The sequence below is a fragment of the Tachyglossus aculeatus genome, unplaced genomic scaffold (assembly GCF_015852505.1).
Source record: "Tachyglossus aculeatus isolate mTacAcu1 unplaced genomic scaffold, mTacAcu1.pri scaffold_158_arrow_ctg1, whole genome shotgun sequence".
Classification (NCBI taxonomy): domain Eukaryota; kingdom Metazoa; phylum Chordata; class Mammalia; order Monotremata; family Tachyglossidae; genus Tachyglossus; species Tachyglossus aculeatus.
Window position 1 is genome coordinate 41,786 of NW_024044881.1, and position 72,089 is coordinate 113,874.

Sequence of the window (72,089 nt, forward strand, 5' to 3'; positions counted from 1 at the left end):
GACTAAGGATGAGAGAAGCCAAAGCAAGGAGACCATTAAGGAGACTGATGAAGTACACCAGCCAGGAGGCGACGAGGGTTTGTATTAGAGGATGACCGTAAAGTCAGAGATGAAGAAATGGATCCTGGACATACTGTGGATTAAAAACCACTAGGATTTTGAGGCAGGCTGAAGTTGAAAGGTGAAAGAGATGAGTCAAAAATTGATAGTGATATTTATTAAGTACTTCATGTCAGGCACCATACTAAATGTTGAGTTGTGAATAAAATTAACAGTTCCAGGTACAAGTGCCATCCCACATTGATTTTCAATCTAAGTGGGGAATGACAGACATATAGAAGGCAATAATAAGTTATAAACAGTGGGATCATTAAAAAAATGAAAACTGACACAATATAAGCATTACATAACTTAGTGTTTGGAGTGGGCAGTGTTTGGTTATCTTACTGCTTCTGGTGAAAATCCTGGATTATGAATGGTTTGGCTTCTCCAATATTCTGGACATTCTAAAGGCAGTTTCTGGACAGGCCGTGCTCCAGCTATCAATCATACTTATTGAGTACCTACCAAATGCAGATCATTGTAGGGCTTAGGAGTGTACAATACAACAGAGTTGGTAGATGCATTCCCAGCCCACAGTGAGCACACAATCCGGGGGAGTGGGGGAGGCAAATTTATACTTATTAATGTGAATAAATAAATTACAGATATTTAAATAACCATCTCGCTGTCCCTCAATCTCATCTATCTCACTGCCAACCTCTCACCCACAACTTACCTCTGGCCTGGAACGTCCTTCCTCCTCATATCAGACAGATTCATTCATTCATTCATTTAATCGTATTTATTGAGCACTTACTGTGTGCAGAGCACTGTACCAAGTGTTTGGGAAAGTACAAAACTGCAATAAAGAGTGACAATCCCTGCCCACAACGAACTCATAGTTTGGGGGGGCGGGGGGGAGACACTCATCAATACAAATAGACATCAATATAAATAAATAAAATTAGAGATATATACATAAGTACTGTGGGGCTGGGAGAGGGAGAGAGCAAAGGGAGCAAATCAGGGCGATGCAGAAGGGAGTCAGAGATGAGGAATAGTGGGGCTTAGTCTGGGAAGGCCTCTGTGAAGAAAGATAATTGCTCTCCCCCACTTCAAAGCCTTATTTAAAGCACATCTCTTCCAAGAAGCCTTCCCTGATTAAGTCCTCCTCTCCTCTCCTCCCACTCCCTTCTGCATCACCCTGACTTGCTCCCTTGATTCATCCTCCCTCTCCTCCCCACAGCATATATGTATAAATCTGCAATTTGTATATTTATGTATTTATATTACTGTCCATCTCCCCCTCTAATAATGATGGCATTTATTACATGCTTACTTTGTGCCAGCCACTGTACTAAGTGGTGGGGTGGATGCAAGCAAATTGAGTTGGACACAGTCCCTATCCCACTTGGGGATTACAGTCTCAATCCCAATTTTACAGATGAGGTTAACTAAGGCCCAGATAATTGAGGTGATTTGCCCAAGGTCACACAGCAGACAGGTGATGGAACTGGGATTAGAACCACTAAACCACTACACCATTCTGGTTCTCCAATTGCCAATCTATTTACTCTACCTAGACTGTGGGCTCATTGTGGGCAGGAAATGTGTATGATTGTTGTTTCTGTAATGCACTTTCCCAAGCGCTTAGTACAGTGCTTTGCACACAGTAAGCGTTCAATAAATATAATTGAATGAATGAATGAATACATAAATGCTATGGGGCTACGGAAGGGCTGAATAAAGGGAGCAAACCAGGTAACACAGAAGGGAGTGAGAAAAGAAGAAATGAGAGTTTAGTATGGGAATGTCTCTTGAAGGCGATGTGCCTTCAATAGAGCTTTGAATGTAGAAAGACTAATTGTCTGTCATTGAAGAGAGAGGATGTTCCAGGCCAGAGGCAGAATGAGGGTGAGAGGTCAGCAGTGAGATAGACAAAATAAAGGTACAGCGAGTATTAGAGGAGTGACATTAGAGGAACCAAATATATGGCCTAGTTGCAGTAGGAGAGCAGCAATGTGAGATAGGAGGGGGCAAGGTGATTGAATGCTTTTAAAGAGTTTCTTATTGATGAGGAGATGATTGAGCTGAAATATTTTGTAGAAAATGATCCGGGCAGCATAGAGAAGTTTGGAGGGAGGTCAGCAAGCAGGCTGATACAGTAAACAAGGTGGGATAAGATAAGTGCTTGTATTAACATGGTAACATTGAATGGAGAGGTGGATTTTAGCGATGTTGTGAATCTTGAACAAACAGGATTTAGTGATATAGATTGATTATGTGGGTTGCATGAGCAAGATGATTGTCGTCTTGTCATCTCAAGGATATCCTGCAGGGATAAGAAGGGTGGGCTTCTACTGGGGTGCCAGAGAGGATGAGGAGTCTGATTGACATTGGGTGGGCTGCCCCATGGACCTGGAGTAATAGGGTCAACAAGATCACCAGCTTTTGGGATAGAAAGGGTGGTGGTGGTGTTTTATAGTACAATCAGAAAGTCATGAAGGGGAGAAATAGATCCAAGGATGGTTGCCTAGAAGCTCACTTTCAGCATGACTGAGTTTGAACTGCTGGTAGATTGTCCTTGAGAAGAGGTGGAAGCAGCTGGAAATGAGGGATTGTATAGCCGATGGAATATAGGGCTGGTGAATAGGATGAGCGGATTGGATCATCATCAACATCAATGGCATTTATCGAGTGCTTACTGTTTGCAGAGTACTGTATTAGGTCATTTGGAGATTAATGTTAATGATAATAATAGTGATGATGATATTTGTTAAGCACTTACTATGTGCTAAACACTGTTCTAAGCGCTGGGGTAGATACAAGGTAATGAGAATGTCCCACGTGTATCTCACAGTCTATTTTACAGATGAGAAAACCGAGGCCCAGATAAGTTAAGTGACTTGCCCAATGTCACATAGCTGACAAGCAGTGGAGCCAGGATTAGAACCCACGACCTCTGACTCCCAAGTCCGTGTTCTTTCCACTAAGCCATGCATTATAATAGAGTTGGCGGACTCATTACCTATCCACAGCGAACCTACAGTCTAGCAGGGAAGACAGATGACCTTTTTGTAATGATATTTGTTAAGCGCTTATGTGCCAGGACTGTACTAAATGCTGGGATAGATGCACACTAATCAGACTAGACAGAGTCCATGACACATAGTCTTAATCCCCATTTTACAGATGAGATAACAGAAGCACAGAGAAGTGAAGTGACTTCTCCAACATAGCACAGCAGAGAAGTTGCAGAGCCAGAATTAAAACCCAGGAACTCTGATTCCCAAGAACTTGCATTTTCCATTAGGCACTGCTTTTCTCACTGCTTCTGTTGCACTCTAAATTTCTCAGGTTGCATAATCAGATTTGGGAGTGTGAGACCAGTGTGATTCCACCAAAGGAGGAGTCCACTGTGGAACTCTCTTACCTGCCAATGACAGTTCAGTAAATGAATTTCACATGCCAAAATTCAGAGTATGAAGACAGGATCTTGGCAGTGGTTGGGGTTAAATGACTTTTCATTAATGTGGGAGAGGTTGCAGCAGACGAATCTTTCTCCATTCAGCCGGCTAATCAATCAATTAATGTGTATTGAGTGCCTACTGCATGCCAAGCACATTGTTAACCACATGATAACCTATTCTAGTGCCTACAACAATGCTTGTCACATAATAATAATTACGGTATTTCATAAGCCCTTACTATGTGCCAAACACTGTTCTAAGCCCTGGGGTAAAGACAAGGTAATCAGGTTAGACACAGTCCCTTTCCCTCATGGGGCTCACAATCTTTATTCCCATTTTACAGATGAGGTGACTGAGGCACAGAGAAGTGAAGTGACTTACCCAAGGTCACACAGTGGGCAAACCTTATAGCCGGGATTAACAACCCATGATCTTCTGACTCCCATGCCCATGTTCTATCTACGATGCCATACTGCTTCTCACCGTAGTAAGCACTTAACAAATGCCATCATTACTTTAAACCTTTAGGGTAGTTTTTGCAATAAGTCCTATGGGACATACAAACATGTGAAACTGTGTTATTTCTTTACAGGGAACGTAGTTTAACGAGCTATGGTGCCTAGCACACTGTTGGAAAACATCTTGGAAACCTGGTACCAGAAGTCAATCATCCTAAATATAATTCTGCCTCGTCACCTCGTGGACCCCAGAACGAGATGAATGAGCAGAGGGAGGTGCACTGCTCTGCCTTCTTTGTCTTATAGTAAGTCAGATGATGGAATAAATAGAGTTAGAAAAACAGGATATTTAACTTCCTTGTTTTAAATGCAGCAGAAATCAGAGAAAGGACCCAAACATTTCCCTTTACCAAATGATGCCAGAAAGGCAGAGGTGTTGACTGCTCACTGTTTTTGGCTTTGAGTCTTGATGGTGACTGCAAACGGAAGGGAGGATGGAGCATAACGTGGGAGAAGGGAAGTTCAGGGCAAGTCATCTACCTGCTTTGGTGTCTGGAAACCCAACTTCCTAACATCATTGCCAAAATGATTTCGAGTAACTGATTATCAACTTGGAGAGTGGGGAGGCCAGGGCAGTTGGTTAAGATAGAAAAAAGGATCTAAGGTAACAGTGCTCAGCACATAGTAAGCGCTTAACAAATGCCACAAATACATATGAAACTGGAAAAAATGATGAACTGAAAATAAAGGAAAACACCTCCATTTTTCAAATAGGCTTACCTGCTGTAGGAGGGATTTAGGTAAGATTGAAAGGAGTTTCCTGAGAGCAGGAGCAAGGAAAAGATTGTTGAGGGAGGGGGTGGAGCGACCTTCAGTAGGTCAACAAACAGGACAAATCACCATTTTCTCAAATGGTTTTAGTCTGATCCCGTCTGAAGGTAATGAAAGCAAAGCAATGATTACTCAATATCAATCAATCAATCAATCGTATTTATTGAGCGCTCCCTCGGAGTAGCAGGAGTTCACGCTGAAATGAGTTTTTCCCACTGCTTATGCCCCACTTTGGGAAGCCGTTAGGGTTTAACACTGAATCTCTCTTGTATTTCAACAATTTCTATTGCAAGACATTATGAATTCCAAATGGCTCTCTCATTTATACTTGGATTTGAATGCTTTGTTCACCCTTCCCTCTGCCCCATAGTACTTTTGTATATAACTGAAATTTATTTATTTATATTATTTTCTAACTACCCCCCACACACTATAAATTCACTGTGGGCAGGGAATGTGTCTACCAACTCTGTTGTATGTACTCTGCTAAGTGTTTAGTACAGTGCTGTGCAAACAGGAAGTGTTCAAAATGTAGATATGATTGATTGATTGTTGATTGTGCTAGTGTTTAACTGTCTGGGATCCTGAAATATGTTTTCAGTTTAAAAGAATTGCATCCTTCATCCTTCTAAAGAGAATGTCCATATAAAATTGAAATTAGATTTTATTACTATTACTTTGCTTATCCAAATGAAATCAGTGTATTTCAGTCATAGAATATCAGTGCTGATTATGCCTTTTGAACCCGAGTTCTAGGAAAGCCCTATTTTTCTAGAAATTTATCTGTATGAATACATTCCCTACTAGAACAGGACTGTTTGTATGCGACACCAATTGAGATCAATGGGTGCCTGATCCCCCAGGCAGTAAGATAATGATATGCTTGCTTGGTATTATTTTAAATTTTAGGAAAATATTAATCCCTCAAAGTGCTTGAAATTGGAAATAACCATCCATAATTATTTCATTTCTTCATTGATATAGCAGATATGGTTTTGTTCTTGAAGATGACAGAATTATAGTGGATTTCTGATAAAAATAAATTCCATTGTGTTGTTCAGAATTCAGGTAATCATATATTTTTATATTATAAGTACATTGTTGAGCCCTGTGCGGGACAGGGACTAGGCCTGATGTGATTACTTGTATCTACTCTAGCACTTAGAACAGTGCTTGACAATAATAAGTGCAAAATAAATACCATACTCACCAAATACCACTAACGTCATTGTTCAGGAATATGACCATAGATTTTGTATGATCTCTTTTCAGGATGATACTACGATATTCACTCGAGTTTCTCTATTATTCCAGTGTGCATTCACTTGAGCTACAGAAAGAAAAGCCCCACTGTTTACCCATTCTATCTATTTCTATCTATTCTGGATTTCCTGTCAGGATAAACCAGGTGCTATATATTTACCCCACCCCGTAGTACAAACATTCTGAGAGTAGCCAGATCTTTAAAAAAAAGGAAAAAGAAATGGATATTCCCAAAATGCTTTGCTCAGAGAATGGTCAACACCACAAGATAAATTGGCTCGTGAATTTTTTTGTCATAAAATGTAACAGGAGTCCAGAGTAAGTTGGGAATCTGATATAGAGCATCAGGACAGTTTTAACAAATAGGTTAACTGAGAATTTCCCAAGGTCATATCACCAGGAGCTCTTTATGCCACTGAGGGAATACCCTTAAATCCAATTTGCAATAGTCCTCAGATATATTCCCCACCTCTGCCAACACCACATTCTACCTCCTTCCGCAGCTGCTGCTGTGCTGGTGTTCATAGAGCTACAGGAGCAAATAATCCTGGCAAAATGGAAAGAGGACAGGAACCACTCTATGGGATTCTCAGAATCCAATGGAGATTTAAACTGGATCTAATATAGATATAGTTGTTCTTTTCAAGCCTGTATTGTTATAGTTTTTCTTCATTCACTAAATATTTATATTTTATGCATTCACATATCCTAGGTCTGATATACAGCACGTCCACTAGTCAAATGATAAAGACAAAGGAGAAAATTAGACCAAAAATGGATGCCATCAAGGGAATTTAAAGAACCTAAATTATGTTTAAAAGTGGTGATTTCTTGATCTTACACTGAAAGAAAAAAAAATTATCAGCGCGTATGCCACAGAAATAACAAGTAGAAATCAGAACTCAGTGACTGAGTTCTTTCTGTTGGGATTTTCCATTACCTAGCTATCTGTAATCCTCTGTGCTATCCAGTACTAATGAACCTAAGAGTGTTAATCTGACTGATAGGAAGTTCATGCCTTCTGGGGCTGCTTCTGGCAATTGTTCAAACCTTGTGGATATTTAGTTTACTCTTCTGTGGACCCAAGGGCATCGATAATTTCTTCTGTGACACACCTCCAGTGTTAGAGCTCATGTGTGCAGACACCTCTGTGCTTGAACTCTATACACTGATGGGCACCATTTTGCTGAATATTGTCCCATTCCTTCTCATTCTGCTCTCCTACATATACATCATCTCTACCATCATGAAGATGTCATCCACTGAGGGGAGAAAAAAGGCCTTTTCTACCTGTCCCTGCCACCTTATTGTTCCCACTCCCTTCTGTGATGCAGCCCCATTCTGACCTACCTACGGCCCAAAGCTAGCTCCTTGGCAGAAAGCAGGAAACTACTGACCCTCTCGTACAATCTCTTGACTCCCTTATTGAACCCCCGATCTACAGCCTATACAACAGTGAGGTGAAAAGGACCTTGAGAAGAATACTGCAAGAAAATGTGTTCGTAAAGACTAAATATTGCTTTTGGTTATTCTCTGTCAATGCTAATTCTGAGTTTGAGAGGACGTAGTGCTTTAGATCCAATTGAATTGTTTGTACCTGTGGGACAAGGATTGTATCTGCCTGATTATCTTGTATCTTCCCCAGGCTTAGTGTAATGCTTTGTACAAAGTAAGAAATTTACAAATGTTTATCATCATTATTATTATTGTTATTGGTACTATTTTAGAGTCAATGGAGTAATTAATTTCATTCCCCTTCTTTAGGCCAGATCTACACAAAGTTTTGAGGGAAAATAAATTGCTGCCCAGGGGGCTGAGTTTTCATTTCTTCATGTTCTGTTATAAACATAACATTCACCAAAAAGAAAGTTACAGGCTTGTGCGTTGACTCTTAAGAGGGACAATGACCTTGTGAATGTCTGTCAGTGGGACACACTTAGTACTGCCCCTGCCATACATTTGTCTGTCTGTGTCTGTCTGCCTGTGTGTCCATCTGTCTCTTTTTCCAACTATCCCTCTGTCTGTCTCTGTGTCCAACTATATCTCTATGACTCCGTGTCCATCTATCTCTGTTTCTGGGTCTGCTTCTGTCTCTGCATCAGTCTGTCTTTGTCCCTCTCTGTGTGAGGACAGTGGGGAGGAAGGGGAGAGGAGCTCCCCAGTGATGTGAGAGTAGGAATTGAGCTATAAGCTTTCCTAAAATGGTTCTCTGACAGGAACAATATTGGAGATGGGGAGAGAAGTTTCAGACATTAAGTCCCAGTTCCTGCTCTGAGAATCTTCTCCACATCCCACTTTCCTGCTCATCTGACACTGCCCTTGTGCAGTGGCCCAAATACATCTGTCAGCATTGTAAAGGAGAAGGCAGCTGATGGAGGAATGGAGGAATTGGTGCAGTTGCTCAAGCTTGGAGCTCAGGAAGTAGCTCCACTTGTGCCTGAAGATCTTCAGTGTAAACTCCTCATCTAGATGGCAAACTCCTTGTGGCCAGGGAACATACCTACCTGTCTACCAACTCTGTTTCATTGCACTATCCCAAGGACTTAATACATGTTCTGCACACATGAAGCACTTAATAAATATGATTGATTGTTAAGAAAGCATCAGTGAGAGGCATAGATAGACCAGATATCTCCCTTTAACGGCAGTGCCCTTGGTGACAACTGGCAGAAGCTGGCATAGCCAAAGACCAGCTCACCTGAATAGAAGGACATGGCATGAGTGGGAAAGTACCTTACGGGAAATAGTATATCCTAGTTAGCATTTAGTTTATTTAATGTATTTAGTTTCTCCTCCCTTGCTACCCAAAGCAGGAGAAAGCACATTCCCATGGTTCAAACCAAACGTGAAAAAACACAAACCATATCTATTTAGAGAGACAGAAAGACTTAGAGGAAAGAGGCCAAGATTGGGAATCAGTAGACCCAGGCTTTAGTGACAGCTCTGCTACTTATCTACTGCATGACCTTGAGTAAGTCACTTAAATTGTTTGTGCCTCAGTTTACTTATCTGTAAAATGGAATTAAAATGCCTGTTCTTCCTCCTCCCTAGATTGTGAGCCCCATGAGACAGACTGTGTCTCACCTAGTTAGTTTGTATACCAGTGGTTGAAGCATATTAAGTGCTTCATAAATCTCAGTATTGTTATTACTATTATATAATAGAATAAACTCATTTGTAGTTATCAGAGTGTTTGGATAACTATTAGAGTTATATTGAAAGTCAGCTATCATTTGTTTTTCAGTTGACTGCCTTTCAAGCATTTAGTTAGCAAAGCCAGCAGGAGCTATTCTGCTTTTTGTAAGAAGGTGGAAAAGATCCACTCTAGGCCTTTGCTAAATCACTCTGAATAGTATACTCAACAATAGTTCACTAAATGGGTTAGGGCACAGCGATGCCCAGGACTGCTTGAAGTTATGAAGCTATTCTGTTCTGTGAACACAGATGGTGTCAGTCCTCCCAGCAACTGGCTCATGGTATAATAATAATTATGGTATTTGTTAAGCACTTACTATGGGTCAGACTCTGTACTAGGCACCGTACATTGTACGACGCTATGATATATGCTGTTGGGCCTAGAGTGGCACGGCAAAAAATCGTGGATGGGTCAATGCAAGCCATCACTACTTCTGCAAACCTAACTCAAGCACATAAAATGCTGGTATCAGGAAATACATTTCCATTCTTATTCATTCATTCAATCGTATTTATTGAGCCCTTACTGTATGCAGATCACTGTACTAAGTGCTTGGGAAAGTAGAATAAAGAGTGACAATCCTGCCCACAATGAGCTCACAATCTAGAAGGGTGGTGACATACATTAGCCATTGGTGCTTGAGTAAGGATCACCTAAATGACAAGGGGCCAGATATAGTGTACTATTTTCATTGCTGAATAGTGATAGCATGCAAAAGATTCTCTTTCAAAGACACTCATCATCATCAATCGTATTTATTGAGCGCTTACTATGTGCAGAGCACTGTACTAAGCGCTTGGGAAGTACAAGTTGGAGACAGTCCCTACCCAACAGTGGGCTCACAGTCTAAAAGAATGAATATGGTCTCTTTCTGCAAGACCAAAACTGTATTCTAAAACCAAGAACCAGATGCCTTATTATATACCTTGCCAAATCCTCTCCTCTGTTTAAGTTTCCCATAACAGTTAACACTGCTATGATCCCCCTTTCACTGGCAATCTTGACTTAATCCTTCTCTTCTCCCTCTTTTTCAACCACCATGCTCCGTTCATTACCAAATTTTGTCAGTTTTCCCCCATAACGTCTTCAGAATCCATTCTTTCCTTTCCTTGGAAAGCAGCATGATCCAGTGGATAGAGCAAGGGCCTTAAATTCAGAGGTCCTGGGATCTAATCTCAGCTCTGCCACTTGCCTGCTGTGTGATCTTGGGCAAATCACTTACCTTCTCTGTACCTCAATAATCTCATCTGTAAAATGGGGATAAGGTACCTGTTCTCCCTTCTTCTTAGACTCTGAGTCCCATGTGGGATAGACAAAATTAAATTGTATTAAACTTAATGCTTAGCACAAAGCTTGGCACATAGTAATCACTCAACCCCACAAACAATATTATTATTATTTCCAGTCACACAACTACCATGCTCACCCATCCCCTGTCGTATCCTGGCTTGACTACTACAACAACCTCTTTGCTGATATCCCTCCTCCAGTTTCTTTGTTTTCCAGACTATATTTTACTCAGTTTCCCAGATTATCTTTCAAAATGGTGCGGTGACTGGGTCACACTCCCAAGAGCTTTACTATAGTGGTGTGCACACAGGAGATGTCCAGTAAACGCTAATGATTGATTGTCTGTTGCATCCCCAAATAGTTGGGTAGGATAAGTTGAACAGGCATGGATCAACTATTTATCCTTATGGTAGTGAGGCAATAATGAGATAATACATCTTCAGCTCTTAAAACACCATCCGTTCCATCACTGAGCCACCTTAAAATTGACTTAGTAATTACTGAAACCCACTGTTCATTCATTCATTCAATCGTATTTATTGAGCAATTACTTTGTGCAGAGCACTGTACTAAGCTCTTGGGAAGTACAAGTTGGCAACATATAGAGATGTTCCCTACCCAACAACGGGCTCACAGTCTAGATGTACTGATGTAAAATACTCTTTTGAAGTTACAGAAAATGGAACAGAATTCTTGGTGCTGCTCCCTGAACTCCTGAATTTGATGTGCTCTGAAAATCATGTCTGCTGGTCCAGGGATTCTCTGGCTTCACTCTTGCCACCAACTTACAGATAGTATATTTCACCTAAAACCCCACTTTTCCCTTTCCCTTCATTTTTTTCCTTCCTGCTTCAACATTTTTCTCTCCATTTCCCAATCTCTCTTTACCAAACTTCCCTCCCTGCCCATTTTCAGTTCCTCATACTCGCTTCTAGTTTTCCAGTTTTATTTCTTTTGCCATGTCGCAGTGTTCCTGCATCCTTGTGTTTCAGGAGGCTGTTGTCCTTTTAATGTTGACTTGCCCTGAATTTTGTTGCTAAGTAAACAGTATTCTCACTGTGCACTTGTTGCTAAGTAAATACTATTCTCACTGTGCACTCCATTTTTAATTTCATACTCTTTTTCTCTTTTTTATTATGAGTTCACAGGCAGGGGTGTGTATCTAGAAGTTTGCATAAGTATGGAGGGACACTGGGCGTTTTGAAAGTGGAGGTGAGTTTCTCACTGAGTATGTGGAGGAGGTCAGGTGTGTATTCACCCTGGAGCTCAGAGAAGGACATTTTCTTGTAGGACAAATGTCTAAGAGTTTGGCTGTATTGGAGACCAAATGATTCTTTAGACAATGCAGAAGGGAGGATTAAAGGAGAGAGGGCAGTCCTTCCCCTCTCTATCCAAGTAGGAACAATAATGGGAAATTGTTCAGATTCATATTTCCTGGAGGAAAGGAGAAATATCATTCCAGTAACCAGCAGAGTCTGTTTCTAGGTAAGGAAAAAAGTAGAGAATGAAACAGAATAAAGGAATCAAGGAGAAACCTGCACCACACTAATGAAGTCTTAAGGGGCTATGAAACTATTTGAAATCACTGAATGTTTTCTTTGCAGCTTAATGAGCTCATTAATATTAAAATCACTCCTAGAAACCTGGTCCCAGAAGTCTCTGAAGACCCTGCATTTAATCCTGTTGAACTATAGCATGGATCCTCTGAAAACGGGGACAGATTTGTATTGGGAAGGGAACTGGAGTGCTGAAAAAAAAAAAGGGACCTCTCGCACTACCAAGACGCTAGGCAGTGGGGGAAGAAAACGAAGAGTGGAGCTTCCTCTCTCTCAGTTCTGATTGATTCCCACAAGTGATAGCCAACCACTGGCCAGTTTAGAGTCATCGCAGCTTACCCTCTCTCCATAGGTCCTGGGTCAATACCCTAGTGAGACCTAGCACACATTTAGTGGTGAAAATCCCAGCATTCTAAAGTGGGTGTTTGGATTACGAGAGTCTTTATCATCTTAAAATGACAGTCAAGGCTGGAGGAATTAGATCAGAGAAGTTAAGAATGAGATGCCCCTTTAAAGAATGTATCAGGAACCAGAGATGGGTAGGAAATGCTTGCCAAATTATAGACTTAGGTGAGACAGAATGAAGGATGTTCTGATGGTGGGGGTTTTAGTATGTTGAAATACATTAATAAGGGAGATGGTGGGATTTCCTCTTTACAGGGAAGACAAATCCTCTTGTGTCTGGAAAGGTTTATTTTTTATTTTTGTCTCAAATCTAAGGGATCTTCTAGATAACACAGTAAGTCCTTTTAAGCACTAGGATCCTCCAACTGCCTAAGCTACATACTCGGAGTGGGCCATTAACAAGAAGTTGAAACTTTTTCAGTCATTCATTTCGTTTCTCTTGTCCTGTCACTCTGTTGATTTTCTGTTTGTCCTTAAATATGCAGAACCTGAAAATGCAAAAATAAAAAAAACCCAAAATACTGGAAAACGCTATTCTAGAAGCAGCGTTCCTCAGTGGAAAGAGCATGGGCTTGGAAATCGAAGGTCATGGGTTGTAATCCCGACTCCACCACTTGTCAGCTGTGTGACTTTGGGCAAGTCACTTAACTCTCTGTGCCTCAGTTACCTCATCTGTGAAATGGGGATTAAGACTGTGAGCCCCATGTGGGACAACCTGAACAACTCCCCAGTGCTTAGAACACTGCTTCACATATAGTAAGTGCTTAACAAATACCATCATCATTATTATTATCATTACAAAATTATGTAGTAATAATAATGGTGGTATTTAAGTGCTTACTATATGCCAAGCACTTTTCTAAGTGTTGTGCACTGTTCTAGTATGTTCATGAATCCTGATTTCATTATTTGGGAATCAAACTGGTGCCTTGGTGTGGTTTCTACTTACTGAATAAGTTTAATTTTACTTAATGGCATTTCTCTGTCTCCTGTGGAGGTTCATCTGGACCCATAAGAAAGCTTTCCACAGTTATTACAACTAGTATTACAACTATCATTTAGTTAGTACAATCAGATTGTCCAATCAAAAGCAGCAGAGTGAATCTTATGGGGATTTTAAGATTATGGAATAATATTGGTAAATTGAGGCTGTTGATCAGGGACACGGTGCAACTTCTATTGCTAGCTCCTTCTAGGAGTTGCTGCAGCTAGTTCTCCTTTGGTAGTGGGGAGAATCTAAGATGGCTTTGCCATTTTGGTTAGTAAAATGAATAAGTTGAAGGTGGGATCAGGTAGGATTCTGAATGTACTTGTGTTCCTTTCAGGTGTTGTCCTTTCAGGTGTTGTATTGGTTTCCTTATATCTGAACCTAGGCTTGAAACTCAGGGAAATTGTTTCGGCAATTCTCATTGCTTAGAAGTAAATCTACAGTGTTGGGCCTTTCTATTACCTGACCCAACAGGTAATATGCGCTAATCAAATGGAGGGGGACACCACTCATCTTGGCATTTCAGAAGCTGCGAGGAGAAACAAAACTAGATATAAAGAAGATTAACTCAAAATATTTTGAAAGAAGACACCAAATTCCTCTTCTTGCTCTACCCACAGCCTGCTGCAGAAATGGGAAGAGGCAATCACTCCTCAGTGACTGAGTTTCTTCTCTTAGGATTTTCTAAACTTCCTGAACTGCAGTTTCTATTATATTATTCCTAATAATTTAAGTGATAATCCTAAAAGGAAATGTCCTTATTATTCCAGTCACCACAATGGATCGTGTTCTTCAAACACCAATGTATTTTCTAAGGAATTTGTCCTTTCTAAAAATTTGCTTACATGCTGTCATAGTCCCTAGAATCCTTGTTATTCTCTCCAGTGAGAATAAGAGTATTTCCTTTGCTGCTTGCTTTGCCCAATTGTTCTTTCTTGTCTTGGGACTAGTGAATGTTTTCTGTGGGTGCAATATCTTATGACCACTATCTAGCTATCTGTAACTCACAGTGCTACCCAATACTTATGAACCAACATGTGTTTAGCTACCTAGCTGGTGATTCCTGGAGCTTGGGACTGATGGTAGCAATAATACAAACTGTATGGATATTTGATTTTCCCTTCTGCGGACCTAATGGTATCAATCATGTCTTCTGTGACACCCCTCCGTTGTTAGGGCTGGTGTGTGCAGATATTTATCTGTTTGAGCTTTGTGAGCTGACGGGTACCATTTTCATCATTATGGTCCCATTCCTTCTCATTCTGCTCTCCTAGGTCCACATCATTTCCACCATCCTGAAGATGTCTTCTGCTGAAGGAAGGAACAAAGCCTTTTCTACTTGCTCCTCCCATCTCACTGTGGTCACTCCATTCTACGGTGCAGCTGTTCTAACATTTGTGGGCCCCAAACTGGCTATTCAGCAGAAAGTAAGAAACTGCTGATGCACTCGTATATTCTCCTGATTCCCCTGTTGAACCACCTGATCTACAGCCTACAGAACAGTGAGGTGAAAGAGGTTTTGGGGAGAACAGTATGCCAGAAGACTTGTCTTAGAGACTAAATGTTGAATCTACTTCATCAATGGAAATTCTGAGGTTAGCAGCTTCATATTGATTGAACGCTAAGAATACACACGGCATTAAGATTCTTAAATTAAACTCCCTTTCATAAGCAATGAAGTAACCCAGCGCTGTGGCTCCGCGGAAAGAGCACGGGCTGGGGAGTCAGAGGTCATGGTTTCGAATCACGGCTCTGCCACTTAATGCTAATAATAATTATGGCATTTGTTAAGTGCTTACTATGTGCAAGGCACTGTTTTAAGCTCCGGGGGAGGATACAAGGTGATCAGGTTGTCCCACGTGGGGCTCATAGTCCTCATCCCCATTTTACAAATGAGGAAACTGAGGCTCAGAGAAGTTAAATGACTTGCCCAAGATCACGGAGCAGACATGTGGTGGAGCTAGAATTCGAACCCATGACCTCTGACTCCAAAGCCCATGCTCTTTCCCTGAGCCACGCTGCTTCACTTGTCAGCTGTGTGACCTTGGGCAAGCCACTTGATTTCTCTGTGCCTCAGTTACCTCATCTGTAAAATAGGGATTGAGACTGTGAGCCCCACATGGGACAACTTGATCACCTTGTAGCCCCCAGTGCTTAGAACAGTGCTTTGAACATAGTAAGTGCTTAACAAATGCTATCATTATTATTCTTATTAAGTAACATTTTTTGTCTTCCCTTAGGTGTATTTATTTGTTAATATAATTGAAAATAGTCTTGCAGATAACATATTATTATATCCATGATCATACTGCCGTTGGTGATTAAACTTTGTTGAGAAATACAGTAATTTTCAAATATCATCTAACAATACAACTAATAGTAACAGTTACATTTGTTAAGCACTTTCTATGTGCCAAACACTGTTCTAAGCATTGGGATAGATACAAGGTAATCAGGTCAGACATAAAAAGTCCAAATATAAAAATATTTTCAATGGACTATCAAAAATGCTTTTAAATTGCTCCATTGTAATATTTATGACAGAAAAAAAGTCATCAGCGTCAATGGTATTTAGGGACAACTTACTATGTGCAGAGCATTGTACAGAGGAGGATTCCACAGAATGTCTTAAATGGTTCTTGGGATGGTAAGAATTAATTCAAGGGAGCATCTGATTTACCATTGCAACATCATATCATCTTATGATTGAAAATGCTTATATACAAGTCCTGTTCTGAATTTTGAAAGTGCTTAGGGACAATTACTGTTCTGAATGATTGCATGCAATTTCACTGAGTTTTCTGATTTTGTTTTGGAACAAGACCAGATAACTGATTCTTTGTAGAGTCCTGGGCAGCTCCAGTAGACCTCTTTGTTAATGGGTCCGGGCAGGGCTATTAAGGCTGTTGTTCTATGGGCTTGGGGATTCAGATTGGACCAGGAGAGCCACCAGGCCATTGTATCCCTGGAAATAACCTTTCCCCTTTAGGAATATGGAATCACACTAGATTCTCAAGGAATCTTGAACTGAATCATGATAGTAAAGGTCCAAACCCTCAGGACCCATTCTTCCATTTCAAGGTCCAGGGTACTCGAATTCTAACCCGAATCCCATTGGCAAGGACAGAACAGAACCTTTACTCTACCTCTGAGACCGAAACGGCTTCCAAACATACCTTTATCTCCCTTTCCAGGCTCTGGTTTGGGCACTGAAATACAAGCAAGGCCAGGAAAAGACCCACCTGAAGTAAAGGAGACTAAATTCTTTGCTTTCCCAGGTGGACACACAAAAGACTACATCCAGCAGAACCAAAGGGACAAGTGTAGGTGAAATTGCTTCCCTGAAGTTTCCTACCCATTTACCATAGAGAAGGTATCATCCCCATTGTGGGTCAAGCTGGGAGGAGAGTCTCCTCCTACCCTAGGGTTCGAGCATGTACAATGTTCCTGAGATCAGAGTGGTAGGAAAGTGGAGTGAATGTTCCAGAACCCTTACTAAGAAGAATGGGCAGGCAATTCATAGATGTCACCAGCTCTCTGCAGCCACCGACTCTGGGGCCAACTTTTGTGCATGTTTGGTCCTCATGGTGAGTTCATGAGTCTATTTGAGGGAGTTAATTTCACCTATTCCTCAGAGGGGGCTCCTGTCTTAAGACATTATTATCTATGCAACTTACTACCTTTCTGTATTTGACAGAGGGATTATCTTAAGAATTCAGATTTCCTTACCAGAGGCGACTCAGCATCAACCCTTCTGTTCCTCAACAAATTCGTCCATTTTCCCGTGAACACATGACCCATGTTACCACTATTCCCCCACTTCTAGTTGTGAAGAGTAGAATTAATAAGACCTGGTGTTGGAGAGATCACCCTTGGTGTGTTTAGGTTTTTAAGGTCTCTAATCTATCCAAGGTTTTTGCTGGGGTGGAATAAGATGGGGATAGAGCAATTGGGTGACACCACTAAAAAGAATGCTTATGCAGTGCTACGGGAAAAGGGAAAGAGGAGGGGGTGATTTCACTTCATATCACTTTAGAAATGAGTTTGTTGTAGATGGAAGACAACAGACCCAAATATCTAGACAGCACGGTGGAGGTTGAGCTATGAAGGTTGAGAGCAATGGAACCAATGATCACAAAAAAATAGCTTCTTCAAATGGAGAAGTAGAATCTTGGGAAGGAAATAGTGGGATATGAGAGACAAAGGATGATGCATGATCTTCACGTTTACTAGACAAGCCAGAAGGTCACTCCTACCTCACCTAGCCACTCTACTACAACAGTCTAGTCTGCACACTTCACTCCTCTAAAGCAAACCCACTCACTGTGCCAAGATCTTGTCTATCTCACTGCTGACCTCTTGCCCACATCCTGCCTCTGCTCTGGAATACCTTCCCTTTTCATATCGAGAGACAATCACTCTCTCCCCCTTCAAAGCCTTATTGAAGGCCCATTCAATCATACTTATTGAGCATTTACTGTGTGCAGAGCACTGTACTAAGCGCTTTGGAAGTACAAGTTGGCAACATATAGAGATGGTCCCTACCCAACAACAGGCTCACAGTCTAGAAGGGGGAGACAGACAACAAAACAAAACATATTAATAAAATAAAATAAATAGAATGAATATGTACAAATAAAATAAATAAATAAGTAGAGTAATAAATATGTACAACATATGCAGGTGCTTTGAGGAGGGGAAGGAGGTAAGGCGGGGGACGGAGGGGGAGAGGAAGGAGGTGGCTCGGTCTGGGAAGGCCTCCTGGAGGAGGTGAGCTCTCAGTAGGGCTTTGAAGGGAGGAAGAGAGCTAGCTTAGCGGATGTGTGGAGGAAGGGCATTCCAGGACAGGAGGAGGACGTGGGCCGGGGGTAGACGGCGGGACAGGCGAGAACGAGGTACAGTGAGGAGATTAGTAGCAGAGGAGTGGAGGGTGCGGGCTTGGCTGTAGCAGGAGAGAAGGGAGGTGAGGTAGGAGGGGGCGAGGTGATGGAGAGCCTTGAAGCCGAGGGTGAGGAGGTTTTGCCTGATGAGTAGGTTGATTGGCAGCCACTGGAGATTTTTGAGGAGGGGAGTAACATGCCCAGAGCGTTTCTAAACAACGAGGATCCGGGCAGTGGCATGAAGTATGGATTGAAGTGGGGAGAGACAGGAGGATGGGAGATCGGAGAGGAGGCTGATGCAGTAATCCAGTCGGGATAGGATGAGAGATTGAACCAGCAGGGTAGCGGTTTGGATGGAGAGGAAAGGGCGGATCTTGGCAATGTTGCGGAGGTGAGACCGGCAGGTTTTGGTGATGGATTGGATGTGAGGGGTAAACGAGAGAGTGGAGTTGAGGATGACACTAAGGTTGCAGGCTTGTGAGACGGGAAGGATGGTAGTGCCCTCCACAGTGATGGGAAAGTCAGAGAGAGGGCATGGTTTGGGAGGGAAGATAAGGAGTTCTGTCTTGGACATGTTGAGTTTTAGATGGCGGGCAGACATCCAGATGGAGATGTCCCGAAGGCAGGAGCAGATGCGAGCCTGGAGGAAGGGAGAGAGAGCAGGGGCAGAGATGCAGATTTGGTGTCATCAGCGTAGAGATGATAGTTGAAGCCGTGGGAGTGAATGAGTTCAACAAGAGAGTGAGCGTAGATAGAGAAGAGAAGGGGACCAAGCAATGACCCTTGAGGAACACCTAAAGTAATGGTATGGGAGGGGGAGTAGGAGCCCGCAAAAAAGACTGAGAATGAACGGCCGGAGAGATAAGACGAGAACCAGGAGAGGACAGAGTCTGTGAAGTCAAGGTTGGATAGCGTGTTGAGGAGAAGGGGGTGGTCCACAGTGTCGAAGGCAGCTGAGAGGTCGAGGAGGATTAGGATAGAGTAGGAGCTGTTGGCTTTGTCAAGCATGAGGTCATTGGTGACCTTTGAGAGGGCAGTTTCCATGGAATATAGGGGACAGAAGCCAGTTTGGAGGGGGTCGAGGAGAGAGTTGGCGTTGAGGAATTTGAGGCAGCGCATGTTGATGACTCGTTCAAGGAGTTTGGAAAGGAATGGTAGGAGGGAGATAGGGCGATAACTAGTAGGTGAAGTGGGGTCAAGAGAGGGTTTTTTTAGGATGGGGGAGACGTGGGAAATTTTGAAGGCAGAGGGGAAGGAACCAGTGGAGAGTGAGCGGTTGAAGATTGAAGTTAAGGAGGGGAGAAGGGACGGAGCGAGAGATTTCATAAGATGGGAGGGAATGGGGTCAGAAGCACAGGTGGCCGGAGTAGCACTTGAAAGGAGGAAGGGGATCCCCTCTGAGGATACTGCTGGGAAGTATGGGAGAGTAGCAGAGAGGGATGAGAGTCGGGGGGTTGGAGAATTGGGGGGAGAGACTTTGGGAGCTCAGACCTGATAGATTTAATTTTATTAATGAAGTAGGAGGCCAGATCGTTGAGGGTGAGGGAAGGAGGAGGGGGAGGAACAGGGGGCCTGAGAAGGGAGTTAAATGTATGGAAGAGCTGACGGGTATGATGGGAATGGGTGTCAATAAAGGAGGAGAAATAGTTTTGTCTGGCAGAGGAGAGGGCAGAGTTAAGGCAAGAAAAGATAAACTTGAAGTGAACGAGGTTTTCATGGTGTTTAGACTTTTGCCAGCAGTGTTCAGCAGCTCGAGCATAAGAGCGAAGGAGGCAGACAGTGGCAGTGATCCAGGGCTGTGTTTAGTGGTACGAGAGCGGTGAAGGTAGAGGGGAGCGAGTGAGTCGAGCTGAGTAGAGCGGGTAGAGTTGAGAGCAGTATTCTGATCATCAAGTTTGGGTAGAGAGGAAAGGGAGGAGAGGTGGGGTGTGAGGCGCTCAGAATGATGGGTGGGGTCAAGAGAGCAGAGGTCTCTGTGAGGAAGTAATATAGATTTACAGGGGAAAGGAGTGTGAGTGAGGAGGCAGGTGAGAAGGTTATGATCAGAGAGAGGGATTTCAGAGTTGGTGAGGGTGGAGACAGTGCAGTGGTAGGAGATGATGAGGTCGAGGGTGTGACCAAGTTGGTGAGTGGGTGAGGTGGGGTGGAGCAAGGGGTTGGCAGCGTCAAGGAGAGATAGAAGGCAGGTGGCAGAGGAGTCACCAGGGATATCCATGTGGATGTTGAAGTCTCCGAGGATCATCGTGGGAAGGAGAGAAGGAAGATGAGGAAGAGGTCAAAATCAGCTCTATGACCTTGGACAAGTCACTTCGCAACCCCAGTGACTTGCCAAATTAGGGTTTGAAAATGACCCCAAGAAAATCTCCTGAATGTTTACCATGCTTTGTCCTTCCAGGAGGAAACCTTCCGATTCTGGGAATAGAAGTGATTCAAGCAGCTCAGCCCTGCTTCGAGACACGTGCTCAACTAGGTCTAGTTTCCAGTGCTTCATTCAGTGCTTGGCACACGGTAAGCACTTAAAATTCCACAATCATCATCTTATTTATAAGACTGGGTTCCATGTTTGTGCATGTGATTGAGCAACTAGCTGTAGAAGGAATTCCTTCTTTCTGGAAGGAAAGAATCTAGTTTACATTTTGCTGGTTCCTCTACTGCTGACAAAATGCCAACGAGGTGATTAACCCCTCGAGAAGCAGAGTTGCCTGGTGGAAAGAGCATGGGCTTGGGAGTCAGAGGATGTGGGTTCGAAACCCTGCTCTGCCACTCGTCTGCTTTGTGATCTTGGGCAAGCCACTTAACTTCTTTGTGCTTCAGTTCTCTCACCTGCAAATTGGGGATGAAGACACTGAGCCCCATGTGGGACAATCTGATTACCTTGTATCTACCCTAGTGCTTAGAACAGTGCTTGGCACATGGTAAATGCTTAAGAAATACCATCATTATAATTATTATTACTATTATTATTTAATGGTGGTCAGTAGGGGCAAGGTGCTTTTTGGAGTAACATGAAAGCAGCAGAAACTGCACCCCGAGGAAATAACTAGGGTGACTGGTCCAGTATGGCAAGACCAAAAGTGTGATTGGGAAGCACTGCGATTCAAACGTACCTGTTTCGAAAGCACAGAGCTACTGGGGGCACCAGAGTGGAAACATTATGGGTAATAATAATAATGGTATTTGTTAAACGTTTACTATGTGCTAAGCACTGTGCTACACTCTGGGATAGATATAGAGAAAATTGGGATGGGCACAGTCTCTGTCCCAGATGGGGCATGCAGCCTTAATCTCCATTTTACAGATACAGTAACGTAGGCCCAGAGAAATGAAGTGACTTGCCCGAGGTCACACACCAGACAAGAGGAGGGGCTGGGATTGGAACCCAGGTCCTTCTGAATCCCAGGCCTGTGCTCTATCCTCTAGGCAACACTGCTTACTCTAAAGAGTTAAAAAAAGAAGAAGTCAACAAACCGGCAGTCAGAAGACCTGGGTTCTAATTCCATTTCACCTCTTGCCTGCTGTTGTGACCTTGGGAAAGTTAGTTGATTGGACCACCTGTCTACTTGCTTTGTTTTGTTATCTGTCTCCCCCTTCTAGACGGTGAGCCCATTGTTGGGTAGAGACCGTCTCTATATGTTGCCGATTTGTACTTTCCAAGCGCTTAGTACAGTGCTCTGCACACAGTAAGTGCTCAATATATACAATTGAATGAATTAATGAATGAACTGAACAACAGAAGGTGGTATTGACATATCTTCCAACTAAACTGAGGCCAGGTATTGTGTCTATTATACAAATTGTCGACCCTATGGTATTTCCAGTGACAACGTATGGATCTGTAAGCTGGACAGTGAAAAAACAAGATAGAAAGAACATCGATTCTTTTGAATGTGATGTTGGTGAAGGCTTTTAAGAATACCATGGACTACACAAAAGACAAACAAATGGATTTTAGAGCAAATTCAAACGAAGTGGTCTTTGGAAGGACAAATGACTGGACTTACATTAGCATATTTTGGACACATAATCAGGAGGACTAATTATCTGGAGAAGACATGATAGGAAAAGTCCAGGGAAAACGTGGAAGAGGCAGATCAGCAGTTAGATGGATAGAGGCCGTAACAATGATAATGGAAGAACCGTTAGAAAGGTTGCGGATTATGTCAGAGGACAGAAAGTTCTGGAGAGAGGATATCCACGGAGTCGCTATGAATTGGGAACGACTCAGTGGTACTTGATAATAATAATGAACTATCCCATGTGCTTAGCACAGTGCTCTTTACACAAAAAATGCTCAATAAAATACCATCATACCATCATACTACTTTGAATTAGCTTTGACCCTGATGACTGATTCATCATTTAATAATAACAAAAATAATAATGACAACAAAATTAATGGTACTTAGTGCTTATTTTGTACTAAGGCCTGTGTGGATGCAAGGTAATCAATATTTTTATGGTTATTTAATTAGTGCATTTTTTAGAGATGTTCCTAATGAAAGACCTATTTATTATGATACTCATAACACCATATGCCTTCATTGTTTTCCCAAGCTTTCTGCCTACTGGAGGCATTAGTGTAAAATTATAGCTATATGAGAAAGCTATAGTGATTTTGACGTTTTAAATTATATCCAGTGTCCCAAACACGTCTAGTTCATTACGTGCTCTCCATTTTGTACCGAACTGGTTTACATAATGTCATTTTCACTGACTTGTTCATCTCTGACCTAGAAATTGGAACTAAAACAGAAAAAATGAGTATTGAAATTTACTAGAGACTATGCATTGCAGAATGGTCTCTCAAACATACCAAATGGCCCCCACTCATACAAGTACACAATGCAAGTATCCACACACAGCTAGTATTAGAACCCAAGTCTTTCCGAAACCCAGGCCTGTGCTCTTATTCACTAAGCCATTCTACTAAGAACTTGGGAGAGTACAATGCAGCAGAGTTTGGTGCTCATACAAATACCCAATTGCAAGTACATCAATAAATACGATTGATGATGATGAAGTACCCCAAATCCACCATCTTCCACCAGTCACTTAGACTCTCTCCTCAACACTGCATGGGCCCTGCAATCAAGTAATTAATCCATCATTTATTGAGCACTCCCTAATAATGATGGCATTTGTTAAGTGCTTACTATGTGTCAAGTACTCTTTTAAGCTCTGGGGTAGATACAAGCTATTCAGATGGAACACGGTCCATGTCACACATGGGGGTCACAGTCTTAATTCCCATTTTACAGATGAGGTAACTGAGGAAGAGAGAAGTTATGTAAGTCATAACAAGGTCACACTGCAGACGAGTGGCACAGCCAGCATTATTTCCCAAGTCTTTCTGAAACCCAGGCCTGTGCTCTTATCCACTAAGCCGTTCTACTAAGAACCTGGGAGAGTACAATGCAGCACAGTTTGGTAGACACATTTACTGCACACATCGAGCTGACAGTGTAGAGGGGGAGACAGGGCTTGAAGTGCATTTCACCATATGCAGCACCTCTGACCACTTTCGTGTTCACCGCACTCCATGCCCCAGTGGGAAAACATAGGGCTGGAAAGAGATAATATGAGTAGCACTGCACAAAGCCACCAGCACTATAATAAATCCCTTTGGAGTCTCAGGAGTGTTGCTCATCCATCATTCCCAAAGAAAGATTCCATCATCATCAAAGAAGATTGCAAACAATTAGGCTGAAGAAAAACTTCCAGGCACCGGTATCTAAGCAATACTTATTGCATCATGCCTTCACAGGGCAGACACAAGGAGAATGAAAGAGTCATTAGTTTTTGGATGAAGCTTTCTTTGTTCCTCTAAGTGATTTGGGTTTGCAATTCAATCTATTAGTTTTGATTGACTTCCGTTTTTCAATCATCACTTTAAGGTGGGGATTGTGGCAGAGTGTACTATCAACAAAATGATTAGAGTGCAAATGGTCTAAATCATTTGTAGGATGGTTACCCATGTTTATTAAAAAATATTTCAAGATGGATGACCCTTAACCTCACAAAATATCCTGTCTATTGTAGAACCATCCTTGCCATCAAGAAATATGTTCTACCTTCCTGAGCACTCTCTTAGGTTAATTGAAGTCTGTTTCCATTTCTTCGGTAATCAATGACCAAGGAGAAGTAGACATTAGCATGTTCCTCATAAAAACCTTAATACATAAATAAATATGTAAATCACCTTTTAAATATTTTTCCCTTTAGGATAAATAATTCCAATGTATTTTTTATTTTATTGGTATTTGCTAAGTGCTTACTGTGTGCCAGTCACTCTATTAAGCTAATTAATTGGGACACAGTCCAGGTCCCACATAGGTCTCACAGTCTTAATTCTCATTTTACAGATGAGGTGACTGAGGCACAGAACAGTTAAGTGATTGGCCCAAGGTCAACTTTTTCTGTCACCTGTCTACTTGTTTTGTTGTGTCTCTCCCCATTATAGACTGTGAGCCCATTGTTGGGTAGGGACTGTCTCTTATCTGTTGGAATTGTACTTTTCAAGCCTTTAGTTCAGTGCTCTGCACACAATAAGCACTCAATAAATACTATTGAATGAATGAATGAGCGAATGAAAGTGGCAGAGCCACTTAGAACCCAGGTCCTCTGAATCCCAGGCTTGCAGGTAAGCCATACTACTTCTTAAAGGCTTTGTTTGCTCTGCCATACATACTTTTTGTCTGGATTCACTCCAGCTTCTCCATGTCCTATTTAAAGACCAGTAACCAAGACAAAATACTTGCAGGTTTCACCAATGCTGAGTATTAAAAAAATGACTTTTCAGCTCCTGTAATCCCTGCTTCTCACCCTCGGCTTCAGGGATCTCCATCACCTCGCCCCCTCTCACCTCACCTCCCTTCTCTCCTTCTACAGGCCAGCCCGCACCCTCCACTCCTCTGCCACTAATCTCCTCACTGTGCCTCGTTTTTGCCTGTCCCACCATCGACCCCCAGCCCACGTCATCCCCCTGGCCTGGAATGCCCTCCCTTCACACACCCGCCAAGTTAGCTCTCTTCCTCCCTTCAAAGACCTACTGGGAGCTCACCTCCTCCAGGAGGCCTTCCAAGACTGAGCCTCCTTCTTCATCTCTCCCTCCTCACAGCACCTGTATATATGTATATATGTTTGTACGTATTTATTACTCTATTTATTCATTTTATTTGTACATATTTATTCTATTTATTTTAGTTTGTTAATATGTTTTGTTTTGTTCTCTGTCTCCCCCTTGTAGACTGTGAGCCCACTGTTGGGTAGGGAACGTCTCTATATGTTGCCATCTTGTACTTCCCAAGCGCTTAGTACAGTGTTCTGCACACAGTAAGCACTCAATAAATACGATTGAATGAAATGCTTCCAATTTAGCATAATCACATGCTTGGAAATGCTTCTTAATATGATCTAGCAGCATGACTTAGTGAATAGAGCAAGGCCTGAAGAGTCAGATGATCATGGATTGTAATCCTGGCTCCACCATTTGTCAACTGTGTGACCTTGGGCAAGGCATTTCATTTCTCTGTGCCTCAGTTACATCATCTTTAAATGGGGATTAGTAGTGTGACCTCTATGGGGCACAGGGACTGTGTCCTTCCTGACTACCTTGTATTTAGCCCTGTGCGTTGAACAGTGCTTGCCACTTAGGAAATGCTTAATAAGTACCATTATTATTAAATGTTTTCAATCACTACGTTATCCAAAGTAATACGTGTGTCTGAGCAGTGAGTTATATTTCTTGGGAAACAAAATTAGGACAGAAATCCAAAGAAAGTAAATGAGTTATCAATTTTTAAAAATTCCCTGAGAGCTTCTTGGAGTGAATCACAGATTTAGTCTGGGTGTTATTTGTGTATAATTACCAGATTAGTTAGTATTCCAATGATTGACTCAGTACACACAATATATATATATAGTGTATGTATGTATGTATGTTTGGTATGTATGTATAGTCCCCCTCTAGACTGTAGCTCGTTGTGGGCAGGGAATTTGTCTATTGGTTGGTATAGTGTACTCTGCCAAGCACTTAGTACAAGGCTTTGCACACAGTAGTCAGTCAATAAATACGATTGAATGGATGCATGAATGAATGTAGAGAATTGTTGAGCAAGGACTTTCACATTAAAATGAACCTGATTCCGTCACTAGATTCCTTACCCAGCTGGGATTGGATATCCTGAATTCCCTTGTCTGGAGCGGGTTTGAGACGTGCCTACCAACTCTGTTGTGTTGTATTCAAGCACTTAGCACAGTACTCTGAATGCAGTAAATGCTCAAAAAATTCCATTGATTGACTGAAGTAAGATGAAGATAATTCTTCATTTGCACTAATAGCACTCTGATACTCCTTCAACTTCTTTATATTACCACGGTTGTCTCCCAAGAGCTTAGATCAGCACACACAGTAGATTCTCAATCAATACCCGTGGTTTGTTAAGCCAAATTATTTGTAAATGTTATTGCTGCTCATATTACATTAATGCTATAATGTCAAAATGATAATAAAAATAATTGTTATTGTAAAAAGTGGTATTTGCTAAGTCCTACGTGCCAAGCACTGTACTAAGTGTTGGGACAGATAAAATATAAACAGATCAGACTCTGTCTCTGTATGAGCTGGGACTCATGGTCTAAAGGGGGTGGGAGAACAGGTATTTCATCCCCATTCATTATATGTTCCCAACTGCTTAATATAGTACTCTGCATACAGTAAGTGCTCAATAGATAACATGAGTTGATTGATTGATCTTATAGATGAGGAAATTGAGGCACAGAGAATTCAAGTGACTTGCTCAAGGTCACACAGAAGGTAAGAAGTGGAACTGGGTTTAGGGTCTTACTGGATAGAGCATTGGTCTGGGAGTCAGAAGGTCATGGGTTCTAATTCAAACTCTGCCACTTTTCTGTGGTGTGACATTGGGTAAGTCGCTTAACTTCTTTGGGCCTCAGTTCCCTCATTTGTAACATGAGAATTAAGCCGGTGAGCCCATGTGGGACAGGGACTGTGTCTGACACTATTATCTTGAATCTTTTCTAGGTCTTAGAACAGTAACAGGCACTTAACAAACGCCATATTTTTTCCCACTAATCACCACTGCTTCTCGGTAGTTGTACACTAACCTGTCTCGTAATTTTATTGTAATAATTTTGATATTTGTTAAACACTTAATAGGTGCCAGGCGGTGTACTAAGCACTGGGGTAAAAAAAATACCAGCTAATTTTGTTGAGCATCCCTGTCCTGTGTGGCACACAGTCTTAATCCCCATTTTACTTCTAGACTGTGAGCCCGCTGTTGGGTAGGGACCGTCTCTACATGTTGCCAACTTGTACTTCCCAAGCGCTTAGTACAGTGCTCTGCACACAGTAAGCGCTCAATAAATACGATTGAACGAATGAATGAATTTTACAGGTCTGGTAACTGAGGCACAGGGAGATTTAGTGACTTGCCAAAGGTCACACAGTGGATAAGTGGTGGCGTGGGATTAGAACCCAGGTCCTTCTGATACCCAGGCTTGTGCTCTGTTCACTAGGCCATGCTACTTCTCTTATGCATCACTTGGCCAATGGAGTACAAGTTTCTTCCAACACCAGATTGTGTTCTATTGAAATAGATAAGTGTTGTAAAAAACATTCCTTAATTTCCTAATGGTGTTCATTCAAAATGCTTAGTGTAAGTATACATTGCGGAAGACCTAAGTATGACACTTTATTCTATTGTGCAATCATTATACTTGCTTTATTTGAGCCAAAGCAGTGCAAGTATACCACCTAGTCACAGGTCAGGAAATGCAAGCTCAGTGTCTTCCTAATGTCATTATCATAGCACAGTGGATAGAGCACAGGCCTGAGAGTCAGAAGGTCATGGATTCTAATCCTCACTCCACCACTTGTCTGCTGAGTGACCTTAGGCAAGTCACTTCACTTCTCTGTGCTTCAGTTCCCTCATCTTTAAAAGAGGGACCGAGACTGTGAGCCCCACTTGAGAACAGGGACTGTGTCCAACATGATTAGCTTTAATCCACCCCAGTGTCTGATGCATAGTAAGTGCTTAACAAATGCCACAATTATTTTTATCAATATAATTATTGCCATTATTATATTTGTTAAGCACTGATCTAAGTTCTGGGGTAGATTCAAGTCAATCAGGTTGGAAACAGTTCCTGTCCCACTTAGGGCTCACAGTCTAAATTGTAGGGACAAAGATTTAATCCCCATTTTAATCTCCATTTTACAGTTGAAGAAATTGAGACACAGATAAGTTCAGTGACTTGCCCAAGGTCACACGGCTGGCAATTGGCAGACCCAGAATTAGAGCCCAGGACCTTTGGCTCCTGGGCCCAGGCTCTTTCCACTATGCCATACCGCAAGGGCAAGGAGAAGGTTCACTTGTAATTTTATTTATTCATATTAATACCTGTCTCCTTTAGACTGAAAGTTCATTGTAGGCAGGAAATGTGACTGCACAGGTGCTTGGTATCTGGGCTGTACCTGGGCTTAGTATCTGAGCTTGCAGCAGTATCTTCAGATAAGATCTCCTCCCTCCTTTCAAGTGCGACTCCATCCACCTGTGCTTCGGACCCCATTCCCTCTCATTTTATGAAAGCACTCACCCCCTTCCCTCCTCCCCTCCTTAACGTCCATCTTCAACCACTCACTCTCCACTGGTTCCTTCCCCTCTGCCTTCAAACATGCCCAAGTCTCCCCCATCCTAAAAAAACCCTCTTGACCCCGCCTCCTCTTCTAGGTGTCTCCCTATCTCCCGCCTACCCTTCTTTTCCAAATTCCTAGAATGAGTTGTCTGCACTTGTTGCCTCGAATTCCTCAATGCCAACTCTCTCCTTGACCCCTCCAATCTGGCTTCTATCCCCTACACTCCAACTAATCTGCACTCTCAAAGGTCACCAATGACCTCCTTCTTGTCAAATCCAATGGCTCCTACTCTATCCTAAACCTCCACGACCTCTCAGCTGCCTTCGACGCTATGGATCATCCCCTTCTCCTCAACGTGCTATCCAACATGGCTTCACATACTCTGTCCTCTCTTGGTTCTCATCTTAACTCTCCAGCCATTCATTCTCAGTCTCCTTTGTGGGCTCCTCCTCCCCTCCTATCCCCTTACTGTAGAGGTTCCTCAAGGGTCAGTTCTTGGTCCCCTTCTGTTCTCTATCTACACTCACTCCCTTGGTGAACTCATTTATTCCCACGGCTTCAGCTATCATCTCTATGCTGATTACATCCAAATCTACGGATCTGCCCCTGCTCTCTCTCCCTTCCTCCAGGCTCGTATCTCATCCTGCCTTCAGGACATCTCCATTTGGATGTCTGCCCGCCATCTAAAACTCAACATTTCCAAGACTGAAATCCTTATCTTCCCTCCCAAACCCTGTCCTCTCCCTGATTTTCCCTTCACTGTAGACAGCAGTACCATCCTTCCCATCTCACAAGCCCACAACCTTTGTGTCATCCTCGACTTCGCTCTCTCATTCACCCCACACATCCAATCTGTCACCAAACCTGCCGGTCTCACCTCCACTACATCACCAAGATCTGCCCTTTCCTCTCCGTCCAAACCACTACGTTGCTGGTTCAATCTCTCATCCTATCCCGACTGGATTACTGCATCAGCCTCCTCTCGATCTCCCATCCTCTTGTCTCTCCCAACTTCAGTCTACACTTCACGCTGCTGCCCAGATATCTTTGTACATAAACGCTCTGGGTATTTCACTCCCCTCCTCAAAAATCTCCAGTGGTTGTCGGTTGACCTAAGAATCAAGCAAAAACTCCTCACTGTCAGCTTCAAGGCTCTCCATCACCTCACCGCCTCCTACCTCACCTCCCTTCTCTCCTTCTACAGCCCAGCCTGCACCCTCTGCTCCTCTGCCGCTAACCTCCTCACTGTGCCTCGTTCTCACCTGTCCCACCATCGACCCCCGGTCCACATCCTTCCCCTGGCCTGGAATGCCCTCCCTCCACATATTCACCAAGCTAGCTCTCTTCCTCCCTTCAAAGCCCTACTGAGAGCTCACCTCCTACAGGAGGCCTTCCCAGACTGAGCCCCCTTTTTCCTCTCCTCCTCCCCATGCCCTCGTCTGCCCTACCTCCTTCCCTTCCCCACAACACTTGTATATATTTGAACAGATTTATTATTCTATTTATTTTACTTGTACATATTTACTACTCTATTTATTTTGTTAATGATGTGCACATAGTTATAATTTTATTTGTTCTGGCAGTTTCGACACCTTCCTACATGTTTTGTTTTGTTGTCTGTCTCCCCCTTCTAGACTGTGAGCCCGTGGTTGGGTAAGGACCGTCTATATATGTTGTCGACCTGTACTTCCCAAGTGCTTAGTACAGTGCTCTGCACACAGTAAGTGCTCAATAAATATGATTGAATGAATGAATGGTACAATGAATGCTCTGCCCACAGTAACTGCACAATAAATACAATCAAATGACTGACTAACTGACTTGCGCTAGCACAGACTGCTGGATGAGGCTTGGTGTGTGACAAGGGCAGGTAAGTACAAGGAGAGATTTCAAGCTGAGCCATAGAGCAAGTCATCTGGAGATTTGCATTATATAGAAGGAAATGGGTAGCCACTGATGGTTTTTGAAGTTGAGAGAGTTGTTAGTGGAGCGACATTTTAGAAGTTGATGTGGGCTACGGAGTGAATTCTAACCTGAAGTGAGAAGAATTTGGAAGAAGGGAGGTCATTGAAGAGGCTGATACAGTAACCCAACCAGAGATGACAAGATCTTGAGCCAGGGTGGTGGTTATTTGGGTGGAAAGCATAGGTTGAATCTGAGCTGTATCAAGTAGAATGTCCTGGCGAGATTTAGTCTATAGAAATTAAATATTTAGTATTACATTGATTCTGGAATAATGTGGCTTATCAATCAATCAATCAATCAATCAATTGTATTTATTGAGCGCTTACTGTGTGCAGAGCACTGTACTAAGCGCTTGGAAAGTACAAGTTGGCAACATATAGAGACAGTCCCTACCCAACAGTGGGCTCACAGTCTAGAAGGGGGAGACAGAGAACAAAACAAAACATATTAACAAAATAGAACAGAAATGTACAAGTAAAATAGAGTAATAAATATGTACAAACACACACATATATATATATATATATATATATATATATATATATATATATATATATATATATATATATAAATGCAGTACCAAATTTGGCTCCACCGAGTCTCACTTTTTTCCCGAGATGTGTTTGTAATAAACCAAGGGAGTCTTCCAGACCTCCATCAACAGATTGGCCCAAGGGTTAATTTCTTCCCCATACCGTACTTTTCCAGCCCCAATTAGTCAAATCTTGATTAGGAAAATGATTTGTGAAGCACAACACACTCTGGAATTTTTTTTTTAAATGGTATTTGTTAAGTGCTTACTAAGTGCCAGTCACTGTAACGAAGTGTTAGGGTGGATACAAGACAACCAGGTTGGACACATTCCCTGTACCATAGTGGGCTCACAGTCTTAATCTGCACTTTACAGATGAGGTAACTGAGCCCCAGGGAAGTTAAGTGACTTGCCTAAAGTCACACAGCAGACAAGAGGCAAGAATGAGTTTAGAACCCAGGTCCTTCTGAATCCCAGGCCTGTGCTTATTCATTAGGCCATGCTGATTCTCACCCCAGACCCTCTGCTTGGGGTGACCCAAATTCAAGGGTCTTCAGAAAACTCCTGTGGGGATCAGAGGGAATGGCTTTCGACTTCAAGACCCTAATTATCCCCACAGAGCCTGTACCAAAATGGTTCTGACAGGTTAACGGGCTCAGTGAGACAGATAGTGGTCCCTTCCCACTATTCCTTCAGCACTTCAAAACTCCTTTGAGAGTGGGGATCTTGCCTACCAACTCTATTGTACTCGCCCAAGCACTTAGTGCAGATCTCTGCACAGCATAAGTACCTCAAATCAATACTACTGAGTGAGTGTGTACCGGGCAGAAGCACTCTTACGGAGACTGCTCTGAAGGAGTTCGCCAGGCTCAGAAGATGTTTAGAATCTCTTCTGTATCAGAAATGGAGTTCCCTCGGTAAGGAGAGATGCATTTTAATTAGGTTTGTAGTCCTCCGAGGCCCCACAGAATGGCCTGACTAAGGAGGTGGTGGAAACAGGGTACAAGTTTAAAGTGGTTCAGAAACCAGGAAAGGAAAGCTAATAATTAGGGAGGCGGAAAGTGGGATGGAAAACGAACATGGGCAACTTGTCCAGAACACGGGAATGACGGGAACCGGCACAATCACATCTTCATGAATAGACGCTTGCTTCTGGACAGAACAATTACTTCACTGGCAGACTGCAGGATTTGATGTCTAAATATACACGAAGGCTAGGATTTATTTTAGGCTGAACCAAAACACACCAGATTTGGGGAAGAATTTACTAAGAAACCATTTATTGGACGATATTTACACCTGCTGTGACTGAAGAACATAGGGCAATAGTATACTGCTTCCTTTGTGATATTCCCTGAAACTGCAGGAAACAGCTGCTATTTAGAGAAATGTGGTCAGGGAATCCAATCTGCTTTTCGAGCTTTTTAAATAGTTGTACATAGGTACTCGCTATTTGAGAGTTCGGAGTCTCGTGTTGCTCTTTTACTACCATCAAAAAAGTGCAGGTGGAAGGCCACTTCCAAAAGGCAGCCTCCAAGAACTTGGTATTTTCCACTGTGGAGTAGCAGCCTTGGGATCATTGCTCTGGGGAGTTTTGAGAACCTGCAGCCATTCATTGAGATAATTGGCCAGATCAATCGCTTATGGTGTGAAGGGTGCTAATAATTTATCTAAATGGGTTATAGGAGAACGTAATTCCTGACATCCCATTGGCTGAAGAAATCTGACCTTATACTGGGCAGCCTGGAAAATGTCCTAAATTCAGCAAGGCCCTAAAAGCTAATATAAAACTGAGCCCAGGGTGTCTTGGTGGATATTTTAATGCTGCTCGTCTCTGTCATACATAATTTATCCCTACTAATCAAATATTTGTCTTTATTCATAATTTATTATCAGCTCTTAATGGAACTGCAATGAGTCTATTTAAGATCAATAATTTACACAAATATACTTACTTCCTTGACTTACATTTTATATATTCAATTATTCCTGCTGTATCTAATGAGCTAAAGAGGATGATGGAAGTGGGCTTACATTCCACTAGAAGATATCTGTAAAGAATGTTTATGTTCCTTATGTTTGGGGTGACATCTCAATAGTCAAGGGTGTTGTTTATTAGATGGGTCATGGATAAATCTTGACTTGGTGGAAACATTTAAATAAAAGAAAGGTAATTTAGGGAAATGCATTGGAGTCAATGTATTTAGTAATCTGGTTGAATAAGACCATAATTTTGGCAACAGTTGATGTTATTGTTGCTATATTCCCTTGCATTAACTATCCTCAGTTCCTGCTGAGACTTAATCCCTTGAGTATAGTCTGATACTCAAGGGATTAAGTCTCAGCAGGAACTGAGAATAGTTAATATAATGGAATCAAAAGGCCCTTTGCAGTAGTGAAAACACCAACTACTCTTTTTTGGCTTGGAGGTAAAGGTGTTTATTGCAATGTAATCATAAGCATTTTTCCACGTACTGAAGACTAGAGAAGGTAATCATCTTACAGTAAGCATACTATTCTTATTATATCTTTATGAAACCAATCTAGTTTAATTCATCTCTTTTGTGAATAAATGTGAATACTAATATTTTCTCACTCTTCTTCTTAGTTCATATTTCAAGCTGACAGGAAACTTGTCTGTGTTGAAATGTTCATCTGCCAGATTTTATCCCCCTCATCACTTTACCCTCTTTTGATACTCTTACAGAGCTATGGCTAAAATATAGTCTTCATATTTTTAATTCAATTCTGGGCTGTTATGAATCTGGGAACCCAGTTTTTCAATCACAGTGCAACATCACTGCAGAGGGGACTTGATGATTTGGATTTGCTGTGAACTCTGCTATCTTCACTTGGATGGAAGGAGAGTGTGTATTGATGATGTACAAGTTCCACTACAATGCAGATCACATGAGCAATAACTCAGACAAGATATGATTGCATGCTTCTTACTAAGTCTTCTCACACTTTTAGCACTTACGTTTGGACATTTTTCTCACTTTTAAGCCTGCCATATTTGGAAGCACAGAGTGGGCTTTACAGACATGGAAAGCATGAGGAGAGCAGAGAAGCAGCATGTCCTGACAAGCAGCGGGGCCCAGTAGAAAGAGCCTGGGCCTGGGAGTCAGAGGACCTGAGTTCTAATCCCAACTCCACTACCTCTCTGCTGTGTGACCTTGGGTAAGTCACTTAACTTTCCCTGTGCCTCAGTTCCTTCATTTGCAAAATAGAGATTCACTGTCTCCATTCACTTAGACTTCGAACCTCACTTAGAGCATTCACTTAGATTCACTTGCTCTGCACATAGTAAGCGCTCAATAAATACGATTGATGATGATTCACTTATACTTTGAGCCTCATGTGTGGCCCGTTGGCTATTTGTACTCTCCAAGCACTTAGAACAGTGCTTTGCACACATTCATTCATTCATTCATTCATTTATTCAATCGTATTTATTGAGCGCTTACTGTGTGCAGGGTACTGTACTAAGCGCCTGGGAAGTGTGGCAACATATAGAGATGGTCCCTAACCAACAGTGGGCTCACAGTCTAGAAGGGGGAGACAGAGAACAAAACAAAACATATTAACAAAATAAAATAAGTAGAATGAATAGTAAGTACAAGTAAGTATAACACAGTAAGCACTCAATAAATATGATTAAATGAAATATGATTGAATGTATCAACCCAGTATATTTTGCATCTACTTGGCACATAGTAAGCACTTAACAAATTCCACAGTTATTATTGTTATTATTATCATTATCATTAGTATGTGAGAACAATGATAGTAATGATAACAATGAGAGGAGATATGCATGAATTTTGTAGTGGTTGGAAAATTGCCTAGGGACCACACAAAGATGCTTCCTCCATTAGAAAAGCAACCCCTCCATTGTAATCTTGCTTTATTGGGAAAACAGACAAGAGGGAAAAGGGAAGGAATGAAGGGAGAAGTTTATTTCTTTTTCTTCCAAACATTACCACTGGAAAGACATATTATTGAGCTCTGCCTTGAAAATGAAAAATATTTATTCTCGTTCCAAAAGGTTGTCAAATATAATGTTGGAGAAATGGCTTGAAAAAGAAAAGAAAACTAGCTTTCATACAGCTTTGGTTTTGGTAGGTATTCATGCCTTTCTGGTCTGTTATGTTTTAATCTGTTTTTTCCTAGTACCAATTTGATGTACCTAGCTTTTGCTCGGGAATGAAATTGTTGTGTAAAGTAAGGAACTATTACCATTCAATTAGTATTTCCACATAAAGCCAATTCCCACTGCACCTTTTATGTGAGGGAATTTATGATGGTATATTTATGAATTGAGCCAAATCCTCCTTCCAATATGAGGAGGAGGATTTCGAGTGGGGACAGAAGAGCAAGGAGTTCTAGCCTTAAAGGCTCATCCAAGGCATTCTTATATTATTCTGAGGCTTTTTTTGTCACATTGAGATGTTTCGATAATATTAGCACATGGAAAATAATTTATTTTCTCAGCTTCTTAAGGAACTCAGTATGTTTACATGTTTTCAAAATTAAAAGTATATGTAAAGAAAGCTGTCCATTGGGGTTATTTACCTGAGATTCTAATTTTATCTTTTGGTATTTGTTCAGTGCTTACTATGTGTCAAGCACTGTTCTAAGTGCTGGAGTAGTTACAAGTTAATCAGAATGGATACAGTCTCTGGCCCACCTGGGACTCACAGTCTAAGTAGGAAGAAAAACAGGTTTTGAATCTCCATTTTGCATTTGAGGAAATTGAGGCACAGAGAAATTAAGTGACTTACCCAAGGTCACAAAGTGAGCAAGTAACAGAGCCGGGATTAGAACTCAGGTCATCTGCTTTCCAGGCCCATGCTTTATCCACTAGGACTTTCTACTTTCCTTCATAAGAAAACAATGCTCATGACATAAATTATTACTTGAAATGACCATTATGTCGATCAGCTGGGGAGTTTTATTCCCTTTGATTACATAGCCAAAATGAGACCCAGGAAATTTGTCATTCTACTAAGCTCATTTAGAAATGGAATGATAATAATAATAATAATGGCATTTTGTTAAGCACATATTATGTGCCAAGCCACTGTACTTAGCTCTGGGGTGGATACAAACGAATCTGGTTGGACATAGTCCCTGTCCCACATGGGGCTCACAGTCCTCATCCCCATTTTGCAGATGAGGTAACAGAGGCACAGAGAAGTAAAGTGATTTTCCAATGATCACACAGCAGACAAGTGGTGGACCCGGCATTAGTATTCATGACATTCTGAATCCCAGGCTCATGCTCTATCCACTACACCAGGCTGTGGGCAGGGCATTTTTCTACACACTCTGTTACATTGTACTCTCCCAAGTGCTTAGTACAGTGCTCAGCACACAGTAATCACTCAATAAATATGATTGATTGATTGATTGATAGCCCCTGGTTTTACGACTTTCAATCAAGTGCAATATAAACTTCAGGTGTTCACCTCTTTGTTAACTAGAATTATTACAATAGAAATGTGAAGTTTGAAGTATATAATGAGGCATAATTTGAAAGTATGCTTTAGATTAACCAGCTCTGAGGGTTTAGCTCTTCTACACATAGTGGATGATAAACATTCAGAACTTATGGATTCAGAAAGTTGTACAGGTAGAAAATATTAGCAGGTAAAAGAGGGTGTTGTCGAAATCAAAGGATGAATGATCTACAATGGGCTATGAAGAGAAAATCAGGCCTGGAAAGGGTTATAATAATGATGGGATTTATTAAGCATTTACCATGTGCAAAGCACTGTTCTAAGTGCTGGGGAGATTACAAGGTGATCAGGTTGTCCCACGGGGGCTCACAGTATTAATACCCATTTAACAATTGAGGTAACTGAGGCACAGAGAAGTGAAGTGATTTGCCCAAAGTCACACAGCTGACAATTGGCAGACCCGGGATTTGAACTCCTAACCTCTGACTCCAAAGCCCATGCTCTTTCCACTGAGCCATGTATCTTCTCCTAAATGTTGGTGCAAACCTAAACATTGAGGTGTTTCAATAAGAGCAAACAGCAATCAGGAAATCGATAGTGTATATTGAGCACTGTTTTGATGGCATTTATTAAGCACTTACTATGTGCAAAGCACTGGGGAGGTTACAAAGTGATCAGGTTGTCCCACGGGGGGCTCACAGTCTTAATCCCCATTTTACAGATGAGGTAACTGAGGCCCAGAGAAGTTAAGTGACTTGCCCAAAGTCACACAGCTGACAATTGGTGGAGCCGGGATTTGAACCATGACCTCTGACTCCAAAGCCCATGCTCTTTTCCATTGAGCCACGCTGCTTCTCTTACTCCATGCAGCACTATGCACTAAGTACTAAGCACTTGGGAGAATACAATAAAATAGAGTTGGTAAGCACATTACTTGCCCACAAGGAGCTTACTGTCTAGAGGGGAAGACAGGCATTAACATTAAAAATAGGTAAATAATCACACAGTTCTCATTGCCACAACTGGAGACTAGTCTCATCTACCTCACCACCAATTTCTCACCCACTTCCTACCTCTGGCCTGGAAACTCTCCCTCTTTGAATCCAGCGGATGATCTTTCTCTCACTGTCAAAGACTTATTGAAGGCAAATCTCCTCCATGAGCCCTTGCCGAACTAGGCCCTCATTTCTTCTTCTTCCACTCCCTTCTACATCACCCTTGCACTGGGATTTTCATCCTATACCAACCTCACCAGTCCCAAAGCACTTATTAGCCATAATTTATTTATTTATATTACTGTATTAATGGACCCCCCTCTCAGGGTCGCACCCGGTGAGTTTCCAGTACTCTACCAGTCTCGACTATAGGAGAGAGAGAGTCAAGCAGAAGCATACCCATTCCATTCGTAGCTTGGACGGGGGCTAGAAAGTGGAAGGCAACCTGCTACAAGTCAGAACTCAATTGTTCTGGGCAGCAGCAGCATGGGAGATAAGCGAGAGCAAAGACTCACATTGACTGTGTGGAAGGACGCAATGGCAAACCACTTCTATATCTTTACCAAGAACTCTGTGGATCCACTACCAGAACGATTCCAGATGGAGGTGAGGCAGTATGGAAGAGATGTGTCCATGGTTTCGCAATGGGTTGGAGACGACTCGATGGCATAAGACAGGGCAAGGTAAATGGATCATATCTAATGCCTCACCATGTACTTTTTCTTATTGCTTAGTTCAGGGCTTTGCAAATAGTAGGTGCTTAATAAATAGTACTATTGAGTAACTTCAAAAACCTAGAAAGATGAAGAGGAGAGGAGAGGGGAAATATGGTTCAGGATGGTGGGCATAAGAGAGTGAAGAATAATAAAAATAATAAGGAGAGGAAAGGATGGATCTGGAAAACTGCGGAGGAAAAAACAGGATTTTAAGATGAACTGCATGTGAGAGGTACAAATCAGAAGAGTCATAAATGACATTATGGGCAGGGAGAATGACAGGAAAATGAAGGTATGAAAATGAATCCCACAATCCACAAATATGAATTATTTTGTAGCTCCTTACCCACGCTCCTGATTATAGCCAATAAAGGAGAATTCCACAGAGTACTGCAGAGACCTCTCCAACCAACTCACACACATGCACGCAGACACACATATATATAGACGTCTGACTCCAAGAGACATTCCTAGTCAGGGTACATCATCATGGGGGTGATAGTTGCTATTGAGATGGGGTGACTTCTCAAAGCATCTCTAGATTTCTATCATGATGGATTTTATTTTCAGAACTTTGAAGAATTATAACTTCAATATTTGAATTAGTGATATATCTCTAGAGGTGTCAGTTCCAGGCGATAAGTTTCATATCTTTCATTTTATTACTTTCTCCTTATCTTTAATTTATTTTAATATCTGTCTCTCTCACTGGATTGTAAGCTCCTTGAGGGCAGGGATCATGTCTACTAACTCTAGTGTCCTCTCAAGAATTTCGTGTAGTGCTCTGCACATAGAAAGAGCTTGTAGGAAGATGCCCCCCATGTCAGCTGCGGTCACCGACCAGAGAGCGGCTCCGTGTTCTTTAGAGTGGGCAGCTATGAGCCAAAGACCAGACATCGAGCGAGAGTGAGCAGTTCTGCCTCTTTATTGGGTGTACTCACATAGCTGTAGCACAACAAGCAAGCTAAGGAGGGGTCCCGAGTACTAATAGGCAGGGCAGGTTCTGCAAGGCTCAGTCTAAACGCCTACAGCTAGAAATAGCAGCAATGCCTCATAAACGAAGGTCCCTTGAACCGGTTAGCCCATATTCCCAGGTTGTCTATCTGATTGAGACAGTTCCCGTTTCACAACCTTGTAGTGTAGTGGTTCTGTGTCCTTGCTGTGGGTTGCTCAGGCAGAGGGAGCGGGAGAATTCACAGATAGGGCACTCTTCCCACATTCCACCCCTGCCCCCTCCATACACCTAGAGCAACCGGGAGCTGGGGACCACAATAGTCAGGGGGGCCTGGGCTGTGGGTTGCTCAGGTGGAGGGAGGGGGTGAATTAAGACTCTTCCAACACTCCACCCCTTCGCCCTCTCCGTATACCTAGAGCAACCTGGAGCTGGGGACCACGATAGTTTTGGTGGACGGCCTGTGCAATTAACAGCATCCTAGCACCAAAGCTGCTCAGATCACGACGCACCCTAGCACGACCCACTGGGACCAATGTCCCCTTCCAACACTCCCGCACCCCCACAGCCATGAGAAGCACCCACAGTCTGTCACTATCCTTTGGTTGAGTGTTCGTATCTACAGTCCAGCTTTGGTTAGGCGGAGCGTGGTGTGGTTCCAGTCTTGCTGTGCGTCCACTAGGGCTTGTCGTATCACTTTTGTGGCCTCCTCCACTTGCTCTGGCCAAGCTACTGAGTCCACTAGATCCGTTGGCATGTCCCAGAGGAGGGTGTGGTGTTTATGTCGCTCCCATCTGGGGAGGTTGATACAATTACCAATGTGCAACCCTACTAAAGACATATTACGACAAACAAGCATTAAATTAGCACAGGCAGCACTAATACTATAATTAAAATTGTTACATGTTCTCCACACATCCAACAAGATTTCCCATCACCCAAATACCAGTAGTCTCCCTTTTCCACCCCAGTGATGGAACCTGGCCAACTTTCCTGTATGCTCTCATGTCCCCTAGAGTCCCATGGGCAGAACCAATCCCTCTTTACTTGGGTACACCCAAAAAGGGAGAAGGGCTCCCATTGATTCCTGGACCCATTCCACCATCCCTACCTCTCTCCCAGGGGGACCAACCCCTTGCCCTCCTGCACTATCCCTAATCCCACTAGGGTGGTAGCTCACAGGGGCAGTTTGCCCACTGGGTGGCATACCGTCAGCTTGCAGCAATGGGTGGTACATCCACCATATAGTACCTGAATGGCCGGCAATGTGACAGAGGCTGGAAACAGGTGAGCCAGGCTGGGGGGGGGCACTGTGCTTGGCTTACTTCTTCTGTTAGGGTGGTGAGATATGGTAGCAGCCCTGAGTCTGAATGCAGGCATCTGACCAGGTGATGTTTCAGCCCACCAGGCCAGCTCCCCGGTGAGTATACCCACCCACATCTTCAGAGTTCCGGTTGACAGTGCAATACTTCTCCACCCTCCGGCATCCTGCAACATTCCAGTGTTAATTACCTGCTGGATCTGGCTTTCATATTGGAGGTCTTGGCCTCGGGCATCCCCTAGGCCTTGGATGTATGCTTGTTTCCATACTCTTAGCATGCTGCCGACCCACCCTGTGTTGTCTCTCTTCCATCATCCGGGGCTCCTTGCTGGCTACCGGTTCCCTACCTACCAGGCCAATTGTTGCCGGAGCTGGGCCAGGGCAGTGGAGTAGTTTGGGTGATGGGTATCTACCCACCACGGTTCAAACGACCTGGAGATTGCCTTGATAGTCCATCGAGTGTGGGTGAACAGGCAAGCCCCTTCCAGGGTGGCTTCCCATAGCTCCAGCTTATGGCAGAGCACCTGCACGGGGGTGTTGAATACTATCACAGTCTCCCACGGCCCATTGTGTTCTCCGGTTGTGATTACAGTGGCAGGTAACTGTCAATCAATCAATCAATCAATCGTATTTATTGAGCATTTACTGTGTGCAGAGCACTGTATGAAGCACTTGGGAAGTACAAGTCGGCAACACATAGAGACAGTCTCTACCCAACAGCGTCCCACCACACATCTGTTCTTCCGGTCAACTGTGCTGGAATGGTGGTGCCACCTTCCAGCAGGGTAAGGACCACAGAATGTCATGTTGCGCGGCCCACTCCTTGACCTCGTGCTCCGTAAAGTGGGTCCCCGATCAGAATTTATGTAGGCGGCAAGCCATCCGGCCCCCATCACCTGAAGCCCTTGTATAGTAGCAACCTGCATTGCTGCTGCCACTGGGTAGGTGAACACCACTCCCATCTGAGTATCCACCGCGGTGAGCACATGTCTCTTTCCCTGGCTTAGGGGCAGGAGTCCTCTTTTTTTCCGTTTTATGCCACAGTACAATGAACCATCTCCCTGTGACACTCCCCCGGTACTGGAGCTCGTGTGTGGAGACACCTTCCTCTTTGAAATCTATGCCTGTATAGGCACCATTTCAGTGGCTATGCTTCCTTTCCTAATGATACTTCTGTCCTACACTCGCATCTTCTACACTATTCTGAAAATGTCTTCAACAGCCGGAAGACAAAAAGCCTTCTCCATCTGCGCTTCTCATCTGACTTCTGTGACCCTATTCTATGGCCGAGCCAATCTCACCTACTTGCAACCAAAGGTCAGTTGCAAAGGCGTGTTACAAAGTCCAGAGAGCAAGGAATTGCTCTCTCTGGCATATGTTCTGCTCACACCTCTGCTAAACCCTCTCATCTACAATTTGAGAAACAATGAGATGAAAGGTGCACTGAAGAAAATATTGAGAAGAAAACTGTGTTCCGCCAAATTGTAGACATTTTCATGGTTTGCCATAGAAAATGCCTTTTTGCAGAATCATCATTATCATCAATCGTATTTATTGAGCGCTTACTATGTGCAGAGCACTGCACTAAGCGCTTGGGAAGTACAAATTGGCAACATATAGAGACAGTCTCTACCCAACAGTGGGCTCACAGTCTAAAAGGGGGAGACAGAGAACAAAACCAAACATACTAATAAAATAAAATAAATAGAATAGATATGTACAAATAAAATAAATAAATAAATAGAGTAAAAAATATGTACAAACATATATACATATATACAGGTGCTGTGGGGAAGGGAAGGAGGTAAGATGGGGGGATGGAGAGGGGGACGAAGGGGAGAGGAAGGAAGGGGCTCAGTCTGGGAAGGCCTCCTGGAGGAGGTGAGCTCTCATCAGGGCCTTGAAGGGAGGAAGAGAGCTAGCTTGGTGGATGGGCAGAGGGAGGGCATTCCAGGCCCGGGGGATGACGTGGGCCAGGGGTCGATGGCGAGACAGGCGAGAGCAAGGTACGGTGAGGAGATTAGCGGTGGAGGAGCGGAGGGTGCGGACTGGGCTGTAGAAGGAGAGAAGGGAGGTGAGGTAAGAGGGGGCGAGGTGATGGAGAGCCTTGAAGCCCAGGGTGAGGAGTTTCTGCCTGATGCGCAGATTGATTGGTAGCCACTGGAGATTTTTGAGGAGGGGAGTGATATTCCCAGAGCATTTCTGTACAAAGATAATCCGGGCAGCAGCATGAAGTATGGATTGAAGTGGAGAGAGACACGAGGATGGGAGATCAGAGAGAAGGCTGATGCAGTAGTCCAGACGGGATAGGATGAGAGCTTGAATGAGCAGGGTAGCGGTTGGGATGGAGAGGAAAGGGCGGATCTTGGCAATGTTGTGGAGCTGAGACCGGCAGGTTTTGGTCACGGCTTGGATGTGAGGGGTGAATGAGAGAGCAGAGTCGAAGATGACACCAAGGTTGCGGGCTTGTGAGATGGGAAGGATGGTAGTGCCGTCAACAGAGATGGGAAAGTCAGGGAGAGGGCAAGGTTTGGGAGGGAAGACAAGGAGTTCAGTCTTCGACATGTTGAGAATGTAAGGGGTCTACTGTGAGATAGAGATGGAGAGTTCAGTTGGCAATGCTTAGCCTTAAATGTGTATGGGTAAACACATGCTATTAATTCCACATTGTAAATTCAAACTTACAACAAAGCTTTATAAGAATATTTTTGGTAATGTTGCTAGGTTTATTTTTACATTTCAATAGATGGAGATGAAAAAGACTGTTTAACCTTCCGGAATGAGGAATCATGATCAGGGAGTTGGAGCAGGAGGGAAAGGGTAATGAACTTGAGTTAGCAATTAAAGCTGTCTGAAGCTTTTTCTTTCTTGGCATTCAGCAGACCATCTTTGAAGTTTCTGTTAATCGTCAGACCATAATTAGCAGCCATATTTGGTTTTAAGATTTAAGTACTACTCTCATCACTGATTTTCCATCTATCTCTCCCACCTCAGTCAATCCTTCCCTGACTTTCCCTTACATCTCAAGGCAGAAATCCAGTCTTCAGGGTAGGATTCGGGTTGCAGTTTGGCCTAAGGAATCCACCCTGTCAATCCTGCTATTCTTATAATGCAGTAGGATTTTTAAAGCTGGTCAGATTTTAAAGATGGGAAGTACTTTCAGGATCCAGGTCTGTAGCCCTGGGGTTATCTCCTGGGGTGTTCTGGTGGAACCCACTGATTCCTCCAGTCCTTGGATTGGGTCTGAGTCTCCAGATCACCTGTGTGTACCAGCACCCACAAATCCCCCCTCTCTCTTTCTGCCATTACCTCACCTCTGATCCCCTGCCTCTTTTCCTCTCTAGAGACCAGGTTCTTGGTGAGATGGACACCTATACCATGAGAGTCCCCACATTTATAAAGGATTTTCTTTGTCTGGCTCCCTGTTTAAAGATGAATCTTCTCCACCAGGGCTTGTGTGAGGGGCATTAAAGCACCCCCTACCACCTTGCAGCTCTGTCCCCAATAACCTTAGTTGAAAATGGAACCAAAATCCCGTTTGGTCAAAGCATGGAAGAACTGCACAGTTCTAATTATCTTGGCTTTGGAGGCACAAATTGGGCTCATAGCTAATTATTTAAAAGAAATCAAGTTCTTCCAAGCTTACATATATGAATCTATACACAGACAAATATCTATGGGTATATATGTATGTATCTTATGATATACCATAGTCCTATTTCAAGCTCTTCAGCACACAAAAGAGTGCATATATATGCATGCACAGTGTATGTGGAAAATATTAATATATAGATATAGTCACTTGTATATAAGTACATACCTGTGAACATGTGTATATATGAATATCATAAGTGCACGTGTTCTTGGGCACATGAACGTGCATATGTGCACATGCACATAGATGCATGCAAGCATACATATATAGGACAATAAACAATGTTTTCTTCTCCAGCCACAGAATGGAAGCAATGAAACCTCCTGTGAGGAAAGCAGGGATTATCTTCCATCTCCCCGTTTGCCCCAAGATTCTCCAGTGACTGGGGTTTTACAGAGAAGCGGCATGGCCTGGTGGAAAGAACATGGGCCTAGGGGTTGGAGATCATAGCTTCTAATCCCAGCTCTGCCACAAGTCTGCTGTGGGATCTTGGGCAAGTCGCTTAACTTCTCTATACCTCGGTTACCTCATTTGTAAAATGGGGATTGTTAAAGAATTGTCGAGTGCAAAATAGGTTACCTGGTGTAAATGTCCACAGGGTTTGAGAGCCCAAGGTGGTGATGCAGATAGGAAAAATGACTCGGAGACATGAGTTCAGATAGAGCAGGAAACGTAGGAAGGTTGACTACCTGCCCGTTCACCTCCCGAGAGAGGTAAGAGTGGCAAGCAGCCCTGACCCTAGCCTCTGCTTCCTCTTTTATTTAGTTCCCCATCTGAGCTACACAAAAGATTTCCGCACACGTGCCACACGTGAAACCTTGGCATTCCTAGATCCTGAGTTAAATTACAACACTTTGTTTGTCATGGTTTGGTTAGTGTCAAAATCCCTGTTATCAGGATGTTATCAGGAGACAATGGTCAGCACAGGATGGGGACATTCCATTCAGAGTTGAGCCACTTTGGTTAATGTAGCTTTGCACACGCTGGAGTGCTTTCGGCCTGCACAAAATGAAGGGCTACTATTGGTATGCACAAGATGGAGTCAGTCATGCCTTGTCCGCAGGCAGACAACAATCCTCCCTTTGATCCTTCCGAGGCCCATGGCCTCCGGGAGGATCACACACAACCCAACTCGGGATAACATAGGTCTTCTACAAAGCTGGCACCTAAAGTAAAGGAAAAGACAGAAAAATACAGGGATAGCAGAGCAGACCACACACAACAATCCCCCTCCTCAGCAAAACATGGCGCCCAGATGGTGCTGTATGTCCATGACCTCGGCCTTGGGCAGGAATACAGAGGGGGTTTGCAGAAGCATCAGGGTAGATGAAGCATGTCGGAAGCAGGCCTTCAGAAGCTGAAAAAGACAGCTCACCAAAAACAAGAAGCACAGGAAAACTGGAGGGCTGCCCAACGAGAGGCCTCGTTGGCTCGGCAATTGCCCAAACTCTGGGAATCACCTTCTCGGTTGTGGGCATGAACATGCACAATGGCTACCTCGACTGCGAGCAGGAGGGCCCATAGTAGGCACTCTATATGATCCCCATTAACAACCTGATGGCCAGCTGAGGTGAGCAACCCACGACTTTGCCACAGGGCACCTGTAGCATGACAGATCCAAAAGGCATACTTAAAGTCCATACAGATGTTCATGTGCTTCCTCTTACCGAGTAATAATGCCTGTGTAAGGGCTTCAAGCTCAGCTGCCTGCTCACTGCAAGAAGCTGGGAGTGAGCCGGTCCACAATACAGAGGTTAGGATAACAATGGCAGCGCCGGTGAGCCACACCCCTTGGTCCATACAGGAGGAGCCATCTGTAAACAAAGTTAGATCAGCGTGGCTCAGTGGAAAGAGCACGGACTTTGGAGTCAGAGGTCATGGGTTAGAATCCTGACTCTGCCACTTGTCAGCTGTGTGACTTTGGGCAAGTCACTTAACTTCTCTGGGCCTTAGTTACCTCTCCTGTAAAATGGGGATGAAGACTGTGAGCCCCCTGTGGGACAACCTGATCACCTTGTATACCCCCAGGGCTTAGAACAGTGCCTTGCACATAGTAAGCACTTAATAAATGCCATTATTATTATTATTATTATCAGGAGTGAACAGAGGCTCATTGCGGATGTCAGGTCAAGGAGCTACAGTATCCTGAACTACATCGTCACAATCATGAATTTGGTCAGTCATAAGGGAGGACTCCAGCAAAGTAGACAGATTCACGGAGCCACAGCACTTCACATTTACCTGCGGATTTCCCAATTAGGCATCCTCATACTTAGTCAGATGTGCCACAGATTGGGCTTGGGTGGCTGTTCCACGAAGGAGGTGCACAACTTCGTGTGGAGTCTGAACAACAATGGCATGTCCCAAGAGGAGAGGCATGCACTGAATCAGGCTCGCTCACCTGGGGGCAATTGCTTTTTCTCCCACCCACAACATGAACCCAGGTTATTTTACTTGGGGCTGACACCACTGCAGTTTCTCGTGGTTGACTTTAAGACCAAGCTGATGCAAACAAGCTAGGACCTGGAGGTAACCAGACCGACACAGATCTTCTGTGTCCCCGGCAATAAGGATATCATCCACATACTGGAACATACTGATCCCTTAGGGTAATTTGAGGGGTGATAGGGCTCTGCACAATTCTCTCAAAAATATGGTTGGGGAGTCTGGGGAAGTCTTGTCCAAGTCAGTTGACAGCCTTTCCAGGTAAAGGCAAAAAGGTACTGGCTCTCACAGGACACCGGGATGGTAAAGAAAGCACCAGTTAGATCAATACAAGTAAAACAGGTTGCTTTAGGACTCAGGGAGCTAACTACCGCCGAGGGACTAGGAACCACAGTGTGCACGGGCAAACTGTAAGAGTTAATTGCACACAAGTCCTGGATTAACTGATAAAACAGAGGGGAGCCTGGATTTCGCACAGGCAACACAGGAGTATTACAAGGAGATCAACAGTCGATTAAAATTCCCTCATGCAAAAAGGCAGTTATCAAGGGCTTTAAATCCGTTTTACCTTCTGGAGACATTGGATACTGTCTGACTTGGGGAGGTGCCCCGTCCTCTCAGACTGCAATTGTAACTGGCTCTGCCCCTTGAATAATAATAATAATAATAATAATAATGGCATTTATTAAGCGCTTACTATGTGCAATGCACTGTCCTAAGCGCTGGGGGGGATACAACATGATCAGGTTGTCCCACGTGGGGCACACAGTCAATCCCCATTTTACAGATGAGGGAACTGAGGCTCAGAGAAGTTAAGTGACTTGCCCAAGGTCACACAGCAGACATGTGGTGGAGCCGGGATTCGAACCCATGACCTCTGACTCCAAAGCCCGTGCTCTTTCCATTGAGCCACGCTGCTTCTCTAAATGTACTCGAAGAAAGCAAGTACCTTCTTCTTCAAGTACCTTGAAGAAAGCCTACATCCAATGGACCACGACTCCACAGTGTCAGGGGCAATGCCCTTAGAGTGGGATCATCTGTGCAGGGAGATGAATCCAGGAGTCCTACGGGGGACCTCAGCTGTGCAGGTGGAGTGTGCACTGGATCAGGTTTGCCCAGGAGGCTTCCTAGAGTCAAGACAATTCCTTCCTGATTATCACAAACCAGAGTCACATTCAAACGGCATAATAGATCTTGTACCATTAAAGGAGATGGAGTGGAACAAATGATGAGAAATGGGTGGTGGATGCAAATCCACTGTAGGGGCTGCGTTCTAGAAACGTTTTGAACTTTCCCCCCTACCCCACTATACTTATCCTATTCTTTCCTCGGGCGCCAGGGGAAAAGGAAGGGAGTGCTGAATAGGTTGCACCCCTATCAACTAGCAATTTATAGGACTTTGTATTAATGGTCAATTCACAGAACGACTCGGGCATGGCTGACGAGACGGTCATCTGTCACCACAGGAGCCATGCCATATGGCTTTACCCATGGTTCATCATATGGGCTCAGATCAGGGAAGTCAGTCCCCAGGGAGTAACCGGCCAGTAGGGCACACACATTGGGATACCCATGCCCAGGGGATCGCATATTCGGGGGGAAAGAGAGTCACTGGGGTCCCTCTGGGTCCCAAGGTCCAAAGGGGCTGAAGTCGGGTCCTGTGTTTTGGGTTGGGAGCATACGGGGTCCATTCCTCAAGACTGTACTGTTTGGGCGACCTGGGGTTAGAAACCGTGGGTGTCTTCCCCACTTATTTCACTGCAATTTGGGGCAATCTCTCCTTAAGTGACCCTCCTGATGACAATAAAAGCAATGCCCCAGAGAGCAGTATGTGCCCATAAGCAGGACCTTTGCAGCATTGGTGGGTTTCATATTTTGTACACGGCGTACAATCTCCAGCAGCTCTGGCAGGGGCTTTGCTGCTCATCCGGGAATATACTTTTCAAAATAATTGGCAAACCTCCCCTGTTTCACTAAGGCAGTAGCCAGGGCTCTAGCATCTTTTTCACTATCCAGATTTAATTGTACAAGTGTCTCCGCTCCCTCGCTAAGTCAAGTGAAAAAGTCATCAGAGGTTTCCCCTTACCACTGGATCATAGCATGAAAGGAGTCCCAGTTAGGAGGTTTATGGCCCAGTTCATGGATGGCGGCCCGGAGAGTCTGCCATGTCTGATTAAGTCAATTCCAATCTATTTCCACATTTAAGTTCCAATTAGGCTCAATTGTTGTCCATGCCACATGGGCCTGACCAACGTTCTTTAACTTGAGAGTTAGAGCTCTGAGGTGGAAGCACTCATCAGAAGTGGAAAAGCTATTCAAGCAGCTCCTCAACATGCGCCCAAGTAGGAAGACGGGCTCTAAAAATTCCCAGGACCCTTCGATACACTTCCTGTGGATTTTTTTGAAAGGGTGGAGTATTCTGCTGCCAGGTTAAAAGGGCTACTATGATAGTCCCATCTGCCCCTGGGATCTGCTGGTAGTTCTCACAAACGGGGGCTAGAAGCGGTACCGGAGGTAAATATGTCGCGCGGGGGGTGGGGGGGCGGATAGGAACTGAGGGACCCATCAGGTCCGCTGAGTGAGACTGCTGATTCGGGACTGAAGGCCACAGCCTTTTCTCCTACGCGTAGCAATGTTGCCACTTAGGTCTGAGAGAACTGATCCTTACTAATTTTAGCCCAACAATACCAATAGCACATTTCATCAGACTGGGAACAGGATAAAACGTCCCAGAGTTTGCGAAGAGTTTGAGGACCAAAAGACTCTCCCTCGGGCCAGAAATAATAACTCTGTTGGTCCAGGAACTTAGTCCAGGCCTTGTGACACCCCACAAGTTGTCTTTTAGACATTCCTTTAGTTACAGGTAGGTGCCCCTTGTCCCATGATTGGAGAACGTTCGACAGACACGAGCCAGCCTTACAGTAACTCGAGCCCATAGTTCCAACAACCGGAACCCCCTTTCCGCTTAACCCGGAAGGAACCCCTAGGACATCTCCCAGGCTCCTCAGAACGTCTTCTGAGGTCGACAACCCACCTCCTAACCCAGGAGGGAAAACCACCTGCCCCATCTAACCGAAGGGGGGGAGAAACCATCCTCCACCGTGTAACCGGAGAAGGAAGAAACCACTAACCTGGTATCTCACCGAGCCCTCCAAATTAACAACCCAGAAGGAGAGAAGGGGAGACCTGGATCCTTACTTACATGTTCATCGACAAGGAGAGTCTACCGTTCTCACCTACGGAGGTTGTTCCTATCCAGATCACAGCACTCGGGTCCTTTCGTGGTCGCCAAAATAAGTTACTGTTACTGCCGTGCGATCTTGGGCAAGTCACTTAACTTCTCTGTAACTCAGTTACCTCATCTGTAAAATGGGGATTGTTAAAGAAAAATAGGGTGCAAAACAGAATAATCGGTATAAGTCAGCCACAGGGTTCGAGAACCCAAGGTGGTGACACAGATAGGAAAAATGACTCGGAGACATGAGTTCAGATAGAGCAGGAAAGATAGGAAGGTTGACTACCTGCCCATTCACCTCCAGAGAGAGGTACGAGTGGCAAGCAACCCCAGTCCCAGCCTCTTGTTCCTCTTCTATTCAGTTCCCCATCCGAGCTACACAAAGGATTCCCACACACGTGTCACACGTGAAACCTTGGCATTCCTAGCTCCTAAATTACATTACAACCCTTTGTTTTTCATGGTTTGGTTAGTGTCAAACTCCCTGTTATCAGGATGTTATCAGGAGATAACGGTCAGCACAGGATGGGGACATCCCAGACAGAGTGGAGCCACTTTGGTTAATGTAGCTTTGCACACACTGGAGTCTGCACAAAATGAAGGGTTACTATTGGTATGCACAAGTTGGAGTCAGTCATGCCAAGGCCGCTGGTGGACAACAGGGATCAAGATTGTGGACCCCATGAGGGGCATGGACTTTTTCCTCTTTTTCCCCTTTGTCGTCTCCTCCTCCCTATCCCCAACACCCTACCTCCGTCCCCTCCCCACAGCACCTGTATATATGTTTGTACAGATTTATCACTCTATTTTACTTGTACATATTTAGTATTCTGTTTATTTTGTAAATGATGTGCATTTAACTTTAATTTCATTTGTTCTGACGACATGACATCTGTCTACATGTTTTGTTTTGTTGTCTGTCTCCCCTTTTTAGACTGTGAGCCCGTTGTTGGGTAGGGACCATCTCTATATGTTGCCAACTTGTACTTCCCAAGTGCTCTGCACGCAGTAAGTGCTCAATAAATACGATTGAATGAATGAATGAATGAATGACTGTGTACAACCTGGTTACTTTATCTCTACCCTAGCACTTAGAACAGTGCTTGGCACACAGTAAGCACTTAACAAAAACCACAATTATTATTATTATTACCCTCCAATCCCCAGATTTACATAGCCACTGCTAATCAATTAATTGGTCCATGGTATTTATTGAGCTCTACCTGTGCAGAACACTGTACTAAGTATTTGAAAAATTACAATACAATAGACTGGGTAGTCACAATCCCTGCCCACAAGGGGTTTGCAATTTAGAAGGGAAGACAGACATTAAAATGAATGGATAGAGGAAATGACAATGTACAAAGATAAATATTTAAGTGCTATGGGGCTGGATGTGGAGTGAATATCTAAGTGTCTAAGGAATGCAGACCTAAGTGCATGAGTGATGCAGAGGGAATAGTAAATAGGTTGGAGAAATGAGGGGTTAGTTAGGGAGGGTCTCTTGAAGGAGAAAGTATTTTAGTAGGGATGTGAAGATAGGGAGAATGGTGCTCTATGAATGTGAAATGGGAGGGAGTTCCAGGTCAGAGGGAGGATATAGGTAAGAGTCCGGCCCCAAGGCAGGTAAGATTGAGATATAGAAAGTAGGTTGGTGTCAGAGGAGGGAAATAGGCAGCTCTGGTTCTAGGAAATAATAATAATAATAGTATTAGTTAAGCACTTACTATGTCCCAGGCACTATACCAAGTGCTAGGGTGGATACAAGCTAATAGGGTTGGACACAGTCTCTGTTCATGGGGCTCGGTCTCACTCTCCATTTTACAGATAAAATGACTTAGGCCCAGAGAAATGAAGTGACTTGTCCAGGGGATTAGAACCCCTGATCTTCTGACTCCCAGGTCTGTGCTCTATCCACTGGGTAAGGTAGGTTGGGGAGAACTGATTAAATGGCTTCAAGCTAATGGTAGAGTTTCTGTTTGTTGTGGACGTGGATGGGCAGCCACTGGATGTTATTGAGGAGTGGAGAGACTTCTTTTAGAAAATAAGGTTCTGGGCAGCAGAGTGAAGAAAGGACTGGAGTGGAGAGAGACAGAAGGCAGGGAGGTCAGTGATAAATCTATGCAATAGTTAAGGTGGGATTTGATAAGTGCTTTGATCAGCATAGTACCAGTGTGGGTGGGGAGAAAAGAACAGATTTTATCAAGATGGTGAAAGTAGAACCAACAGGATTTGGTGACAGACTGAATATATAGGTGGAATGAAAGAGATAAGTGGTGCTTCACTCTGCAGAAACTACCCTCTCAAAGGTCATGAATGACCTTGACCTTGGGGTAGAAGGTCTAAAGGGTGCATGCCTATGGGCAGGAAGGTTCTAGGCCAGAGAGTGTTTCCAGGTTAAATAGGGCCCCAGGAACTCAAAATTCGTTGGCCCTGCTATTCAGTCCATAGAAGGGACTGAAGACCGTGGTCCCATAGAAAATTGTCACAGCTGCCAGGTGGGAGGTGCAGGTAGAAAAAGCTTTGCATCTCCCTTCAGCAGAGTCAATCCTCGAAATGGTGGCGAGGATGAATTACAAGACTGGAATATTTCTAGAAATATGAACACGCCCAGGAAGATTGCAGACAGAAATAGTACAGTCTCGTTGCCATGGGTGTTGGAGCAGCACAGTTCCAGCAGGGGAGGGAGGTCACAGAAAAAGTGGTTAATGACAATGGAGTCACAGAAGGATGGATGGAACATCAGAACGGTCTGGGTGGTTGCATTCACAAAACCCATGAGGTAGCATCCGATCACCAATGGGCACAGATTTTGGGCTACATGATAACCGCATAGAGCAGTGAGTTTCAGATCGTGACATAATGGTCATAAGCCATCACTGCCAAAAGGTAGCATTCTGTGCTTGCAAAGATGACAAGAAAATACATCTGGGTAACACAGCTACTGAAAGAAATCGACTTACCCTTCCTTAAGAAGTCTGATAGGATGTGTGGAGTGACAGCGGAGGAAGAATAACCAAGATCAACCAGAGACAGATGACTGTTAAAAAAGTACGTGGGAGAGTGAAGTCGAGAGTTAATCCAGATTAACAGGATCATTCCTAGATTCCCCACTAACGTTACAAGATACATTCCAAAAAATGTAATGAAACATGTGATCTTCATCCGTGTATTATCAGTCAGGCCAAAGACACTGAACGCTTCAACTGAGGTATGGTTTCCACCAAACATCTCACCTCCAGGACTCATGCTCATTGTAGATTTAAGGTACAATCAGATTAACAGATGGAAACTAAATATGCAGAAGTCAATCACTTTGCTCCCTCCTACCTTACCTCATTGGTCTCCTACTACAGCCCAGCCGACATACTCTGTTCCTCTATCACTACTCACTCACTGTGCCCTGATCTCACCTATTTTGCTGCCTATCTCTTTCCCATGTCATCCCCTTAATCTGAAACTCCCTTCTCTTCCATATATGTGAGATCACCATTCTCCCCACCTTCAAAGATTCAGTAAGATCACATCTCCAAGAAGCCTTCCCTGATTAAGCCCTCTTTTCCCCTCTCCCTTCTTCATCGTCTATGTACTTGGATCGGTGGCCTCTGGGCATCTGATGTTCACCCATACTCAAACCCTCAGCAGTTATGTACATATTTATGAATTCTATATCATATATTATTTACAGTAATATTTGTCTCCCTCTTTAGACTACAAATTCATTGTGCAGAGGAAATGTGCCTAGCAACTCTGTTGTATTGTACGTCTCCCAAGTGTTTAATACGTTGTACTGCACATAGTAAGTGCTCAATAAATACCATTGATGTTGAAGACGATGATAATTAATCAAACATGGGAAATGGGCTCACAACTCTGTCTAAATTGGTGTCAGGAGATGACCAGCAGGTGTCGCCTCCTCTTCCAGCCAGAAATTCATTCCTTCTGCAAAACTCCCTGTGTTGGTTATAGGCAGCAGCATGTCACAAACGATAATTGTTAGGTAAAGCTACTCTTTCTACTCATCCAGGTTTCTCTCCCCGCACAAAAACAAGTACAATTCTTTTTTTTAAAAAAAAAGCCTTCCCCTTGGGCACACTTTCAGATCCTAGGGAGTTGTAGAATCGTTTTTCTACAAAAGGTTTCAACCCATATTTCCCCACTCCTCATGTGCCTCCAGTCGTTGCCCATCCACCTTGTTGTCCAACAGAAATTCCTTACTATTGGCCATAAAGTACTCAACCACCTTGCCTAATGCATGCTTACCAGCTCTGTTATACTGTACTTTCTCAAGCACCGAATACAGTGTTCTGCATGCAGTAAGCACTCGATAAATGTAATTGATTGATTGATTGTAGGTGGGATACGATGGAAGGTGGACATGGCGGTGTGAAGGATAGCGCTTCATAGACCAGACTGTCTCACTAAGACTTTGAACGAACCCTCTCTCTACATTCTATGCCAGCAGGGAGAGCAGGGATGGTGTGGGGTCTCAGTTTGGTGAGTGTGGGTGTGGGTGAGCAGATAAGCTGAGTTGGGAGCACATTTAGGAGGATGGAACAATCCAATTCCCTAAAACCATTCTGTCCTTTCCCATGCCTCAGTCGCTTAATCCATACTGTCCAGGCTTGGGGAACTGGGGAACCTTCCCATGGGAAGCTTTCCTGTCCAGAATAATGTAAAAAAAAATGTAGGATTAGGATGGGATATGACAGAATAGGATGAAAAGGGTCAAGAGAAGGGGGAAGAGAAAGATGATGCAAAGTTAAAAACAACCCTACTGGATAATTATCACCTGGGAAATAAAATAATTGACGGCTGCAGACTTCTTGCTGGGAATTGAAGTATCATCTTCAGGTCTTTGCCAGTGACACGCTTCGGGTTGGGCATATCTTATTCTTATAGTTATCCATTCTCACTATTACTACTATTTCCATGATAGCAACTCTGGTTTTATGAGGAAATATGAGGCCAATATCTCGGACAAACCATGCATAAGTGCTTGATCCAGGGCTCACCCAAACATACCTCTGACTCACAAGTGTTCACCAACAGCATCGGCAGCACACAGGCCTCTGGATATTCTGGTGGGCATCGACCTAACGTAGGTGTGTTAGATTAATGAAATATTTCTTCAGTTAACCAACGAATAAGGTTCAGATCCGCGACTACAAGTCCCCTTTTTTCAGAGAAAGAAGCGCAGACACATAGCAATATAGGTGTATCGTTACGATTTTAATAGAAGGACAATTTTAATACAAGGAAGGGAATACGAAAGAAGAAAACAAATACAAAAAAGGGGTTAAAACAAACACAAAAAAAAGGGGTTACATCACCAATTCGGGGGAACACCAACTCCTGAAGTTTCATGCTGGGGAATCCCGGATTGAGCTTTCAGCTGCGACTACAAGTCCCCTTTTTTCAGAGAAAGAAGCGCAGAAACAGCAATATAGGTGTATCATTACAATTTTAATAGAAGGACAATTTTAATAGAAGGAAGGGAATACAAAAGAAGAAAACAAATACAAAAGGGGGGTTAAAACAAACACAAAAAGGAGTTACATCACCAATTCGGGGGAACACCAACTCCTGAAGTTTCATGCTGGGGAATCCCGGATTCAGAGCCAGAATGAGAACGCACATTACTCTGACTCCCAGGCTCATACTCTATCTACCAGGCCATGCGGCTTCTCTTCAGCACTTAAGACTAGGGAGAAGTGTCCCCAAAAGAGGGATCTCCATTAGCATTTCCACTCCCTTCCTCCTATACCCCTGCACCAACTTATTCCACAAGTTCCCACTTCCTGCTGACACTCCCCTTTAGGAAGTGCTATCCCACTGAGGTTGGAGAGAGGCAGACTCAAATCAGGTGGCAACTGAACTTTCCTTTCAGCTAGAATCTGATGACTCTAGATGAGTTAATGCCCTGTAAGACTATGACCCTCAAATAGCTAGACTTTTCAAATATCTAGCAGCGGCTATGTTCCAAAGATACTGGATTAATAGGAGATCACTATTGATCATTGATTCATTGTTTTCTACACTAGTAAGTGAGCTCTAAATGCAGAAAATATTCCCCTTTCTTGGAAAAATTGCAAATAAGTAACTGAGGCGTCTACCACTGTGAGCCTGGGAGTCAGAGGACCTGGGTTCTAATCCCAGCTCAGCCACTAGTCTGCAATGTGACCTTAGGCAAATCACTTCATTTCTCTGGGCCTCAGTTGCCTCCTCTGGAAAATGGGGATTAATTACTGCTCTCCCTTCAACTTCGACTGTGAGCCCGTTTAGGAACAGGAATTGTATCTGAAAATAATAATAATAATAATGTTATTTGTTAAGTGCTTACTGTGTGTAAAGCACTGTTCAAAGCACTAGAGGGATACAGGGTGATCAGGTTGTCCCACGTGGGGCTCACAGTCTTAATCCCCATTTTACAGATGAGGGAACTGAAGTGACTTGCCCAAAGACAGAAGTTAAGTGACTTGCCCAAAGTCACACAGCTGACAATTGGTGGAGCTGGGATTTGAACTCACAACCTCTGACTCCAAAGCCCGTGCTCTTTCCACTGAGCCATGCTGCTTCTCTAATCAGATAATCACATAATCTGATCTGATTATCTTGTATCTCTCCAAGGCTTAGTGCAGTCCTTGGTACGTGGTAAATAGGTAACATGTAGCATCATTATTATCCTAACTCTTGGGTCCAGACAAAGAGTATTTTTCCATCTTATACAATTGATTACTTGAAGATGAAAATATAAAGAAAGCTCTCCCCTCCATGGATCCCAGAGTCTTGTTCTGAAGAGGTAGGAGTGATTACATTGGTTTTGGGGAACATAGGGACCCAATCGCTTGGGATTTTGACAGTATATCTGACAGTCCCCAGTAACTATTTGACAGATGTGTGATAGGGCTTAATTGCTTAATGCTCAGTACAGAGAATACGAACCTATAGTCAGGGAATCCAGGTCCGTTAATTATAAACCGACTGTGAGACCGGTGTTGGGTACGTAATGTCTCTATATGTTGCCGACTTGTATTTCCCAAGCGCTTAGTACAGTGCTCTGCACACAGTAAGTACTAAATAAATATGATTGAATGAATGAATGGAGTTTGGGGAGTTATTTCATAATCTAGTGCGGTCTGCCCACTAAAATCTTTTGCCCCGCTTAACCCAGCCCCAGAAAATAAAATGCAACCTGTTGTAAAACTCTCGCTGGATTCAAATAGTGATAATAATTGTGACCTTTGTTAAGTGCTTACTATGTGTCAGACATTGTTCTAAGTCCTGGAGTGGTTACAAGTAAATTGGGTTGGGCACAGTCCCTGTTACACTTGGAATTGTGCCCAACAATCCCAATGGAATGTCTTAACCCCCATTTTACATATGAGGTAGCTGAGGCACAAAAAAGTCAAGTCTCTTGCCCATGGTCACACAACAGATAAATTGCAGAGCCGGGATTAGAACCCAGGTCCTATTGAATCCCAGGCTCATATTCTATCCACTAGGCCGTGCTGCTTCTCTGCAAGAACAGGGCGAACTATGGCCTCAGAACAAGTACGTGCTCATGATCTTTCAACCCAGGGAGAAAAAGGAAATAGAGGTGTATTGGTTAGTATACCAATAAATACGATTGATTGATTGATTGATTGGTACATCAATCAATCAATAAATAAAATTTACTGAGTGCTTACTGTGTCCAGAGTACTGTAGTAGGTACTTGGGAGAGTACAGTGTAATACAGTCGGTAGACACTTTCCTTGTCCTTAAGGAGCTTATAGTCTAGAAGGAAATGGTGGGGGGTGGGGGATGTTGGGAAACATTTTGCAAGCTTATGAAAATTGAACACTACTAGCAAAGCATATTTAAAGTGATTTTTGTATTCAGTAATCCAAATAATAATTGGGTTATTTGTTAAGCACTTACTCTGTGCCAAACATCATACTAGCCTCTGTGGTAAATACAAAATAATCAGTTCATACACAGACCCTGTTCCACCTAGGGCTCATACTCTAAAAGGGAGTGAAATCAGGTACTGAACCCCATTTTACAGATGAGGAAATTTAGGCACAGGGAAATAATTGCCCAAGGGTACACAACAGACAAGGTGGTAAGAGTTGGGATTAGAATTCAGATCTACTGGTTTCTAGATGTTCGCTATTTCCCCTAAGCCATACTGCTTCTCAGGCATGTCTGCATGTCTCTGCCCAATATGTGGAAATATTGGCTAAGACTGGGTCTGGGCTGGATTAGGGGGACTGGGTGATTTGTTCCTTATCATCCTAAGTGGTATTTGTTGAGTGCTTAATGTGTGCCAAGCACTATACTAAGCACTTGGGAGAGTACAATACAACAGAGTTGGTAGGTTCCCTGCCTACAACAAGATCACATGGAGTGAAACCGAGCAGTCTATGTAGGAAGAACAGGTATTTATTCCTCATTTTACAGATGAGAAAGGTGAGGCACAGAGAAGCATCCAAAATCACTCAGGAGGCAAGTGGCAGAGTTGTGATTAGAATACAAGTCCAGTGACTTCCAGGTCTCTGCCTTTTCCACTGGGCCAGACTACAATATGAATCTTGTTAAGCATCAGGTTTTCTTGTAAGATTCCTTTTCAAAGATCCTTGAGACAGACATCTAAATCCCATTAACCAATCAATCATATTGAGCACTTACTGTGTGCAGAACACTGTACTAAGCATTTGGAAGAATACAATATTGCATTCCCTTCCCACAGTGAGCTTACAGACTAGAGGGGAAGACAGACCTTAATACGAATAAATAAATTAGGAATATGTACATAAATGATGTGGGACTGAGTTGCGGGGTGAATAAAAGGAGCAAATCAGGAAGTTGCAGAAGGGAGTGGTAGAAAAGGAAATGAGGGCTTAGTCAAGGAAGACCTCTTGGCGGAGATGTGTTGTTCAAGAATTGAGCAAGAGTTGCTCCAGTTTAGCGGCTGCTCTAGGAGGACACAAGTAAGGAGATGTGTCGAGCAGTTTAGCCCACTTTGCACAGACCAATGACAACCTGAAGGAAAATGTATCAGGTAACTGCTTGGAGAATTAAAGTGTCCAGGTGGAGAGAGCCCAGGCCTGGGAGTCAGAGGGATATGGGTTCTAATCCTGACTCCCTCACTTGTCTGCTGTGTGACCTTGGGAAAGTCACTTCACTTCTCTGTGCTTCAATTACCTTGTCTGTAAAATGCAGATTACTACTTTGAGCCAATGTGGGACGGAGACTGTGTTTAACCCAATCACCCCAGAGCTTAGTACAGTGCCTGTCACATAGTAAGCACTTAACAAATGCCATAATTATTTTTAATTACTAAAACCTTTCACGTGCTTAGTACAGTGCTCTGCACCCAGTAAGTGCTCAATAAATGCGATTGAATGAATGAATGAGTGATTGGCCCACGTCCTCCCCCTGGCCTGGAATGCCCTCCCTCCACACATCTGCACATAGAGAAGCAGCGTGGCTCAGTGGAATGAGCCCGGGCTTTGGAATCAGAGGTCATGGGTTCAAATCCTGCTCCACCAACTGGCAGCTGTGTGACTTTGGGCAAGTCACTTAACTTCTCTGTTCCTCAGTTACCTCATCTGGAAAATGAGGATGAAGACTGTGAGCCCCCCGTGGGACAACCTGATCACCTTGTAACCTCTCTGGTGCTTAGAACAGTGCTTTGCACATAGTAAGTGCTTAATAAATGCCATCATTGTTATTATTATTATCCGCTAAGCTAGCTCTCTTCCTCCCTTCAAAGCCCTACTGAGAGCTCACCTCCTCTAGGAGGCCTTCCCACACAGAGCCCCCTTTTTCCTCTCCTCCTCCCCATCCCCCCCGGCCTACCTCCTTCCCCTACCCACAGCACCTGCATATATATGTTTGTACAGATTTATTGCTCTATTTGTTTTACTTGTACATATTTACTATTCTGTTTGTTAATGATGTGCATCTAGCTGTATTTCTACTTATTGTGATGACTTGACACCTGTCCACATGTTTTGTTTTATTTTCAGTCCCCCCCTTCTAGAGCCCACTGTTTAGTAGGGACCATCTCTATATGTTGCCAACTTGTACTTCCCAAGCGCTTTGTACAGTGCTCTGCACACAGTAAGCACTCAATAAATACGATTGAATGAATGAATGAATCTAGGTTTACTTCTATTTATTCTGATGACTTGACACCTGTCCACATGTTTTGTTTTGTTATCTGTCTCCCCATTCTAGACTTTGAACCCGTCGTTGGATAGGGACCGTCTCTATATGTTGCCAACTTGTACTTCCCAAGCGCTTAGTACAGTGCTCTGCACACAGTAAGCGCTCAATAAATACGATTGAATGAATGAATGAATAAAGAATTAATTCAACAGCGCAGAGCTGAAAGTAGAAACTGAATTCCTCCCTTTGCTTTCTGTGAGCAGTCCCCAGATTCCTCTGCCTCTGCCGGCAGGTATTTGCTTCTCAAGGTCAGGGATCGAATCTATTGACACTATTGTAATAATAATAATAATAATAATAATAATAATAGTATTTGTTAAATTCTTACTATGTGCAAAAAAACTGAATTAAGCACTGGAGAAGAGACAAAGGCTGGCTACCTGAGCCCCACATTCTAAGAGGGAGAACAGTGATTGAATCCCCAACAGTCACTGAATCCCCCTTTTATAAATGAGGAATCAGAGGCAGAGAGAAGTAAAGTGACTTGTCCTAGGACCCTCCACAGGGAAGTGCCAGAGGTGGGATTGGCACCAGGTGCTCTGACTCTCAGGCCTGTTTTCTTTCCACTAGGTCATGCTGTGACAATGCTCAACACAGAATAGAAGCTCAATAAATGCTATTGATTGAGTGATTGATTGAAGATTTGCTGCAATCTCTTTTCTTCTGCCTCTTTTCAGATTTTCGTCCTGAGGCAGAAATGGGAGAAGGTAAGCTCTTTGGCGCACACAAGAACTACTGAAACTTTTCTCAATCTCTTTCTTGAAAAGCTTTCAAAACACAGCTCGTTGCACTTATGCTGTGCCTCTCCATTGCAAACTGCTGATCCCTCATTCCTTAGTGAAGGGACAAAAACCCACTTGAGGTACAACAATATGGAAATAATTCAAAGATTAATTATATTAAGATAAAGTGCAAAAGGCCAAAGGTAAACTCTTTAGCAATGTTAGCAAAGAAACCCTAATCATTAGTGTATCTTTTCACATGGTATCTCTTTCAGCAAAATGGTATGTGGACCACTGATGCAAAAAATTCCTGTCACCCAGTCATGATTGCCAATGATTGAGTGTTTCAGCAACATTTGAATACAGGAGGGATTTTCCAATAAAAGGATTACACATGGAGACGTGAAAGACAATTCAGTCTGAAACTATTCTACCTTAGAATTATCCTTAATTTTCTCCTTAGCTATGATTTTTCACACCTGGCTTGTTTGTACAGCTATAGCAAGCCCTACCTATGACATTATAACAACTGTTGTTGAACTACCTTGATGAGAAAATGCATCTTGACAAAAATGAATCATTTTACATAAGAAATGCATTGCATCCTCCAAGACGATGCTTTTCGTTGTGTTATTTTCACAGAGCATCGTTTTCATCCTTCTTTCTCAGGCTGTTGATCATAAGATTCATCACTGATATCACAGGAACATAAAACATGGAAACCACTTTGTCATTTTCTAGTGCATACTGTGAACTGGGCCAAACAGATATAGAGATGGTTGTCTCATATAATAAGCCGACCACCGTTAGGTGGGAGGCACAGGTGGAGAAGGCCTTGCATCTCCCTGCTGCAGAGCACGTCTTCAGGGTAGTGATGAGGATATATACGTAAGACACCACAATTTTCAGGGAGGTGACAGTTCCACTGAAAAACTCCAGACTGAAAAGCAAGACCTCACTGGGGAAGGTGTTACTGCACAATAATTTTAAGATTGGGAGAGATCACAGAAGAAATGGTTGATCATATTTGACTTGCAAAATGGCAGATGAAATATTAGCAATACCTAAATGAGTCCCTGGAGAGAACCAGTGAGATATGAACCAAGCATGAGCTGAGTGCAAACTCTGAGGGAAATAGCCTTATAGAGCATAGGGTTGCTGATTGCCATGAAGCAATCATATGCCTTGACTGCCAGGAAGTAACCCTCGGTGGTTACACAGGCCACAAAGAGATACATCGGGATGGCACATTCTATCAAGGAAATAGTTCTCACCTCCAGAAATAAGTCTGTGTAACATCTTGGGAGCAATGGCTGAAGAATATGAAAAATCCAAGGCAGATAAGTGCCCAAGAAATAAGTACATCAGGGTGTGACGTCGAGAGTCGACTGTGATTAGCACAGTCAATCCCAAACTTCACAAAAGTCTGATCAGATAGACTGCCAGAAACACCAAAAAGAGAAGGAGCTGGAATTCTGGGAGATCAGTGAGTCCCATAAGAATGAATTCAGGAACTGCAGTGATATTGTCCTGGTCCATCTCTCTAATGTATATGAGTAAGCTGAAGGTAAATGGAAAAAAAGTATCATTAGAATAAATGATGACAAAATTACATTTGATTCCACTAATTCAGACCCTGGCATGATTCCCTTTGTTCCAGAGAGAGGGCTGCTCACATGCCTTCTGTGTCCTCACTGGTCTCAATTGTCTTGCAGGCCTTATTCTATAACTAAGTATGCAAGCCTCCTGAGATCAGATACTGAGTCTTCTGCTTCTGGTGCTTCCTTGTGGCAGGCCTAACATCTGGCCCATCAATTACTGGGCCTAAGTAGTAAGCCAGGCCCCCCGGCCTTCCGTGCTCACAGGAAGACCTACAAGGAACTGAGAGGAGAGTTGTGGCCAAAAGGCTGGTCTCTGTTATCACAGCCTCGTACAGGCAAGAGTTACTTGTTATCGGCCCTACGGCCTTACATAGATGGGTGTTGCTTGTTACTGGCCTTGAAGGTTACAGAATTGCTGTGTTAGCTATAAACACAGAAACATGGAAAAATAAGAATGTGACTGAAAGATATAATAGTCTTGCTGCTTAACCCAATAAACAGTCTCCTTGTCCACCTTGAGACTCGCCTGGCCTGTGTTCTTCCATTGCGCGTGTCCGTCTCCGTGCTGCGCCGGGTGCGTGGAGGCAGACGGCAACAGATGGCTCCCGAACAAGGACTCAGCACCGCAACCCTCACGAAGCAACTCATCACTGCGCAGTGACTCGCTAAGGAACCGAAGAGGTGAGGCCATTTAAGTTTACTTTCGTTTTCAAACACCAGGCTTATTACAGGGAAGAAAATGGGACAGATTCAAATCCGCTCCCGAGATCACTATATTCAGTTGTTAAAAGATGTAGTGAAGGAGCGTTGGCTAATTATAACCACTGCCCAGATTGAACAATTTTTGGAATGCGTGGAAAAATGCTGCCCTTGGTTTCCAAAGGAAGGAAGGTGGAATCCTTTCACTGAGCCAGCTCCTTCTGCACCACCACCTCCACCACCCCCTCCATGGGTCCCGAAACCAGCACAAACACCTATGCAGCGAGCGATGGGGGCTGCTATGGAAGGGGGAGAGGAGATACTATTGAATTATTGATGGATTTCCCTGTGATGGAGCAACCTGACCCTGCTAATCCTGGTCAGTTAATACGTACCCACGAACTCTTGAATTACAAATTATTAAAAGAAGTGAAACAGGGTGCTGCGACATATGGACCCACGGCTCCTTATGTGTTGGCACTCATAGAAAGTATTGCTTCCTCAATCCTTTGCCCGTGTGATTGGCAAACCTTAGCCAAGATTGTCCTGGATGGTGGAGACTATTTGCTTAGAAGGCAGAATTTTTTGATTTGTGCGTGAAACAAGCGCGTCGCAATGATCGCGCCCGTCCTCCAGTACAAATCACTTTCGAGGTGCTTACAGGGACTTACAGGGAGCTACAGACTCGTGAAAGCTTGTCCCAGCCCCTACCCAAAGGGGTACTGATTACATGGAAAACTGTTTTTACGGCGCTGCGAGCGCTGCATCCCGCTGAACTGGTGTTACAGGAGGCGCCGGCGGCGCGCGACTTGGGGGCAGGGAGTGATCAGGAGGACCCCCTGTCCTTTGAAGTTTTGTCACCAACAGAAGAATTGGAGCCGGTGTACGCTACTGTTCCGGATCCCGAGGACTTGTATCCGGACCAGGATCATAATGACACTGGCGATCCTTCTGACTCTGGGACTGCAGACCCGAAGGAGGGATCTGATCTATACCTGCTTTTGGCCCCTCTTACAACGACGGCTGCTGCCGCACCCACAGCAAAGGACATTTTGCAGACCCAGTTCCTGCAGGTGGTATACCGTTTGTCGATCGTTCCCCCTCCCCCCCTTGCTCCCCCTTTGTCTGCTGTGCCGCCGTATGTATATGCTGTGCCTGCTACGGTGCAGCCTGCCTAGACCGGGGCCCTTTCGGGCTGCCATCAGGAGGCATTGCGCCTAGGGGACGTACAGCTACTGCAAGCGATGCCGGTGGTGTATCTTCCTGGGTGGCCGGCTCAAAACAGAGGACCGCCCGATCTGGATACCTACAAGGAACATTCGTCGCGTCCTTTCTACAGCACGTCCTCCCTCACCCTGCATACTTCAGGATCTGATGGAGAACCTGGATACAGACTCCGTGACACTTCCTCTGGAGGATCAGCAGCAAAGTTCCTAAAAATGATGATCGCTTTCCTGATTCTCGCCTCCTCCACTGCTGTGATTACTGAGGACTATTGGACTTTTGTTCCGTACCCTCCGTGGGTGCGGCCAGTTACGTGGCAGGACCCCGTGGGAAATATTCTCACTAATGCTGGATGCGATTCCATGGGAACGACCAGGAGAAGAGGCACTTGTCAATGTCTCCCTCCTTGCAACCCGTCGTCCTATATGTTTTTCTGCATCCACAGCCCCAAGTCCGTGGCTGTCTCTACTCCCCCTAATCACTTGGGCTCAGGAAAGAGAATTGTGTGAACCCCAGCCCCGTTCGGTGTACTGTGGGATTACCCGTTTGACTGCTGTATCCCATCGTCTGGGAACCTCACCCCCAGCACCCGAACTTCCTTCTTGTGTGTTTGCCAGCTCGTCTTGGCCACCATCAGAGTCTGTTTTGCCTATCTGGCAAACGTGACGACAACCCTTCCCCAGGGTTATTCATTTGTCCTCTCACGTATTCCCAGCCACCCTACTGAATTGGGGCGGACATGACAACCTTATTTATATATCCCCGTTGCATGGTTATCTTGGGTTTCTGCCCACGGATGCTTTCCAGGCTTTAGTTTCCTCTCGTGCCGGAACTTCCTCCCCCTTGTACCCTAGTCTTTGGCGGGGTTTTGTTGCTTTGGGTCCAATCACGCTTGCTTTTGCGCGATTACAGGTCCCTTTCGATTCTATCCCAGTCCATACGGAAGAACGGCAAATAAGAGCATGTATATTGCCACCGCAAGCCTTCCTTGTTGGCTACTCGTCCCTTATCCCCTTCCCTTCCCTCTGGAATATTACATGTGATAATTGTAGACTTACCCAATGTATATCCGCCCATGATGCCACTGCTACTATTGTTATAGTAGAACAACCTCGTCATGCTATACTACCCACCTCATTATCCCACCCTTGGGCTGAGTCCCCTGTAGATTCTGCCCTGCAGATGCTAGCTGATCATTTTCGTATTCCGAAACGGCGACATCGTCGGTTTGTTGGATTGTTAATTACTGGGTTTATCGCTTTGGCATCCCTTATTATTGCTACCACCTTATCCTCTATTATCCTGCATACTGAAATAACACAGGCCTCCTTTGTTAATTCCCTTGCAAGAAATGTTTCTGATGCTCTGCAAACACGGTTACGATTACATAAAGCCTTTACCGCTCACCTCTCTCTTCTACAGAATTCTCTTATAGAATTAGGAAATGAGGTTGATGCTCTCCGCACTCAACTTTCTTTTCAACGTTGTGATTATCGTTACCCTCATATCTGTGTGACCCCATATTATTATAATTCCACATTTCCCGGGTTTTCGTGGTCCGCGATCCGAAATCAGCTCCAAGGAGCCTGGCTTTCTTCGAATGTCTCCCTTGATTTGTCACACCTTGCCTTACTCTCCGATGCTATGCAACATACCCCTCCCTTGGCCATTCCTGCCGATATTGCTTCACCGATCATTTCTGCCCTTGAGGCAGTTAATCCTTTTAATTGGCTCTAAATGCTGCTTCATAGTCTCCCGTATATTATTTTGTTAATCTTGGTCCTGTTTTGCCTGCCCTGCCTTGCCCGATGGCTATCTGTCTTCCTTCGCCTGCTTCTTACTCAACTCCATGCTTTGCAATTGTTTCAAAAACAAAAAGGGGGACTTGTGGCAGACCTAACATCTGGCCCATCAATTACTGGGCCTAAGTAGTAAACCAGGCCCCCCGGCCTTCTGTGCTCACAGGAAGACCTACAAGGAACTGAGAGGAGAGCTGTGGCCAAAAGGATGGTCTCTGTTATCACAGCCTTGTACAGGCAAGAGTTACTTGTTATCGGCCCTACGGCCTTGCATAGATGGGTGTTGCTTGCTACTGGCCTTGAAGATTACAGAATTGCTGTGTTAGCTATAAACACAGGAACATGGAAAAATACAGAACGTGACTGAAAGATATAAAAGTCTTGCTGCTTAAACCAATAAACAATCTCCTTGTCCACCTTGAGACTTGCCTGGCCTGTGTTCTTCCATTGCGTGTGCCTATCTCCCTGCTGCGCCGGACGCGTCGAGGCAGACGGCAACACTTCCTCAGTTCTTAGTGCAGGGCTCTGCACATATCTGTGCTCTATCCACTAAGCCATGCCAATCAATCAATCAATCAATCGTATTTATTGAGCGCTTACTATGTGCAGAGCACTGTACTAAGCGCTTGGGAAGTACAAATTGGCAACACATAGAGACAGTCCCTACCCAACAGCGGGCTCACAGTCTAAAAGGGGGAGACAGAGAACAGAACCAAACATACCAACGAAATAGAATAAATAGGATAGAAATGTACAAGTAAAATTAATAAATAAATAAATGAATAGAGTAATAAATATGTACAACCATATATACATATATACAGGTGCTGTGGGGAAGGGAAGGAGGTAAGATGGGGGGATGGAGAGGGGGACGAGGGGGAGAGGAGGGAAGGGGCTTAGTCTGGGAAGGCCTCCTGGAGGAGGTGAGCTCTCAGCAGGGCATTGAAGGGAGGAAGAGAGCTAGCTTGGCGGAGAGGCAGAGGGAGGGCATTCCAGGCCCGGGGGATGACGTGGGCTGGGGGTCGACGGCGGGACAGCCGAGAACGAGGTACAGTGAGGAGATTAGCGGTGGAGGAGCAGAGGTTGCGGGCTGGGCAGTAGAAGGAGAGAAGGGAGGTGAGGTAGGAGGGGGCGAGGTGATGGAGAGCCTTGAAGCCCAGGGTGAGGAGTTTCTGCCTGATGCGCAGATTGATTGGTAGCCACTGGAGATTTTTGAGGAGGGGAGTAATATGCCCAGAGCGTTTCTGGACAAAGATAATCCGGGCAGCAGCATGAAGTATGGATTGAAGTGGAGAGAGACACGAGGATGGGAGATCAGAGAGAAGGCTGGTGCAGTAGTCCAGAGGGGATAGGATGAGAGCTTGAATGAGAAGGGTAGCAGTTTGGATGGAGAGGAAAGGGCGGATCTTGGCAATGTTGCGGAGCTGAGACCGGCAGGTTTTGGTGACAGCTTGGATGTGAGGGGTGAATGAGAGAGCGGAGTCGAGGATGACAGCAAGGTTGCGGGCTTGTGAGACGGGAAGGATGGTAGTGCCGTCAACAGAGATGGGAAAGTCAGGGAGAGGACAAGGTTTGGGAAGGAAGACAAGGAGCTCAGTCTTCGACATGTTGAGCTTTAGGTGGCGGGTGGACATCCAGATGGAGATGTCCTGAAGGCAGGAGGAGATGAGAGCCTGGAGGGAGGGAGAGAGAGCAGGGGCAGAGATGTAGATCTGGGTGTCATCAGCGTAGAGATGATAGTTGAAGCCGTGGGAGCGAATGAGGTCACCAAGGGAGTGAGTGTAGATTGAGAACAGAAGGGGACCAAGCACTGAACCTTGGGGAACCCCCACAGTAAGAGGATGGGAGGGGGAGGAGGAGCCTGCAAAAGAGACTGAGAAAGAACGACCGGAGAGATAAGAGGAGAACCAGGAGAGGACGGAGTCTGTGAAGCCAAGGTCGGATAGCGTGTTGAGGAGAAGGGGGTGGTCCACAGTGTCAAAGGCAGCTGAGGGGTCGAGGAGGATTAGGACAGAATATGAGCCGTTGGATTTGGCAAGCAGGAGGTCATTGGTGACCTTTGAGAGGGCAGTTTCCGTGGAATGAAGGGGACGGAAGCCAGACTGGAGGGGGTCGAGGAGAGAGTTGTTTTTGAGGAATTCTAGGCAGCGCGTGTAGACAACTCGTTCAAGGAGTTTGGAAAGGAATGGTAGGAGGGATATGGGACGATAACTAGAAGGTGAGGTGGGGTCGAGAGAGGGTTTTTTTAGGATGGGAGAGACATGGGCATGTTTGAAGGCAGAGGGGAAGGAACCAGTGGAGAGTGAGCAGTTGAAGATGGTAGTTAAGGAGGGGAGAAGGGATGGAGCGAGAGATTTCATAAGATGAGAGGGAATGGGGTCAGAAGCACAGGTGGCCAGAGGAGGGAGGAGAGTTCCTCTGAGGATACCGCTGGGAAGGATGGGAGAGTAGCAGAGAGTGTTGAGAGCCGGGGGGATGGAGAAAGGGGGGAAGAGACTTTGGGGAGGTCGGACCTGATGGATTTAATTTTGTTAATGAAGTAGGAGGCCAGATCGTTGGGCGTGAGGGAAGGAGGAGGGGGAGGAACCGGGGGCCTGAGAAGGGAGTTGAATATACGGAAGAGCTGGCGGGGGTGATGGGCATGGGTGTCAATAAGGGAGGAGAAATAGTTTTGTCTGGCAGAAGAGAGGGCTGAGTTAAGGCAGGAAAGGATAAACTTGAAGTGAACGAGGTTGGCATTGTGTTTAGACTTTCGCCAGCAGCGTTCGGCAGCTCAAGCATAAGAGCGAAGGAGGCGGACAGTGGCAGTGATCCATGGCTGTGGGTTAGTGGTTCGAGAGCGGCAAAGGGAAAGGGGAGCAAGTGAGTCTAGCTGAGTAGAGAGGGGAAAGTTGAGAGCAGTAATCTGATCATCAAGACTGGGTAGAGAGGAGAGGGCGGCGAGTTGGGGTGTGAGGCGCTCCGAAAGATGGGTGGGGTCCAGAGAGCCGAGATCTCTGTGAGGGAGTAATACGGATTTACAGGGGAAAGGAGTGTGAGTGAGGAGGCAGGTGAGAAGATTATGATCAGAGAGAGGGATTACAGAGTTGGTGAGGGTGGACACAGTGCAGCGGTAGGAGATGATGAGGTCGAGGGTATGACCAAGTTGGTGAGTGGGCGAGGTGGGGTGGAGGAAGAGGTTGGCAGCGTCAAGGAGAGATAGAAGGCGGGCGGCAGAGGAGTCGTTAGGGATATCCATGTGGATATTGAAATCTCCGAGGATCAGAGTGGGCATGGAGAAGGAGAGAAGGAAGGTGAGGAAGGGGTCAAAGTCGTTAAAGAAGTTGGAAGTGGGGCCGGGAGGGCGGTAGATGACGGCTACAAAAATCTGGAGGGGGTGGTAGAGGCGAATGATGTGGGCTTCAAAGGAAGGGAAGGAAAGGGAAGGGGGAGGAGGGATAGTGCGAAAGCGACACTGGGGGGCGAGAAGGAAACCGACACCTCCTCCTTTTCCGGTGAGTCTAGGGGAGTGGGAGAAGAGGAGGCCTGCACTGCAGAGAGCAGCAGAAGAGACTGTGTCGTACGGCGACAGCCATGTTTCAGTTAGGGCGAGGAGGAGTAGAGAACTGGAAAGGAAAAGGTCCAGGATGAAAGGGGTCTTACTTAAAACGGAGCGGGGGTTCCAGAGGCCACATTTGGCAGCAGCTGTCGAGGGTGGGGAGGGAGGGGGAAGGGTGCGAGGGGTGGGGAGGGTTTGGATTGGGATGAGTTGGCGGGGGCCTGGGCGGGGAGAATGGGAAGGGGGGTGGCGATGGGAAAGGAGAACTGGGATGGGGTGGGGGCGGGGAGAAGGGGACGGAGGGGGCCGGGAGGGAGAAGCGGAGGACCTGCGCTGGTACAGAGGAATCCTTGGTAGGAGGTGAGGGGGAGTGGTCTTGGTGGGTGAGAGGGAGGGAAACAGCTGGGTGGGAGAGGGGAAGGGGAAGGTGAGGAATGGGAATGGCAGTTGGGAGCAAGGGAACTGAAAGTTCATGGTGAGGTCAGCAGGGCGAGTGACAGTACCGCGGGGGGTTAACAATTGAGATGCAGAAGCAATAAAACAGTAGCAATGATAAAAGTAGGCGATGGCATCACAGGGTGTAGTTAAGCAATCAATATGCTATGGCAATAATAGAATTGGCAGATAATGATGCCACAGAGAGCAGATACAAACTATTAAGAGCTGGAGTAGAGTGGGCCAGTTAAGGGGGGTCAGGGAGCAGAGATACCTGGGGAGGGGATACCTGGGACAGTCAACTAGCATGGGAGGGCTGAGGAGGTGTGAATGAGGTCGTCGTTAATGTAATATGTAACATGGTGCTAACATGGTGCTAACAAGGTGCTAACAAGGGCTTTTTACCTGGGGGCGGGGGGAGAGTCAGTCAGGACCGGACCGGGAAGGGGGGGGGGGGGATGAGGGGCACTTTACGGAAGGCCTCCTAAGTGGGGGGGTGGAAGCAAGGGGGAGCATCCGTGGGGGCTCTGAGATGGCGGGTGGGTGGGCGGCCGGGCCTCTCGGGAACGGAGTCCCGGGCGTCAATGGCGGCGCTCTGAGGAGAGGATCCTTCCGGGAGCGGCAAGGCCGCGCGGGGTGATGGCGGGCGGGCCTCTCGGGAACGGAGTCCCGGGCGTCTATGGCGGCGCTCTGAGGAGAGGAGCCTTCCGGGAACATCAAGGCCGGGCGGTGTGATGGCGGGCGGGCGGGCGGGCCTCTCGGGAACGGAGTCCCGGGCGTCTATGGCGGCGCTCTGAGGAGAGGATCCTTCCGGGAGCAGCAAGGCCTCGCGGTGCGATGGCGGGCGGGCCTCTCGGGAACGGAGACCCGGGCGTCTCGCGGTGTGATGGCGGGCGGGCGGGCGGGCCTCTCGGGAACGGAGTCCCGGGCGTCTATGGCGGCGCTCTGAGGAGAGGATCCTTCCGGGAGCAGCAAGGCCTCGCGGTGTGATGGCGGGCGGGCCTCTCGGGAACGGAGTCCCGGGTGTCTATATGACGTCTATATGGCCTCTATATGGCGTTTATATTGATGGTGAGGGTCCCTGTGTTCGGAGCTCGGGTCTCTGGCTTTCCCACTCTGGTCTGCCGCACCTCGACTGATGTTGACCTGATGGGCCTGGTTGGGGCCCATCACAGAATGCAAGTGCAGTCCCAGGTGCCCCACGGGGAATGATTTCTCCATCAGAGCCACCACCTACTGGCTCAGGGCTCCCTAGCCCTGGAACCGTGCTCATCAGGAAATGCCAGCCAGGCACCCCTGAATCGCCATCAGGCCAGGAAAGCACTTGTGAAGTTCACCACTTTGTGAAGTTTCCACAGAACCTTTTTAATGCACTGAAGCCTTCTCTCTCCTCACATGCCAATATGGCCTAACGGAAAGAGCACAGGCCTGGGGGTTAAAGGACCTTGGTTCTAATCCTGGCTCTGCCAATTGCCTGCTGGATGACCTTGGGTAAGTCATTAACTTATCTGCAAACTTCTGTAAACATCTCTCTTCTCT

The 72,089-nt window shown here is 44.6% G+C and overlaps 1 pseudogene; it reads left to right on the forward strand.

Annotated features, from left to right (window-relative positions):
- Positions 1-14,131: 14,131 nt before the first annotated feature.
- Positions 14,132-42,467, forward strand: LOC119923222 (annotated as a pseudogene).
- Positions 42,468-72,089: the final 29,622 nt, after the last annotated feature.